Source organism: Scyliorhinus torazame, chromosome 5, assembly GCF_047496885.1.
Source record: "Scyliorhinus torazame isolate Kashiwa2021f chromosome 5, sScyTor2.1, whole genome shotgun sequence".
NCBI classification, from domain to species: Eukaryota; Metazoa; Chordata; class Chondrichthyes; order Carcharhiniformes; family Scyliorhinidae; genus Scyliorhinus; species Scyliorhinus torazame.
Window position 1 is genome coordinate 45,115,019 of NC_092711.1, and position 68,548 is coordinate 45,183,566.

Genomic DNA, 68,548 nt, shown 5'->3' on the forward strand with positions numbered 1-68,548 from the left:
TGTGGTACATTGTGTACTGTCAGTGGTGTGCGGTGTGCTGGGTGCCTGATGGGGGTGTGGTACATTGTGTACTGTCAGTGGTGTGCGGTGTGCTGGGTGTCTGATGGGGCTGTGGTACATTGTGTACTGTCAGTGGTGTGCGGTGTGCTGGGTGTCTGATGGGGGTGTGGTAAATTGTGTACTGTCAGTGGTCTGCGGTGTGCTGGGTGTCTGATGGGGCTGTGGTACATTGTGTACTGTCAGTGGTGTGCGGTGTGCTGGGTGCCTGATGGGATGTGGTACATTGTGTACTGTAGGTGGTGTGTGGTGCTGGATGCGTGATGGGGGTGTGGTACATTGTGTACTGTCAGTGGTGTGCGGTGTGCTGGGTGTCTGATGGGGGTGTGGTACATTGTGTACTGTCAGTGGTGTGCGGTGTGCTGGATGCGTGATGGGGGTGTGGTACATTGTGTACTGTCAGTGGTGTGCGGTGTGCTGGGTGTCTGATGGGGGTGTGGTACATTGTGTACTGTCAGTGGTGTGCGGTGTGCTGGGTGTCTGATGGGGCTGTGGTACATTGTGTACTGTCAGTGATGTGCGGTGTGCTGGGTGCCTGATGGGGCTGTGGAACATTGTGTACTGTCAGTGGTGTGCGGTGAGCTGGGTGCCTGATGAGGGTGTGGTACATTGTGTACTGTCAGTGGTGTGCGGTGTGCTGGGTGTCTGATGGGGGTGTGGTACATTGTGTACTGTCAGTGGTGTGTGGTGTGCTGAGTGTCTGATGGGGGTGTGGTACATTGTGTACTGTCAGTGGTGTGCGGTGTGCTGGGTGTCTGATGGGGGTGTGGTACATTGTGTACTGTCAGTGGTGTGCGGTGAGCTGGGTGTCTGATGGGGGTGAGGTACATTGTGTACTGTCAGTGGTGTGCGGTGTTCTGGGTGTCTGATGGGGGTGTGGTACATTGTGTACTGTCAGTGGTGTGCGGTGTGCTGGGTGTCTGATGGGGGTGTGGTACATTGTGTACTGTCAGTGGTGTGCGGTGTGCTGGGTGTCTGATGGGGGTGTGGTACATTGTGTACTGTCAGTGGTGTGCGGTGTGCTGGGTCCCTGATGGGGGTGTGGTACATTGTGTACTGTCAGTGGTGTGCGGTGTGCTGGATGTCTGATGGGGCTGTGGTACATTGCGTACTGTTAGTGGTGTGCGGTGTGCTGGGTGTCTGATGGGGCTGTGGTACATTGTGTACTGTCAGTGGTGTGCGGTGTGCTGTTTGCCTGATGGGGGTGTGGTACATTGTGTACTGTCAGTGGTGTGTGGTGTGCAGGATGCCAGATGGGGCTGTGGTACATTGTGTACTGTCAGTGGTGTGTGGTGTGCTGGGTGCATGTTGGGGCTGTGGTACATTGTGTACTGTCAGTGGTGTGTGGTGTGCTGGGTGCCTGATGGGGCTGTGGTACATTGTGTACTGTCAGTGGTGTGTGGTGTGCTGGGTGCCTGATGGGGCTGTGGTACATTGTGTACTGTCAGTGGTGTGTGGTGTGCTGGGTGCCTGATGGGGGTGTGTTACATTGAGTACTGTCAGTGGTGTGCGGTGAGCTGGGTGTCTAATGGGGCTGTGGTACATTGTGTACTGTCAGTGGTGTGCGGTGTGCTGGGTGTCTGATGGGGCTGTGGTACATTGTGTACTGTCAGTGGTGTGCGGTGTGCTGGGTGTCTGATGGGGGTGTGGTACATTGTGTTCTGTCAGTGGTGTGCGGTGTGCTGGGTGCCTGATGGGGGTGTGGTACATTGTGTACTGACAGTGGTGTGCGGTGTGCTGGGTGTCTGATGGGGCTGTGGTACATTGTGAACTGTCAGTGGTGTGCAGTGGGCTGTGTCCCTGATGGGGGTGTGGTACATTGTGTACTGTCAGTGGTGTGCGGTGTGCTGGGTGTCTGATGGCGGTGTGGTACATTGTGTACTGTCAGTGGTGTGCGGTGTGCTGGGTGTCTGATGGGGCTGTGCTACATTGTGTACTGTCAGTGGTGTGCAGTGTGCTGTGTCCCTGATGGGGGTGTGGTACATTGTGTACTGTCAGTGGTGTGCGGGGTGCTGGGTGCCTGATGGGGGTGTGGTACATTGTGTACTGTCAGTGGTGCGTCGTGTGCTGGGTGTCTGATGGGGCTGTGGTACATTGTGTACTGTCAGTGGTGTGGGGTGTGCTGGGTGTCTGATGGGGCTGAGGTACATTGTGTACTGTCAGTGGTGTGCGGTGTGCTGGGTGTCTGATGGGGCTGAGGTAAATTGTGTACTGTCAGTGGTGTGCGGTGTGCTGGGTGCCTGATGGGGCTGTGGTACATTGTGTACTGTCAGTGGTGTGCGGTGTGCTGGGTGTCTGATGGGGCTGTGGTACATTGTGTACTGTCAGTGGTGTGCGGTGTGCTGGGTGCCTGATGGGGGTGTGGTACATTGTGTACTGTCAGTGGTGTGCGGTGTGCTGGGTGTCTGATGGGGCTGTGGTACATTGTGTACTGTCAGTGGTGTGCGGTGTGCTGGGTGTCTGATGGGGGTGTGGTAAATTGTGTACTGTCAGTGGTCTGCGGTGTGCTGGGTGTCTGATGGGGCTGTGGTACATTGTGTACTGTCAGTGGTGTGCGGTGTGCTGGGTGCCTGATGGGATGTGGTACATTGTGTACTGTAGGTGGTGTGTGGTGCTGGATGCGTGATGGGGGTGTGGTACATTGTGTACTGTCAGTGGTGTGCGGTGTGCTGGGTGTCTGATGGGGGTGTGGTACATTGTGTACTGTCAGTGGTGTGCGGTGTGCTGGATGCGTGATGGGGGTGTGGTACATTGTGTACTGTCAGTGGTGTGCGGTGTGCTGGGTGTCTGATGGGGGTGTGGTACATTGTGTACTGTCAGTGGTGTGCGGTGTGCTGGGTGTCTGATGGGGCTGTGGTACATTGTGTACTGTCAGTGATGTGCGGTGTGCTGGGTGCCTGATGGGGCTGTGGAACATTGTGTACTGTCAGTGGTGTGCGGTGAGCTGGGTGCCTGATGAGGGTGTGGTACATTGTGTACTGTCAGTGGTGTGCGGTGTGCTGGGTGTCTGATGGGGGTGTGGTACATTGTGTACTGTCAGTGGTGTGCGGTGTGCTGGGAGTCTGATGGGGCTGTGGTACAGTGTGTACTGTCAGTGGTGTGCGGTGTGCTGGGTGTCTGATGGGGGTGTGGTACATTGTGTACTGTCAGTGATGTGCGGTGTGCTGGTTGCCTGATGGGGGTGTGGTACATTGTGTACTGTCAGTGGTGTGCGGTGAGCTGGGTGCCTGATGAGGGTGTGTTACATTGTGTACTGTCAGTGATGTGCGGTGTGCTGGGTGTCTGATGGGGGTGTGGTACATTGTGTACTGTCAGTAGAGTGTGGTGTGCTGGGTGTCTGAAGGGGCTGTGGTACATTGTGTACTGTCAGTGGTGTGTGGTGTGCTGGGTGTCTGATGGGGCTGTGGTACATTGTGTACTGTCAGTGGTGTGCGGTGTGCTGGGTGTCTGATGGGGGTGTGGAACATTGTGTACTGTCAGTGGTGTGCGGTGTGCTGGGTGTCTGATGGGGGTGTGGAACATTGTGTACTGTCAGTGGTGTGCGGTGTGCTGAGTGTCTGATGGGGCTGTGGTACATTGTGTACTGTCAGTGGTGTGCGGTGCGCTGGGTATCTGATGGGGGTGTGGTACATTGTGTTCTGTCAGTGGTGTGCGGTGAGCTGGGTGTCTGATGGGGATGTGGTACATTGTGTACTGTCAGTGGTGTGCGGTGTGCTGTGTCCATGATGGGGCTGTGGAACATTGTGTACTGTCAGTGGTGTGCGGTGTGCTGGGTGTCTGATGGGGGTGTGGTACATTGTGTACTGTCAGTGGTGTGCGGTGTGCTGGGTGTCTGATGGGGCTGTGGTACATTGTGTACTGTCAGTGGTGTGCGGTGTGCTGGGTGTCTGATGGGGGTGTGGTACATTGTGTACCGTCAGTGGTGTGCAGTGTTCTGGGTGTCTGATGGGGCTGTGGTACAGTGTGTACTGACAGTGGTGTGTGGTGTGCTGGATGTCTGATGGGGATGTGGTACATTGTGTACTGTCAGTGGTGTGTGGTGTGCTGGGTGTCTGATGGGGGTGTGGTACATTGTGTACTGTCAGTGGTGTGTGGTGAGCTGGGTGTCTGATGGGGCTGTGGTACATTGTGTACTGTCAGTGGTGTGTGGTGTGCTGGGTGCATGTTGGGGCTGTGGTACATTGTGTACTGTCAGTGGTGTGTGGTGTGCTGAGTGTCTGATGGGGCTGTGGTACTTTGTGTACTGTCAGTGGTGTGCGGTGCGCTGGGTATCTGATGGGGGGGTGGTACATTGTGTTCTGTCAGTGGTGTGCGGTGAGCTGGGTGTCTAATGGGGATGTGGTACATTGTGTACTGTCAGTGGTGTGCGGTGTGCTGTGTCCATGATGGGGCTGTGGAACATTGTGTACTGTCAGTGGTGTGCGGTGTGCTGGGTGTCTGATGGGGGTGTGGTACATTGTGTACTGTCAGTGGTGTGCGGTGTGCTGGGTGTCTGATGGGGCTGTGGTACATTGTGTACTGTCAGTGGTGTGCGGTGTGCTGGGTGTCTGATGGGGGTGTGGTACATTGTGTACCGTCAGTGGTGTGCAGTGTTCTGGGTGTCTGATGGGGCTGTGGTACAGTGTGTACTGACAGTGGTGTGTGGTGTGCTGGATGTCTGATGGGGATGTGGTAAATTGTGTACTGTCAGTGGTGTGTGGTGTGCTGGGTGTCTGATGGGGGTGTGCTACATTGTGTACTGTCAGTGGTGTGTGGTGTGCTGGGTCTCTGATGGGGGTGTGGTACATTGTGTACTGTCAGTGGTGTGTGGTGAGCTGGGTGTCTGATGGGGCTGTGGTACATTGTGTACTGTCAGTGGTGTGCGGTGTGCTGGGTGTCTGATGGGGGTGTGGTACATTGTGTACTGTCAGTGGTGTGCAGTGTTCTGGGTGTCTGATGGGGCTGTGGTACAGTGTGTACAGACAGTGGTGTGTGGTGTGCTGGATGTCTGATGGGGATGTGGTAAATTGTGTACTGTCAGTGGTGTGTGGTGTGCTGAGTATCTGATGGGTCTGTGGTACATTGTGTACTGTCAGTGGTGTGCGGTGTGCTGGGTGTTTGATGGGGATGTGGTACATTGTGTACTGTCAGTGGTGTGCGGTGTGCTGGGTGTCTGATGGGGGTATGGTACATTGTGTACTGTCAGTGGTGTGTGGTGAGCTGGGTGTCTGATGGGGGTGTGGTACATTGTGTACTGTCAGTGGTGTGTGGTGAGCTGGGTGTCTGATGGGGGTGTGGTACATTGTGTACTGTCAGTGGTGTGCGGTGTGCTGGGTATCTGATGGGGGTGAGGTACATTGTGTACTGTCAGTGGTGTGCGGTGTGCTGGGTGCCTGATGGGGGTGTGGTACATTGTGTACTGTCAGTGGTGTGCGGTGTGCTGTGTCCCTGATGGGGGTGTGGTACATTGTGTACTGTCAGTGGTGTGCGGTGTGCTGGATGTCTGATGGGGCTGTGGTACATTGTGTACTGTTAGTGGTGTGCGGTGTGCTGGGTGTCTGATGGGGCTGTGGTACATTGTGTACTGTCAGTGGTGTGCGGTGTGCTGTTTGCCTGATGGGGGTGTGGTACATTGTGTACTGTCAGTGGTGTGTGGTGTGCTGGGTGCCTGATGGGGGTGTGTTACATTGTGTACTGTCAGTGGTGTGCGGTGAGCTGGGTGTCTAATGGGGCTGTGGTACATTGTGTACTGTCAGTGGTGTGCGGTGTGCTGGGTGTCTGATGGGGCTGTGGTACATTGTGTACTGTCAGTGGTGTGCTGGGTGTCTGATGGGGGTGTGGTACATTGTGTTCTGTCAGTGGTGTGCGGTGTGCTGGGTGCCTGATGGGGGTGTGGTACATTGTGTACTGACAGTGGTGTGCGGTGTGCTGGGTGTCTGATGGGGCTGTGGTACATTGTGAACTGTCAGTGGTGTGCAGTGGGCTGTGTCCCTGATGGGGGTGTGGTACATTGTGTACTGTCAGTGGTGTGCGGTGTGCTGGGTGTCTGATGGCGGTGTGGTACATTGTGTACTGTCAGTGGTGTGCGGTGTGCTGGGTGTCTGATGGGGCTGTGCTACATTGTGTACTGTCAGTGGTGTGCAGTGTGCTGTGTCCCCGATGGGGGTGTGGTACATTGTGTACTGTCAGTGGTGTGCGGGGTGCTGGGTGCCTGATGGGGGTGTGGTACATTGTGTACTGTCAGTGGTGTGTCGTGTGCTGGGTGTCTGATGGGGGTGTGGTACATTGTGTACTGTCAGTGGTGTGCGGTGTGCTGGGTGCCTGATGAGAGTGTGGTACATTGTGTACTGTCAGTGGTGTGCGGTGTGCTGGGTGTCTGATGGGGCTGTGGTACATTGTGTACTGTTAGTGGTGTGCGGTGTGCTGGGTGTCTGATGGGGCTGTGGTACATTGTGTACTGTCAGTGGTGTGCGGTGTGCTGTTTGCCTGATGGGGGTGTGGTACATTGTGTACTGTCAGTGGTGTGTGGTGTGCTGGGTGCCTGATGGGGCTGTGGTACATTGTGTACTGTCAGTGGTGTGTGGTGTGCTGGGTGCATGTTGGGGCTGTGGTACATTGTGTACTGTCAGTGGTGTGTGGTGTGCTGGGTGCCTGATGGGGGTGTGTTACATTGAGTACTGTCAGTGGTGTGCGGTGAGCTGGGTGTCTAATGGGGCTGTGGTACATTGTGAACTGTCAGTGGTGTGCAGTGGGCTGTGTCCCTGATGGGGGTGTGGTACATTGTGTACTGTCAGTGGTGTGCGGTGTGCTGGGTGTCTGATGGCGGTGTGGTACATTGTGTACTGTCAGTGGTGTGCGGTGTGCTGGGTGTCTGATGGGGCTGTGCTACATTGTGTACTGTCAGTGGTGTGCAGTGTGCTGTGTCCCTGATGGGGGTGTGGTACATTGTGTACTGTCAGTGGTGTGCGGGGTGCTGGGTGCCTGATGGGGGTGTGGTACATTGTGTACTGTCAGTGGTGTGTCGTGTGCTGTGTGTCTGATGGGGGTGTGGTACATTGTGTACTGTCAGTGGTGTGCGGTGTGCTGGGTGCCTGATGGGGGTGTGGTACATTGTGTACTGTCAGTGGTGTGCGGTGTGCTGGGTGTCTGATGCGGCTGTGGTACATTGTGTACTGTCAGTGGTGTGGGGTGTGCTGGGTGTCTGATGGGGCTGAGGTACATTGTGTACTGTCAGTGGTGTGCGGTGTGCTGGGTGTCTGATGGGGCTGAGGTAAATTGTGTACATTCAGTGGTGTGCGGTGTGCTGGGTGCCTGATGGGGCTGTGGTACATTGTGTACTGTCAGTGGTGTGCGGTGTGCTGGGTGTCTGATGGGGCTGTGGTACATTGTGTACTGTCAGTGGTGTGCGGTGTGCTGGGTGCCTGATGGGGGTGTGGTACATTGTGTACTGTCAGTGGTGTGCGGTGTGCTGGGTGTCTGATGGGGCTGTGGTACATTGTGTACTGTCAGTGGTGTGCGGTGTGCTGGGTGTCTGATGGGGCTGTGGTACATTGTGTACTGTCAGTGGTGTGCGGTGTGCTGGGTGTCTGATGGGGCTGTGGTACATTGTGTACTGTCAGTGGTGTGCGGTGTGCTGGGTGCCTGATGGGGGTGTGGTACATTGTGTACTGTCAGTGGTGTGCGGTGTGCTGGGTGTCTGATGGGGCTGTGGTACATTGTGTACTGTCAGTGGTGTGCGGTGTGCTGGGTGTCTGATGGGGCTGTGGTACATTGTGTACTGTCAGTGGTGTGCGGTGTGCTGGGTGTCTGATGGGGGTGTGGTACATTGTGTTCTGTCAGTGGTGTGCGGTGTGCTGGGTGCCTGATGGGGGTGTGGTACATTGTGTACTGACAGTGGTGTGCGGTGTGCTGGGTGTCTGATGGGGCTGTGGTACATTGTGAACTGTCAGTGGTGTGCAGTGGGCTGTGTCCCTGATGGGGGTGTGGTACATTGTGTACTGTCAGTGGTGTGCGGTGTGCTGGGTGTCTGATGGCGGTGTGGTACATTGTGTACTGTCAGTGGTGTGCGGTGTGCTGGGTGTCTGATGGGGGTGTGGTACATTGTGTACTGTCAGTGGTGTGTCGTGTGCTGGGTGTCTGATGGGGGTGTGGTACATTGTGTACTGTCAGTGGTGTGCGGTGTGCTGGGTGCCTGATGAGGGTGTGGTACATTGTGTACTGTCAGTGGTGTGCGGTGTGCTGGGTGTCTGATGGGGCTGTGGTACATTGTGTACTGTTAGTGGTGTGCGGTGTGCTGGGTGTCTGATGGGGCTGTGGTACATTGTGTACTGTCAGTGGTGTGCGGTGTGCTGTTTGCCTGATGGGGGTGTGGTACATTGTGTACTGTCAGTGGTATGTGGTGTGCTGGGTGCCTGATGGGGCTGTGGTACATTGTGTACTGTCAGTGGTGTGTAGTGTGCTGGGTGCATGTTGGGGCTGTGGTACATTGTGTACTGTCAGTGGTGTGTGGTGTGCTGGGTGTCTAATGGGGCTGTGGTACATTGTGTACTGTCAGTGGTGTGCGGTGTGCTGGGTGTCTGATGGGGCTGTGGTACATTGTGTACTGTCAGTGGTGTGCGGTGTGCTGGGTGTCTGATGGGGGTGTGGTACATTGTGTTCTGTCAGTGGTGTGCGGTGTGCTGGGTGCCTGATGGGGGTGTGGTACATTGTGTACTGACAGTGGTGTGCGGTGTGCTGGGTGTCTGATGGGGCTGTGGTACATTGTGAACTGTCAGTGGTGTGCAGTGGGCTGTGTCCCTGATGGGGGTGTGGTACATTGTGTACTGTCAGTGGTGTGCGGTGTGCTGGGTGTCTGATGGCGGTGTGGTACATTGTGTACTGTCAGTGGTGTGCGGTGTGCTGGGTGTCTGATGGGGCTGTGCTACATTGTGTACTGTCAGTGGTGTGCAGTGTGCTGGGTGTCTGATGGGGCTGTGGTACATTGTGTACTGTCAGTGGTGTGCGGTGTGCTGGGTGTCTGATGGGGCTGTGGTACATTGTGAACTGTCAGTGGTGTGCAGTGGGCTGTGTCCCTGATGGGGGTGTGGTACATTGTGTACTGTCAGTGGTGTGCGGTGTGCTGGGTGTCTGATGGCGGTGTGGTACATTGTGTACTGTCAGTGGTGTGCGGTGTGCTGGGTGTCTGATGGGGCTGTGGTACATTGTGTACTGTCAGTGGTGTGCGGTGTGCTGGGTGTCTGATGGGGCTGTGGTACATTGTGTACTGTCAGTGGTGTGCGGTGTGCTGGGTGTCTGATGGGGCTGTGGTACATTGTGTACTGTCAGTGGTGTGCGGTGTGCTGGGTGTCTGATGGGGCTGTGGTACATTGTGTACTGTCAGTGGTGTGCGGTGTGCTGGGTGCCTGATGGGGCTGTGGTACATTGTGTACTGTCAGTGGTGTGCGGTGTGCTGGGTGTCTGATGGGGCTGTGGTACATTGTGTACTGTCAGTGGTGTGCGGTGTGCTGGGTGCCTGATGGGGGTGTGGTACATTGTGTACTGTCAGTGGTGTGCGGTGTGCTGGGTGTCTGATGGGGCTGTGGTACATTGTGTACTGTCAGTGGTGTGCGGTGTGCTGGGTGTCTGATGGGGCTGTGGTACATTGTGTACTGTCAGTGGTGTGCGGTGTGCTGGGTGTCTGATGGGGCTGTGGTACATTGTGTACTGTCAGTGGTGTGCGGTGTGCTGGGTGCCTGATGGGGGTGTGGTACATTGTGTACTGTCAGTGGTGTGCGGTGTGCTGGGTGTCTGATGGGGCTGTGGTACATTGTGTACTGTCAGTGGTGTGCGGTGTGCTGGGTGTCTGATGGGGCTGTGGTACATTGTGTACTGTCAGTGGTGTGCGGTGTGCTGGGTGCCTGATGGGGGTGTGGTACATTGTGTACTGTCAGTGGTGTGTGGTGTGCTGGGTGTCTGATTGGGCTGTGGTACATTGTGTACTGTCAGTGGTGTGCGGTGTGCTGGGTGTCTGATGGGGGTGTGGTACATTGTGTACTGTCAGTGGTGTGCGGTGTGCTGGGTGTCTGATGGGGGTGTGGTACATTGTGTACTGTCAGTGGTGTGCGGTGTGCTGGGTATCTGATGGGGGTGTGGTACATTGTGTACTGTCAGTGGTGTGCGGTGTGCTGTGTCCCTGATGGGGGTGTGGTACATTGTGTACTGTCAGTGGTGTGCGGTGTGCTGGATGTCTGATGGGGCTGTGGTACATTGTGTACTGTTAGTGGTGTGCGGTGTGCTGGGTGTCTGATGGGGCTGTGGTACATTGTGTACTGTCAGTGGTGTGCGGTGTGCTGTTTGCCTGATGGGGGTGTGGTACATTGTGTACTGTCAGTGGTGTGTGGTGTGCTGGGTGCCTGATGGGGCTTTGGTACATTGTGTACTGTCAGTGGTGTGTGGTGTGCTGGGTGCATGTTGGGGCTGTGGTACATTGTGTACTGTCAGTGGTGTGTGGTGTGCTGGGTGCCTGATGGGGGTGTGTTACATTGAGTACTGTCAGTGGTGTGCGGTGAGCTGGGTGTCTAATGGGGCTGTGGTACATTGTGTACTGTCAGTGGTGTGCGGTGTGCTGGGTGTCTGATGGGGCTGTGGTACATTGTGTACTGTCAGTGGTGTGCGGTGTGCTGGGTGTCTGATGGGGGTGTGGTACATTGTGTTCTGTCAGTGGTGTGCGGTGTGCTGGGTGCCTGATGGGGGTGTGGTACATTGTGTACTGACAGTGGTGTGCGGTGTGCTGGGTGTCTGATGGGGCTGTGGTACATTGTGAACTGTCAGTGGTGTGCAGTGGGCTGTGTCCCTGATGGGGGTGTGGTACATTGTGTACTGTCAGTGGTGTGCGGTGTGCTGGGTGTCTGATGGCGGTGTGGTACATTGTGTACTGTCAGTGGTGTGCAGTGTGCTGTGTCCCTGATGGGGGTGTGGTACATTGTGTACTGTCAGTGGTGTGCGGTGTGCTGGGTGTCTGATGGGGCTGTGGTACATTGTGTACTGTCAGTGGTGTGCGGTGTGCTGGGTGTCTGATGGGGCTGTGGTACATTGTGTACTGTCAGTGGTGTGCGGTGTGCTGGGTGCCTGATGGGGGTGTGGTACATTGTGTACTGTCAGTGGTGTGTGGTGTGCTGGGTGCCTGATGGGGGTGTGGTACATTGTGTACTGTCAGTGGTGTGCGGTGTGCTGGGTGCCTGATGGGGGTGTGGTACAATGTGTACTGTCAGTGGTGTGCGGTGTGCTGGGTGTCTGATGGGGGTGTGGTAAATTGTGTACTGTCAGTGGTCTGCGGTGTGCTGGGTGTCTGATGGGGGTGTGGTACATTGTGTACTGTCAGTGGTGTGCGGTGTGCTGGGTGCCTGATGGGATGTGGTACATTGTGTACTGTAGGTGGTGTGTGGTGCTGGATGCGTGATGGGGGTGTGGTACATTGTGTACTGTCAGTGGTGTGCGGTGTGCTGGGTGTCTGATGGGGGTGTGGTACATTGTGTACTGTCAGTGGTGTGCGGTGTGCTGGGTGCCTGATGGGGGTGTGGTACATTGTGTACTGTCAGTGGTGTGCGGTGTGCTGGGTGTCTGATGGGGCTGTGGTACATTGTGTACTGTCAGTGATGTGCGGTGTGCTGGGTGCCTGATGGGGCTGTGGAACATTGTGTACTGTCAGTGGTGTGCGGTGAGCTGGGTGCCTGATGAGGGTGTGGTACATTGTGTACTGTCAGTGGTGTGCGGTGTGCTGGGTGTCTGATGGGGGTGTGGTACATTGTGTACTGTCAGTGGTGTGCGGTGTGCTGGTTGCCTGATGGGGGTGTGGTACATTGTGTACTGTCAGTGGTGTGCGGTGAGCTGGGTGCCTGATGAGGGTGTGTTACATTGTGTACTGTCAGTGATGTGCGGTGTGCTGGGTGTCTGATGGGGGTGTGGTACATTGTGTACTGTCAGTGGTGTGTGGTGTGCTGGGTGTCTGATGGGGCTGTGGTACATTGTGTACTGTCAGTGGTGTGTGGTGTGCTGGGTGTCTGATGGGGCTGTGGTACATTGTGTACTGTCAGTGGTGTGCGGTGTGCTGGGTGTCTGATGGGGGTGTGGAACATTGTGTACTGTCAGTGGTGTGTGGTGTGCTGGGTGACTGATGGGGATGTGGTACATTTTGTACTGTCAGTGGTGTGTGGTGTGCTGGGTGTCTGATGGGGATGTGGTACATTGTGTACTGTCAGTGGTGTGCGGTGTGCTGAGTGTCTGATGGGGCTGTGGTACATTGTGTACTGTCAGTGGTGTGCGGTGCGCTGGGTATCTGATGGGGGTGTGGTACATTGTGTACTGTCAGTGGTGTGCGGTGAGCTGGGTGTCTGATGGGGATGTGGTACATTGTGTACTGTCAGTGGTGTGCGGTGTGCTGTGTCCATGATGGGGCTGTGGAACATTGTGTACTGTCAGTGGTGTGCGGTGTGCTGGGTGTCTGATGGGGGTGTGGTACATTGTGTACTGTCAGTGGTGTGCGTTGTGCTGGGTGCCTGATGGGGCTGTGGTACATTGTGTACTGTCAGTGGTGTGCGGTGTGCTGGGTGTCTGATGGGGCTGTGGTACCTTGTGTACTGTCAGTGGTGTGCGGTGTGCTGGGTGTCTGATGGGGGTGTGGTACATTGTGTACCGTCAGTGGTGTGCAGTGTTCTGGGTGTCTGATGGGGCTGTGGTACAGTGTGTACTGACAGTGGTGTGTGGTGTGCTGGATGTCTGATGGGGATGTGGTAAATTGTGTACTGTCAGTGGTGTGTGGTGTGCTGAGTGTCTGATGGGGCTGTGGTACATTGTGTACTGTCAGTGGTGTGTGGTGAGCTGGGTGTCTGATGGGGCTGTGGTACATTGTGTACTGTCAGTGGTGTGCGGTGTGCTGGGTGTCTGATGGGGGTGTGGTACATTGTGTACTGTCAGTGGTGTGCGGTGTGCTGGGTGTCTGATGGGGGTGTGGTACATTGTGTACTGTCAGTGGTGTGTGGTGAGCTGGGTGTCTGATGGGGCTGTGGTACATTGTGTACTGTCAGTGGTGTGTGGTGAGCTGGGTGTCTGATGGGGCTGTGGTACATTGTGTACTGTCAGTGGTGTGCGGTGTGCTGGGTGTCTGATGGGGGTGTGGTACATTGTGTACTGTCAGTGGTGTGCGGTGTGCTGGGTGCCTGATGGGGGTGTGGTACATTGTGTACTGTCAGTGGTGTGCAGTGTTCTGGGTGTCTGATGGGGCTGTGGTACAGTGTGTACTGACAGTGGTGTGTGGTGTGCTGGATGTCTGATGGGGATGTGGTACATTGTGTACTGTCAGTGGTGTGCGGTGTGCTGGGTGTTTGATGGGGATGTGGTACATTGTGTACTGTCAGTGGTGTGCGGTGTGCTGGGTGTCTGATGGGGGTGTGGTACATTGTGTACTGTCAGTGGTGTGTGGTGAGCTGGGTGTCTGATGGGGGTGTGGTACATTGTGTACTGTCAGTGGTGTGTGGTGAGCTGGGTGTCTGATGGGGGTGTGGTACATTGTGTACTGTCAGTGGTGTGCGGTGTGCTGGGTATCTGATGGGGGTGAGGTACATTGTGTACTGTCAGTGGTGTGCGGTGTGCTGGGTGCCTGATGGGGGTGTGGTACATTGTGTACTGTCAGTGGTGTGCGGTGTGCTGTGTCCCTGATGGGGGTGTGGTACATTGTGTACTGTCAGTGGTGTGTGATGAGTTGGGTGTCTGATGGGGGTGTGGTACATTGTGTACTGTCAGTTGTGTGCGGTGTGCTGGGTGCCTGATGGGGGTGTGGTACATTGTGTACTGTCAGTGGTGTGCGGTGTGCTGGGTGTCTGATGGGGGTGTGGTACATTATGTACTGTCAGTGGTGTGTGGTGTGCTGGGTGCCTGATGGGGGTGTGGTACATTGTGTACTGTCAGTGGTGTGCGGTGTGCTGGGTGCCTGATGGGGGGTGAGGTACATTGTGTACTGTCAGTGGTGTGCGGTGAGCTGGGTGTCTGATGGGGGTGTGGTACATTGTGTACTGTCAGTGGTGTGTGGTGAGTTGGGTGTCTGATGGGGGTGTGGTACATTGTGTACTGTCAGTGGTGTGCGGTGTGCTGGGTGTCTGATGGGGGTTTGGTACATTGTGTACTGTCAGTGGTGTGCGGTGTGCTGGGTGCGTGATGGGGGTGTGGTACATTGTGTACTGTCAGTGGTGTGCGGTGTGCTGGGTGTCTGATGGGGGTGTGGTGCATTGTGTACTGACAGTGGTGTGTGGTGTGCTGGGTGCCTGATGGGGGTGTGGTACATTGTGTACTGTCAGTGGTGTGTGGTGAGCTGGGTGTCTGATGGGGGTGTGGTGCATTGTGTACTGACAGTGGTGTGTGGTGTGCTGGGTGTCTGATGGGGCTGTGGTACATTGTGTACTGTCAGTGGTGTGTGGTGAGCTGGGTGTCTGATGGGGCTGTGGTACATTGTGTACTGTCAGTGGTGTGCGGTGTGCTGGGTGTCTGATGGGGGTGTGGTACATTGTGTACTGTCAGTGCTGTGCGGTGTGCTGGGTGTCTGATGGGGGTGTGGTACATTGTGTACTGTCAGTGGTGTGCAGTGTTCTGGGTGTCTGATGTGGCTGTGGTACAGTGTGTACTGACAGTGGTGTGTGGTGTGCTGGATGTCTGATGGGGATGTGGTAAATTGTGTACTGTCAGTGGTGTGTGGTGTGCTGAGTGTCTGATGGGGCTGTGGTACATTGTGTACTGTCAGTGGTGTGTGGTGAGCTGGGTGTCTGATGGGGCTGTGGTACATTGTGTACTGTCAGTGGTGTGCGGTGTGCTGGGTGTCTGATGGGGGTGTGGTACATTGTGTACTGTCAGTGGTGTGCGGTGTGCTGGGTGTCTGATGGGGGTGTGGTACATTGTGTACTGTCAGTGGTGTGCAGTGTTCTGGGTGTCTGATGGGGCTGTGGTACAGTGTGTACTGACAGTGGCGTGTGGTGTGCTGGATGTCTGATGGGGATGTGGTAAATTGTGTACTGTCAGTGGTGTGTGGTGTGCTGAGTGTCTGATGGGTCTGTGGTACATTGTGTACTGTCAGTGGTGTGCGGTGTGCTGGGTGTTTGATGGGGATGTGGTACATTGTGTACTGTCAGTGGTGTGCGGTGTGCTGGGTGTCTGATGGGGCTGTGGTACATTGTGTACTGTCAGTGGTGTGTGGTGAGCTGGGTGTCTGATGGGGGTGTGGTACATTGTGTACTGTCAGTGGTGTGTGGTGAGCTGGGTGTCTGATGGGGGTGTGGTACATTGTGTACTGTCAGTGGTGTGCGGTGTGCTGGGTATCTGATGGGGGTGAGGTACATTGTGTACTGTCAGTGGTGTGCGGTGTGCTGGGTGCCTGATGGGGGTGTGGTACATTGTGTACTGTCAGTGGTGTGCGGTGTGCTGTGTCCCTGATGGGGGTGTGGTACATTGTGTACTGTCAGTGGTGTGTGATGAGTTGGGTGTCTGATGGGGGTGTGGTACATTGTGTACTGTCAGTGGTGTGCGGTGTGCTGGGTGCCTGATGGGGGTGTGGTACATTGTGTACTGTCAGTGGTGTGCGGTGTGCTGGGTGTCTGATGGGGGTGTGGTACATTGTGCACTGTCAGTGGTGTGTGGTGTGCTGGGTGCCTGATGGGGGTGTGGTACATTGTGTACTGTCAGTGGTGTGCGGTGTGCTGGGTGCCTGATGGGGGGTGAGGTACATTGTGTACTGTCAGTGGTGTGTGGTGAGCTGGGTGTCTGATGGGGGTGTGGTACATTGTGTACTGTCAGTGGTGTGTGGTGAGCTGGGTGTCTGATGGGCGTGTGGTGCATTGTGTACTGACAGTGGTGTGTGGTGTGCTGGGTGTCTGATGGTGGTGTGGTACATTGTGTACTGTCAGTGGTGTGTGGTGTGCTGGGTGTCTGATGGGGGTGTGGTACATTGTGTTCTGTCAGTGGTGTGTGGTGAGCTGGGTGTCTGATGGGGCTGTGGTACATTGTGTACTGTCAGTGGTGTGCGGTGTGCTGGGTGTCTGATGGTGGTGTGGTACATTGTGTACTGTCAGTGGTGTGCGGTGTGCTGGGTGTCTGATGGGGGTGTGGAACATTGTGTACTGTCAGTGGTGTGCAGTGTTCTGGGTGTCTGATGTGGCTGTGGTACAGTGTGTACTGACAGTGGTGTGTGGTGTGCTGGATGTCTGATGGGGATGTGGTAAATTGTGTACTGTCAGTGGTGTGTGGTGTGCTGAGTGTCTGATGGGGCTGTGGTACATTGTGTACTGTCAGTGGTGTGTGGTGAGCTGGGTGTCTGATGGGGCTGTGGTACATTGTGTACTGTCAGTGGTGTGCGGTGTGCTGGGTGTCTGATGGGGGTGTGGTACATTGTGTACTGACAGTGGTGTGTGGTGTGCTGGGTGTCTGATGGGGCTGTGGTACATTGTGTACTGTCAGTGGTGTGCCGTGTGCTGGGTTTCTGATGGGGGTGTGGTACATTGTGTACTGTCAGTGGTGTGTGGTGTGCTGGGTGCCTCATGGGGGTGTGGTACATTGTGTACTGTCAGTGGTGTGCGGTGTGCTGTGTCCCTGATGGGGCTGTGGAACATTGTGTACTGTCAGTGGTGTGCGGTGTGCTGGGTGTCTGATGGGGGTGTGGTACATTGTGTACTGTCAGTGGTGTGTGGTGTGCTGGGTGCCTGATGGGGCTGTGGAACATTGTGTACTGTCAGTGGTGTGCGGTGTGCTGGGTGTCTGATGGGGGTGTGGTACATTGTGTACTGTCAGTGGTGTGTGGTGAGCTGGGTGCCTGATGGGGCTGTGGTACATTGTGTACTGTCGTGGTGTGCGGTGTGCTGGGTGTCTGATGGTGGTGAGGTACATTGTGTACTGTCAGTGGTGTGCGGTGTGCTGGGTGTCTGATGGGTGTGTGGTACATTGTGTACTGTCAGTGGTGTGTGGTGAGCTGGGTGTCTGATGGGGGTGTGGTACATTGTGTACTGTCAGTGGTGTTTGGTGTGCTGGGTGTCTGATGGGGGTGTGGTACATTGTGTACTGACAGTGGTGTGCAGTGTGCTGGGTGTCTGATGGGGGTGTGGTACATTGTGTACTGTCAGTGGTTTGCGGTGTGCTGGGTGCCTGATGGGGCTGTGGTACATTGTGTACTCTCAGTGGTGTGTGGTGTGCTGGGTGTCTGATGGGGGTGTGGTACATTGTGTACTGTCAGTGGTTTGCGGTGTGCTGGGTGCCTGATGGGGGTGTGGTACATTGTGTACAGTCAGTGGTGTGCTGGGTGCCTGATGGGGGTGTGGTACATTGTGTACTGTCAGTGGTGTGTGGTGAGCTGTGTCCATGATGGGGCTGTGGAACATTGTGTACTGTCAGTGGTGTGCGGTGTGCTGGGTGTCTGATGGGGGTGTGGTACATTGTGTACTGACAGTGGTGTGCGGTGTGCTGGGTGTCTGATGGGGGTGTGGTACATTGTGTACTGTCAGTGGTGTGCGGTGTGCTGGGTGCCTGATGGGTGTGTGGTACATTGTGTACTGTCAGTGGTGTGCGTTGTGCTGGGTGCCTGATGGGGCTGTGGTACATTGTGTACTGTCAGTGGTGTGCGGTGTGCTGGGTGTCTGATGGGGCTGTGGTACATTGTGTACTCTCAGTGGTGTGCGGTGTGCTGGGTGTCTGATGGGGGTGTGGTACATTGTGTACTGTCAGTGGTGTGCGGTGTGCTGGGTGTCTGATGGGGGTGTGGTACATTGTGTACTGTCAGTGGTGTGCGGTGTGCTGTGTCCCTGATGGGGGTGTGGTACATTGTGTACTGTCAGTGGTGTGTGGTGAGCTGGGTGTCTGATGGGGCTGTGATACATTGTGTACTGTCAGTGGTGTGTGGTGTGCTGGGTGTCTGATTGGGCTGTGGTACATTGTGTACTGTCAGTGGTGTGCGGTGTGCTGGGTGTCTGATGGGACTGTGGTACATTGTGTACTGTCAGTGGTGTGCGGTGTGCTGTGTCCCTGATGGGGGTGTGGTACATTGTGTACTGTCAGTGGTGTGTGGTGAGCTGGGTGTCTGATGGGGCTGTGGTACATTGTGTACTGTCAGTGGTGTGTGGTGTGCTGGGTGTCTAATGGGGATGTGGTACATTGTGTACTGTCAGTGGTGTGTGGTGTGCTGTGTTTCTGATGGGGGTGTGGTAAATTGTGTACTGTCAGTGGTGTGTGGTGTGCTAGGAGTCTGATGGGGCTGTGGTACATTGTGTACTGTCAGTGGTGTGCGGTGTGCTGAGTGTCTGATGGGGCTGTGGTACATTTTGTACTGTCAGTGGTGTGTGGTGAGCTGGGTGTCTGATGGGGCTGTGGTACATTGTGTACTGTCAGTGGTGTGCGGTGTGCTGTGTCCCTGATGGGGCTGTGGAACATTGTGTACTGTCAGTGGTGTGTGGAGTGCTGGGTGTCTGATGGGGGTGTGGTACATTGTGTACTGTCAGTGGTGTGCGGTGTGCTGTGTCCCTGATGGGGCTGTGGAACATTGTGTACTGTCAGTGGTGTGCGGTGTGCTGGGTGTCTGATGGGGGTGTGGTACATTGTGTACTGTCAGTGGTGTGTGGTGTGCTGGGTGTCTGATGGGGCTGTGGTACATTGTGTACTGTCAGTGGTGTGTGGTGTGCTGGGTGTCTGATGGGGCTGTGTTACATTGTGTACTGACAGTGGTGTGTGGTGTGCTGGGTGTCTGATGGGGATGTGGTAAATTGTGTACTGTCAGTGGTGTGTGGTGTGCTGAGTGTCTGATGGGGCTGTGGTACATTGTGTACTGTCAGTGGTGTGTGGTGTGCTGGGTGCCTGATGGGGGTGTGGTGCATTGTGTACTGTCAGTGGTGTGTGGTGAGCTGGGTGTCTGATGGGGATGTGGTACATTGTGTACTGTCAGTGGTGTGCGGTGTGCTGGGTGTCTGATGGGGGTGTGGTACATTGTGTACTGTCAGTGGTGTGTGGTGTGCTGGGTGCCTGCTGGGGGTGTGGTACATTGTGTACTGTCAGTGGTGTGCGGTGTGCTGGGTGTCTGATGGGGGTGTGGTACATTGTGTACTGTCAGTGGTGTGTGGTGTGCTGGCTGCCTGATGGGGGTGTGGTACATTGTGTACTGTCAGTGGTGTGTGGTGTGCTGGGTGCCTGATGGGGGTGTGGTACATTGTGTACTGTCAGTGGTGTGTGGTGTGCTGGGTGCCTGATGGGGGTGTGGTACATTGTGTACTGTCAGTGGTGTGTGGTGAGCTGGGTGTCTGATGGGGCAGTGGTACATTGTGTACTGTCAGTGGTGTGTGGTGAGCTGTGTGTCTGATGGGGGTGTGGTACATTGTGTACTGTCAGTGGTGTGCGGTGTGCTGGGTGTCTGATGGGGGTGTGGTACATTGTATACTGTCAGTGGTGTGTGGTGTGCTGGGTGTCTGATGGGACTGTGGTACATTGTGTACTGTCAGTGGTGTGCGGTGTGCTGAGTGTCTGATGGGGGTGTGGTACATTGTGTACTGTCAGTGGTGTGCGGTGTGCTGGGTGTCTGATGGGACTGTTGATACATTGTGTACAGTCAGTGGTGTGCGGGGTGCTGGGTGTCTGATGGGGGTGTGGTACATTGTGTACTGTCAGTGGTGAGTGGTGTGCTGGGTGTCTGATGGGTCTGTGGTACATTGTGTACTGTCAGTGGTGTGCGGTGTGCTGGGTGTCTGATGGGGGTGTGGTACATTGTGTACTGTCAGTGGTGTGTGGTGAGCTGGGTGTCTGATGGGGATGTGGTGCATTGTGTACTGCCAGTGGTGTGCGGTGTGCTGGGTGTCTGATGGGGGTGTGGTGCATTGTGTACTGACAGTGGTGTGTGGTGTGCTGGGGGCCTGATGGGGGTGTGGTACAATGTGTACTGTCAGTGGTGTACGGTGTGCTGGGTGCCTGATGGGGGTGTGGAACATTGTGTACTGTCAGTGGTGTGCGGTGTGCTGGGTGTCTGATGGGGGTGTGGTACATTGTGTACTGACAGTGGTGTGTGGTGTGCTGGGTGTCTGATGGGGGTGTGGTACATTGTGTACTGTCAGTGGTGTGCGGTGTGCTGAGTGTCTGATGGGGGTGTGGAACATTGTGTACTGTCAGTGGTGTGCGGTGTGCTGTGTCCCTGATGGGGCTGTGGAACATTGTGTACTGTCAGTGGTGTGCGGTGTGCTGGGTGTCTGATGTGGGTGTGGTACATTGTGTACTGTCAGTGGTGTGTGGTGTGCTGGGTGTCTGATGGGGGTGTGGTAAATTGTGTACTGACAGTGGTGTGTGGTGTGCTGGGTGTCTGATGGGGGTGTGGTACATTGTGTACTGTCAGTGGTGTGCGGTGTGCTGTGTCCCTGATGGGGCTGTGGAACATTGTGTACTGTCAGTCGTGTGCGGTGTGCTGGGTGTCTGATGGGGGTGTGGTGCATTGTGTACTGACAGTGGTGTGTGGTGTGCTGGGTGTCTGATGGGGGTGTGATACATTGTGTACTGTCAGTGGTGTGCGGTGTGCTGGGTGTCTGATGGGGCTGTGGTACATTGTGTGCTGTCAGTGGTGTGCGGTGTGCTGGGTGTCTGATGGGGGTGTGGTACATTGTGTACTGTCAGTGGTGTGCGGTGTGCTGGGTGTCTGATGGGGCTGTGGTACATTGTGTACTGTCAGTGGTGTACGGTGTGCTGGGTGTCTGATGGGGGTGTGGTACATTGTGTACTGTCAGTGATGTGCGGTGTGCTGGGTGACTGATGGGGCTGTGGTACATTGTGTACTGTCAGTGGTGTGCTGGGTGTCTGATGGGGCTGTGGTACATTGTGTACTGTCAGTGTTGTGCGGTGTGCTGGGTGTCTGATGGGGGTGTGGTACATTGTGTACTGTCAGTGGTGTGCTGTGTGCTGGGTGTCTGATGGGGATGTGGTACATTGTGTACTGTCAGTGGTGTGCGGTGTTCTGGGTGTCTGATGGGAGTGTGGTACATTGTGTACTGTCAGTGGTGTGTGGTGTGCAGGGTATCTGATGGGGGTGTGGTACATTGTGTACTGTCAGTGGTGTGCGGTGTGCTGGGTGCCTGATGGTGGTGTGGAACATTGTGTACTGTCAGTGGTGTGCTGGGTGTCTGCTGGGGGTGTGGTACATTGTGTACTGTCAGCGGTGTGTGGTGTGCTGGGTGCCTGATGGGGCTGTGGAACATTGTGTACTGTCAGTGGTGTGCGGTGTGCTGGGTGTCTGTTGGGGGTGTGGTGCATTGTGTACTGTCAGTGGTGTGCGGTGTGCTGGGTGTCTGATGGGGGTGTGGTACATTGTGTACTGTCAGTGGTGTGCGGTGTGCTGTGTCCCTGATGGGGCTGTGGAACATTGTGTACTGTCAGTCGTGTGCGGTGTGCTGGGTGTCTGATGGGGGTGTGGTGCATTGTGTACTGACAGTGGTGTGTGGTGTGCTGGGTGTCTGATGGGGGTGTGGTACATTGTGTACTGTCAGTGGTGTGCGGTGTGCTGGGTGTCTGATGGGGCTGTGGTACATTGTGTGCTGTCAGTGGTGTGCGGTGTGCTGGGTGTCTGATGGGGGTGTGGTACATTGTGTACTGTCAGTGGTGTGCGGTGTGCTGGGTGTCTGATGGGGCTGTGGTACATTGTGTACTGTCAGTGGTGTGCGGTGTGCTGGGTGTCTGATGGGGGGTGTCTACATTGTGTACTGTCAGTGGTGTGCGGTGTGCTGGGTGTCTGATGGGGGTGTGGTACATTGTGAACTGTCAGTGATGTGCGGTGTGCTCGGTGACTGATGGGGCTGTGGTACATTGTGTACTGTCAGTGGTGTGTGGTGTGCTGGGTGTCTGATGGGGCTGTGGTACATTGTGTACTGTCAGTGTTGTGCGGTGTGCTGGGTGTCTGATGGGGGTGTGGTTCATTGTGTACTGTCAGTGGTGTGTGGTGTTCTGGGTGTCTGATGGGAGTGTGGTACATTGTGTTGTGTCAGTGGTGTGTGGTGTGCAGCGTATCTGATGGGGGTGTGGTACATTGTGTACTGTCAGTGGTGTGCGGTGTGCTGGGTGCCTGATGGTGGTGTGGAACATTGTGTAGTGTCAGTGGTGTGTGGTGTGCTGGGTGCCTGATGGGGCTGTGGAACATTGTGTACTGTCAGTGGTGTGCGGTGTGCTGGGTGCCTGATGGGGGTGTGGGTACATTGTGTACTGTCAATGGTGTGTGGTGTGCTGGGTGTCTGATGGGGCTGTGGTACATTGTGTACTGTCAGTGGTGTGTGGTGAGCTGGGTGTCCGATAGGGGTGTGGTACATTGTGTACTGTCAGTGGTGTGCGGTGTGCTGGGTGCCTGATGGGGGTGTGGTACATTGTGTACTGTCAGTGGTGTGCGGTGTGCTGGGTGTCTGATGGGGCTGTGGTACATTGTGTACTGTCAGTGGTGTGTGGTGTGCTGGGTGCCTGATGGGGGTGTGGTACATTGTGTACTGTCAGTGGTGTGCGGTGTGCTGGGTGTCTGATGGGGGTGTGGTACAGTGTGTACTGTCAGTGGTGTGCTGGGTGTCTGATGGGGGTGTGGTACATTGTGTACTGTCAGTGGTGTGCGGTGTGCTGGGTGTCTGATGGGGGTGTGGTACATTGTGTACTGTCAGTGGTGTGCGGTGTGCTGGGTGTCTGATGGGGCTGTGGTACATTGTGTACTGTCAGTGGTGTGCGGTGTGCTGAGTGTCTGATGGGGGTGTGGAACATTGTGTACTGTCAGTGGTGTGCGGTGTGCTGTGTCCCTGATGGGGCTGTGGAACATTGTGTACTGTCAGTGGTGTGTGGTGTGCTGGGGGCCTGATGGGGGTGTGGTACAATGTGTACTGTCAGTGGTGTACGGTGTGCTGGGTGCCTGATGGGGGTGTGGAACATTGTGTACTGTCAGTGGTGTGCGGTGTGCTGGGTGTCTGATGGGGGTGTGGTACATTGTGTACTGACAGTGGTGTGTGGTGTGCTGGGTGTCTGATGGGGGTGTGGTACATTGTGTACTGTCAGTGGTGTGCGGTGTGCTGAGTGTCTGATGGGGGTGTGGAACATTGTGTACTGTCAGTGGTGTGCGGTGTGCTGTGTCCCTGATGGGGCTGTGGAACATTGTGTACTGTCAGTGGTGTGCGGTGTGCTGGGTGTCTGATGTGGGTGTGGTACATTGTGTACTGTCAGTGGTGTGTGGTGTGCTGGGTGTCTGATGGGGGTGTGGTAAATTGTGTACTGACAGTGGTGTGTGGTGTGCTGGGTGTCTGATGGGGGTGTGGTACATTGTGTACTGTCAGTGGTGTGCGGTGTGCTGTGTCCCTGATGGGGCTGTGGAACATTGTGTACTGTCAGTCGTGTGCGGTGTGCTGGGTGTCTGATGGGGGTGTGGTGCATTGTGTACTGACAGTGGTGTGTGGTGTGCTGGGTGTCTGATGGGGGTGTGATACATTGTGTACTGTCAGTGGTGTGCGGTGTGCTGGGTGTCTGATGGGGCTGTGGTACATTGTGTGCTGTCAGTGGTGTGCGGTGTGCTGGGTGTCTGATGGGGGTGTGGTACATTGTGTACTGTCAGTGGTGTGCGGTGTGCTGGGTGTCTGATGGGGCTGTGGTACATTGTGTACTGTCAGTGGTGTACGGTGTGCTGGGTGTCTGATGGGGGTGTGGTACATTGTGTACTGTCAGTGATGTGCGGTGTGCTGGGTGACTGATGGGGCTGTGGTACATTGTGTACTGTCAGTGGTGTGCTGGGTGTCTGATGGGGCTGTGGTACATTGTGTACTGTCAGTGTTGTGCGGTGTGCTGGGTGTCTGATGGGGGTGTGGTACATTGTGTACTGTCAGTGGTGTGCTGTGTGCTGGGTGTCTGATGGGGATGTGGTACATTGTGTACTGTCAGTGGTGTGCGGTGTTCTGGGTGTCTGATGGGAGTGTGGTACATTGTGTACTGTCAGTGGTGTGTGGTGTGCAGGGTATCTGATGGGGGTGTGGTACATTGTGTACTGTCAGTGGTGTGCGGTGTGCTGGGTGCCTGATGGTGGTGTGGAACATTGTGTACTGTCAGTGGTGTGCTGGGTGTCTGCTGGGGGTGTGGTACATTGTGTACTGTCAGCGGTGTGTGGTGTGCTGGGTGCCTGATGGGGCTGTGGAACATTGTGTACTGTCAGTGGTGTGCGGTGTGCTGGGTGTCTGTTGGGGGTGTGGTGCATTGTGTACTGTCAGTGGTGTGCGGTGTGCTGGGTGTCTGATGGGGGTGTGGTACATTGTGTACTGTCAGTGGTGTGCGGTGTGCTGTGTCCCTGATGGGGCTGTGGAACATTGTGTACTGTCAGTCGTGTGCGGTGTGCTGGGTGTCTGATGGGGGTGTGGTGCATTGTGTACTGACAGTGGTGTGTGGTGTGCTGGGTGTCTGATGGGGGTGTGGTACGTTGTGTACTGTCAGTGGTGTGCGGTGTGCTGGGTGTCTGATGGGGCTGTGGTACATTGTGTGCTGTCAGTGGTGTGCGGTGTGCTGGGTGTCTGATGGGGGTGTGGTACATTGTGTACTGTCAGTGGTGTGCGGTGTGCTGGGTGTCTGATGGGGCTGTGGTACATTGTGTACTGTCAGTGGTGTGCGGTGTGCTGGGTGTCTGATGGGGGGTGTCTACATTGTGTACTGTCAGTGGTGTGCGGTGTGCTGGGTGTCTGATGGGGGTGTGGTACATTGTGAACTGTCAGTGATGTGCGGTGTGCTCGGTGACTGATGGGGCTGTGGTACATTGTGTACTGTCAGTGGTGTGTGGTGTGCTGGGTGTCTGATGGGGCTGTGGTACATTGTGTACTGTCAGTGTTGTGCGGTGTGCTGGGTGTCTGATGGGGGTGTGGTACATTGTGTACTGTCAGTGGTGTGTGGTGTTCTGGGTGTCTGATGGGAGTGTGGTACATTGTGTTGTGTCAGTGGTGTGTGGTGTGCAGCGTATCTGATGGGGGTGTGGTACATTGTGTACTGTCAGTGGTGTGCGGTGTGCTGGGTGCCTGATGGTGGTGTGGAACATTGTGTAGTGTCAGTGGTGTGTGGTGTGCTGGGTGCCTGATGGGGCTGTGGAACATTGTGTACTGTCAGTGGTGTGCGGTGTGCTGGGTGCCTGATGGGGGTGTGGGTACATTGTGTACTGTCAATGGTGTGTGGTGTGCTGGGTGTCTGATGGGGCTGTGGTACATTGTGTACTGTCAGTGGTGTGCGGTGTGCTGGGTGCCTGATGGGGGTGTGGTACATTGTGTACTGTCAGTGGTGTGCGGTGTGCTGGGTGTCTGATGGGGCTGTGGTACATTGTGTACTGTCAGTGGTGTGTGGTGTGCTGGGTGCCTGATGGGGGTGTGGTACATTGTGTACTGTCAGTGGTGTGCGGTGTGCTGGGTGTCTGATGGGGGTGTGGTACAGTGTGTACTGTCAGTGGTGTGCTGGGTGTCTGATGGGGGTGTGGTACATTGTGTACTGTCAGTGGTGTGCGGTGTGCTGGGTGTCAGATGGGGGTGTGGTACATTGTGTACTGTCAGTGGTGTGCGGTGTGCTGTGTGTCTGATGGGGCTGTGGTACATTGTGTACTGTCAGTGGTGTGCGGTGTGCTGGGTGTCTGATGGGGGTGAGGTACATTGTGTACTGTCAATGGTGTGCGGTGTGCTGGGTGTCTGATGGGGGTGTGGTACATTGTGTACTGTCAGTGGTGTGTGGTGTGCTGTGTGTCTGATGGGGCTGTGGTACATTGTGTACTCTCAGTGGTGTGCGGTGTGCTGTGTCCCTGATGGGGCTGTGGAACATTGTGTACTGTCAGTGGTGTGCCGTGTGCTGGGTGCCTGATGGGGCTGTGGAACATTGTGTACTGTCAGTAGTGTGCGGTGTGCTGGGTGCCTGATGGGGGTGTGGTACATTGTGTACTGTCAGTAGTTTGTGGTGTGCTGGGTGTCCTGATGGGGGTGTGGTACATTGTGTACTGTCAGTGGTGTGCTGGGTGTCTGATGGGGGTGTGTTACATTGTGTACTGTCAGTGGTGTGCCGTGTGCTGGGTGCCTGATGGGGGTGCGGTACATTGTGTACTGTCAGTGGTGTGCGGTGTGCTGGGTGTCTGATGGGGGTGTGGTACATTGTGTACTGTCAGTGGTGTGCGGTGTGCTGGGTGCCTGATGGGGGTGTGGTACATTGTGTACTGTCAGTGGTGTGTGGTGTGCTGGGTGTCTGATGGGGGTGTGGTACATTGTGTACTGTCAGTGGTGTGCGGTGTGCTGCGTGTCTGATGGGGGTGTGGTACATTGTGTACTGTCAGTGGTGTGCGGTGTGCTGGGTGCCTGATGGGGGTGTGGTACATTGTGTACTGTCAGTGGTGTGTGGTGTGCAGGGTATCTGATGGGGGTGTGGTACATTGTGTACTGTCAGTGGTGTGCGGTGTGCTGGGTGCCTGATGGTGGTGTGGAACATTGTGTACTGTCAGTGGTGTGCTGGGTGTCTGCTGGGGGTGTGGTACATTGTGTACTGTCAGCGGTGTGTGGTGTGCTGGGTGCCTGATGGGGCTGTGGAACATTGTGTACTATCAGTGGTGTGCGGTGTGCTGGGTGTCTGTTGGGGGTGTGGTGCATTGTGTACTGTCAGTGGTGTGCGGTGTGCTGGGTGTCTGATGGGGGTGTGGTACATTGTGTACTGTCAGTGGTGTGCGGTGTGCTGTGTCCCTGATGGGGCTGTGGAACATTGTGTACTGTCAGTCGTGTGCGGTGTGCTGGGTGCCTGATGGGGGTGTGGTGCATTGTGTACTGACAGTGGTGTGTGGTGTGCTGGGTGTCTGATGGGGGTGTGGTACATTTTATACTGTCAGTGGTGTGCGGTGTGCTGGGTGTCTGATGGGGCTGTGGTAGATTGTGTGCTGTCAGTGGTGTGCGGTGTGCTGGGTGTCTGATGGGGGTGTGGTACATTGTGTACTGTCAGTGGTGTGCGGTGTGCTGGGTGTCTGATGGGGGGTGTCTACATTGTGTACTGTCAGTGGTGTGCGGTGTGCTGGGTGTCTGATGGGGGTGTGGTACATTGTGAACTGTCAGTGATGTGCGGTGTGCTCGGTGACTGATGGGGCTGTGGTACATTGTGTACTGTCAGTGGTGTGTGGTGTGCTGGGTGTCTGATGGGGCTGTGGTACATTGTGTACTGTCAGTGTTGTGCGGTGTGCTGGGTGTCTGATGGGGGTGTGGTACATTGTGTACTGTCAGTGGTGTGTGGTGTTCTGGGTGTCTGATGGGAGTGTGGTACATTGTGTTGTGTCAGTGGTGTGTGGTGTGCAGCGTATCTGATGGGGGTGTGGTACATTGTGTACTGTCAGAGGTGTGCGGTGTGCTGGGTGCCTGATGGTGGTGTGGAACATTGTGTAGTGTCAGTGGTGTGTGGTGTGCTGGGTGCCTGATGGGGCTGTGGAACATTGTGTACTGTCAGTGGTGTGCGGTGTGCTGGGTGCCTGATGGGGGTGTGGGTACATTGTGTACTGTCAGTGGTGTGTGGTGTGCTGGGTGTCTGATGGGGCTGTGGTACATTGTGTACTGTCAGTGGTGTGTGGTGAGCTGGGTGTCCGATAGGGGTGTGGTACATTGTGTACTGTCAGTGGTGTGCGGTGTGCTGGGTGCCTGATGGGGGTGTGGTACATTGTGTACTGTCAGTGGTGTGCGGTGTGCTGGGTGTCTGATGGGGCTGTGGTACATTGTGTACTGTCAGTGATGTGTGGTGTGCTGGGTGCCTGATGGGGGTGTGGTACATTGTGTACTGTCAGTGGTGTGCGGTGTGCTGGGTGTCTGATGGGGGTGTGGTACAGTGTGTACTGTCAGTGGTGTGCGGTGTGCTGGGTGTCTGATGGGGGTGTGGTACATTGTGTACTGTCAGTGGTGTGCGGTGTGCTGGGTGTCTGATGGGGGTGTGGTGCATTGTGTACTGTCAGTGGTGTGCGGTGTGCTGGGTGTCTGATGGGGCTGTGGTACATTGTGTACTATCAGTGGTGTGCGGTGTGCTGGGTGTCTGATGGGGGTGTGGTACATTGTGTACTGTCAGTGGTGTGCGGTGTGCTGGGTGTCTGATGGGGGTGTGGTACATTGTGTACTGTCAGTGGTGTGTGGTGTGCTGTGTGTCTGATGGGGCTGTGGTACATTGTGTACTCTCAGTGGTGTGCGGTGTGCTGTGTCCCTGATGGGGCTGTGGAACATTGTGTACTGTCAGTGGTGTGCGGTGTGCTGGGTGCCTGATGGGGCTGTGGAACATTGTGTACTGTCAGTAGTGTGCGGTGTGCTGGGTGCCTGATGGGGGTGTGGTACATTGTGTACTGTCAGTAGTTTGTGGTGTGCTGGGTGTCCTGATGGGGGTGTGGTACATTGTGTACTGTCAGTGGTGTGCTGGGTGTCTGATGGGGGTGTGTTACATTGTGTACTGTCAGTGGTGTGCGGTGTGCTGGGTGCCTGATGGGGGTGCGGTACATTGTGTACTGTCAGTGGTGTGCGGTGTGCTGGGTGTCTGATGGGGGTGTGGTACATTGTGTACTGTCAGTGGTGTGCGGTGTGCTGGGTGCCTGATGGGGGTGTGGTACATTGTGTACTGTCAGTGGTGTGTGGTGTGCTGGGTGTCTGATGGGGGTGTGGTACATTGTGTACTGTCAGTGGTGTGCGGTGTGCTGCGTGTCTGATGGGGGTGTGGTACATTGTGTACTGTCAGTGGTGTGCGGTGTGCTGGGTGCCTGATGGGGGTGTGGAACATTGTGTACTGTCAGTGGTGTGCGGTGTGCTGTGTCCCTGATGGGGGTGTGGTACATTGTGTACTGTCAGTGGTGTGTGGTGTGCTGGGTGTCTGATGGGGGTGTGGTACATTGTGTACTGTCAGTGGTGTGCGGTGTGCTGGGTGTCTGATGGGGGTGTGGTACATTGTGTACTGTCAGTGGTGTGTGGTGTGCTGGGTGCCTGATGGGGGTGTGGTACATTGTGTACTGTCAGTGGTGTGTGGTGTGCTGTGTCCCTGATGGGGGTGTGGAACATTGTGTACTGTCAGTGGTGTGCGGTGTGCTTGGTGCCTTATGGGGGTGTGGTACATTGTGTACTGTCAGTGGTGTGTGGTGTGCTGGGTGTCTGAAGGGGGTGTGGTACATTGTGTACTGTCAGTGGTGTGTGGTGTGCTGGGTGCCTGATGGGGCTGTGGTACATTGTGTACTGTCAGTGGTGTGCAGTGTGCTGGGTAGCTGATGGGGCTGTGGTACATTGTGTGCTGTCAGTGGTGTGTGGTGTGCTGGGTGTCTGATGGGGGTATGGTACATTGTGTACTGTCAGTGGTGTGCGGTGTGCTGGGTGTCTGATGGGGGTGTGGTACATTGTGTACTGTCAGTGGTTTGCGGTGTGCTGGGTGTCTGATGGGGGTGTGGTACATTGTGTACTGTCAGTGGTGTGCGGTGTGCTGGGTGTCTGATGGGACTGTGGTACTTTGTGTACTGTCAGTGGTGTGTGGTGTGCTGTGTCCCTGATGGGGCTGTGGTACATTGTGTACTGTCAGTGGTGTGTGGTGTGCTGTGTCCCTGATGGGGCTGTGGTACATTGTGTACTGTCAGTGGTGTGTGGTGTGCTGGGTGTCTGATGGGGATGTGGTACATTGTGTACTGTCAGTTGTGTGCGGTGTGCTCTGTGCCTGATGGGGCTGTGGTACATTGTGTACTGTCAGTGGTGTGCGGTGTGCTGTGTGTCTGATGGGGGTGTGGTACATTGTGTACTGTCAGTGGTGTGCGGTGTGCTGGGTGTCTGATGGGGGTGTGGTACATTGTGTACTGTCAGTGGTGTGCGGTGTGCTGGGTGTCTGATGGTGCTGTGGTACATTGTGTACTGTCAGTGGTGTGCGGTGTGCTGTGTCCCTGATGGGGCTGTGGAACATTGTGTACTGTCAGTGGTGTGCGGTGTGCTGGGTGCCTGATGGGGGTGGGGTACATTGTGTACTGTCAGTGGTGTGCGATGTGCTGGGTGTCTGATGGGGCTGTGGTACATTGTGTACTGTCAGTAGTTTGTGGTGTGCTGGGTGTCCTGATGGGGCTGTGGTACATTGTGTACTGTCAGTGGTGTGCGGTGTGCTGGGTGCCTGATGGGGGTGTGGTACATTGTGTACTGTCAGTGGTGTGTGGTGTGCTGTGTGTCTGATGGGGGTGTGGTACATTGTGTACTGTCAGTGGTGTGCGGTGTGCTGGGTGCCTGATGGGGGTGTGGAACATTGTGTACTGTCAGTGGTGTGCGGTGTGCTGTGTCCCTGATGGGGGTGTGGTACATTGTGTACTGTCAGTGGTGTGTGGTGTGCTGGGTGCCTGATGGGGGTGTGGTACATTGTGTACTGTCAGTGGTGTGTGGTGTGCTGTGTCCCTGATGGGGGTGTGGAACATTGTGTACTGTCAGTGGTGTGTGGTGTGCTGGGTGTCTGATGGGGGTGTGGTACATTGTGTACTGTCAGTGGTGTGCGGTGTGCTGGGTGCCTGATGGGGGTGTGGTACATTGTGTACTGTCAGTGGTGTGTGGTGTGCTGGGTGTGTGATGGGGGTGTGGTACATTGTGTACTGTCAGTGGTGTGCGGTGTGCTGGGTGCCTGATGGGGGTGTGGTACATTGTGTACTGTCAGTGGTGTGTGGTGTGCTGGGTGTCTGAAGGGGGTGTGGTACATTGTGTACTGTCAGTGGTGTGCGGTGTGCTGGGTGTCTGATGGGGGTGTGGTACATTGTGTACTGTCAGTGGTGTGCGGTGTGCTGGGTGCCTGATGGGGGTGTGGTACATTGTGTACTGTCAGTGGTGTGCGGTGTGCTGGGTGTCTGATGTGGCTGTGGTACATTGTGTACTGTCAGTGGTGTGCAGTGTGCTGGGTATCTGATGGGGCTGTGGTACATTGTGTACTGTCAGTGGTGTGTGGTGTGCTGGGTGTCTGATGGGGGTGTGGTACATTGTGTACTGTCAGTGGTGTGCGGTGTGCTGGGTGTCTGATGGGGGTGTGGTACATTGTGTACTGTCAGTGGTGTGCGGTGTGCTGGGTGCCTGATGGGGGTGTGGTACATTGTGTACTGTCAGTGGTGTGTGGTGTGCTGGGTGTCTGATGGGGCTGTGGTACATTGTGTACTGTCAGTGGTGTGCGGTGTGCTGGGTGTCTGATGGGACTGTGGTACTTTGTGTACTCTCAGTGGTGTGTGGTGTGCTGTGTCCCTGATGGGTCTGTGGTACATTGTGTACTGTCAGTGGTGTGTGGTGTGCTGTGTCCCTGATGGGGCTGTGGTACATTGTGTACTGTCAGTGGTGTGTGGTGTGCTGTGTCCCTGATGGGGCTGTGGTACATTGTGTACTGTCAGTGGTGTGTGGTGTGCTGTGTCCCTGATGGGGCTGTGGTACATTGTGTACTGTCAGTGGTGTGTGGTGTGCTGTGTCCCTGATGGGGCTGTGGTACATTGTGTACTGTCAGTGGTGTGTGGTGTGCTGGGTGTCTGATGGGGGTGTGGTACATTGTGTACTGTCAGTGGTGTGCGGTGTGCTGTGTCCCTGATGGGGCTGTGGTACATTGTGTACTGTCAGTGGTGTGTGGTGTGCTGTGTCCCTGATGGGGCTGTGGTACATTGTGTACTGTCAGTGGTGTGTGGTGTGCTGGGTGTCTGATGGGGGTGTGGTACATTGTGTACTGTCAGTGGTGTGTGGTGTGCTGGGTGTCTGATGGGGGTGTGGTACATTGTGTACTGTCAGTGGTGTGCGGTGTGCTGGGTGTCTGATGGGGGTGTGGTACATTGTGTACTGTCAGTGGTGTGCGGTGTGCTGGGTGCCTGATGGGGGTGTGGTACATTGTGTACTGTCAGTGGTGTGTGGTGTGCTTGGTGTCTGATGGAGCTGTGGTACATTGTGTACTGTCAGTGGTGTGCGGTGTGCTGGGTGTCTGATGGGACTGTGGTACTTTGTGTACTGTCAGTGGTGTGTGGTGTGCTGTGTCCCTGATGGGGCTGTGGTACATTGTGTACTGTCAGTGGTGTGTGGTGTGCTGTGTCCCTGATGGGGCTGTGGTACATTGTGTACTGTCAGTGGTGTGTGGTGTGCTGGGTGTCTGATGGGGATGTGGTACATTGTGTACTGTCAGTTGTGTGCGGTGTGCTGGGTGCCTGATGGGGCTGTGGTACATTGTGTACTGTCAGTGGTGTGTGGTGAACTGGGTGTCTGATGGCGGTGTGGTACATTGTGTACTGTCAGTGGTGTGTGGTGTGCTGTGTGTCTGATGGGGGTGTGGTACATTGTGTACTGTCAGTGGTGTGTGGTGTGCTGGGTGTCTGATGGGGGTGTGGTACATTGTGTACTGTCAGTGGTGTGCGGTGTGCGGGGTGTCTGATGGGGGTGTGGTACATTGTGTACTGTCAGTGGTGTGCGGTGAGCTGGGTGCCTGATGGGGGTGTGGTACATTGTGTACTGTCAGTGGTGTGTGGTGTGCTGGGTTTCTGATGGGGGTGTGGTACATTGTGTACTGTCAGTGGTGTGCGGTGTGCTGGGTGTCTGATGGGACTGTGGTACTTTGTGTACTGTCAGTGGTGTGTGGTGTGCTGTGTCCCTGATGGGGCTGTGGTACATTGTGTACTGTCAGTGGTGTGTGGTGTGCTGTGTCCCTGATGGGGCTGTGGTACATTGTGTACTGTCAGTGGTGTGTGGTGTGCTGGGTGTCTGATGGGGATGTGGTACATTGTGTACTGTCAGTGGTGTGTGGTGTGCAGGGTGCCTGATGGGGGTGTGGTACATTGTGTACTGTCAGTGGTGTGTGGTGTGCTGGGTGTCTGATGTGGCTGTGGTACATTGTGTACTGTCAGTGGTGTGCGGTGTGCTGGGTGCCTGATGAGGCTGTGGTACATTGTGTACTGTCAGTGGTGTGCAGTGTGCTGGGTGTCTGATGGGGGTGTGGTACATTGTGTACGGTCAATGGTGTGTGGTGTGCTGGGTGCCTGATGGGGGTGAGGTACATTGTGCACTGTCAGTGGTGTGCGGTGTGCTGGGTGCATTTTGGGGGTGTGGTACATTGTGTACTGTCAGTGGTGTGCAGTGTGCTGGGTGTCTGATGTGGCTGTGGTACATTGTGTACTGTCAGTGGTGTGCGGTGTGCTGGGTGCCTGATGGGGGTGTGGGACATTGTGTACTGTCCATGGTGTGTGGTGTGCTAGTTGCCTGATGGGGGTCTGGTACATTGTGTCCTGTCAGTGGTATGTGGGGTGCTGGGTGTCTGATGGGGGTGAGGTACATTGTGTACTGTCAGTGGTGTGCGGTGTGCTGGGTGTCAGATGGGGGTGTGGTACATTGTGTACTGTCAGTGGTGTGTGGTGTGCTGGGTGTCTGATGTGGCTGTGGTACATTGTGTACTGTCCATGGTGTGTGGTGTGCTGGTTGCCTGATGGGGGTCTGGTACATTGTGTACTGTCAGTGGCGTGCGGTGTGCTGGGTGTCTGATGGGGCTGTGGTACATTGTGTACTGTCAGTGGTGTGCGGTGTGCTGTGTGTCTGATGGGACTGTGGTACATTGTGTACTGTCAGTGGTATGTGGGGTGCTGGGTGTCTGATGGGGCTGTGGTACATTGTGTACTGTCAGTGGTGTGCGGTGTGCTGGGTGTCTGATGGGGGTGTGGTACATTGTGTACTGTCAGTGGTGTGCGGTGTGCTGGGTGCCTGATGGGGGTGTGGTACATTGTGTAGTGTCAGTGGTGTGCGGTGTGCTGGGTGTCTGATGGGGCTGTGGTACATTGTGTACTGTCAGTGGTGTGCGGTGTGCTGGGTGTCTGATGGGGGTGTGGTACATTGTGTACTGTCAGTGGTGTGTGCTGTGCTGGGTGTCTGATGGGGGTGTGGTACATTGTGTACTGTCAGTGGTGTGCGGTGTGCTGGGTGCATGTTGGGGTTGTGGTTCATCGTGTACTGTCAGTGGTGTGCGGTGTGCTGGGTGTCAGATGGGGGTGTGGTACATTGTGTACTGTCCGTGGTGTGCGGTGAGCTGGGTGTCAGATGGGGGTGTGGTACATTGTGTACTGTCCGTGGTGTGCGTTGTGCTGGGTGCCTGATGGGGCTGTGGTACATTGTGTACTGTCAGTGGTGTGCAGTGTGCTGGGTGTCTGATGTGGCTGTGGTACATTGTGTACTGTCAGTGGGGTGCGGTGTGCTGGGTGCCTGATGGGGGTGTGGGACATTGTGTACTGTCCATGGTGTGTGGTGTGCTAGTTGCCTGATGGGGGTCTGGTACATTGTGTACTGTCAGTGGTGTGCGGTGTGCTGGGTGTCTGATGGGGCTGTGGTACATTGTGTACTGTCAGTGGTATGTGGGGTGCTGGGTGTCTGATGGGGGTGAGGTACATTGTGTACTGTCAGTGGTGTGCGGTGTGCTGGGTGTCAGATGGGGGTGTGGTACATTGTGTACTGTCAGTGGTGTGTGGTGTGCTGGGTGTCTGATGTGGCTGTGGTACATTGTGTACTGTCCATGGTGTGTGGTGTGCTGGGTGTCTGATGGGGCTGTGGTACATTGTGTACTGTCAGTGGAGTGCGGTGTGCTGGGTGTCTGATGGGGGTGCGGTACATTGTGCACTGTCAGTGGTGTGTGGTGTGCTGGGTGTCTGATGGGGGTGCGGTACATTGTGTACTGTCAGTGGTGTGTGGTGTGCTGGGTGCCTGATGGGGGTGTGGTACATTGTGTACTGTCAGTGGTGTGTGGTGTGCTGGTTGCCTGATGGGGGTCTGGTACATTGTGTACTGTCAGTGGCGTGCGGTGTGCTGGGTGTCTGATGGGGCTGTGGTACATTGTGTACTGTCAGTGGTATGTGGGGTGCTGGGTGTCTGATGGGGCTGTGGTACATTGTGTACTGTCAGTGGCGTGCGGTGTGCTGGGTGTCTGATGGGGCTGTGGTACATTGTGTACTGTCAGTGGTATGTGGGGTGCTGGGTGTCTGATGGGGCTGTGGTACATTGTGTACTGTCAGTGGTGTGCGGTGTGCTGGGTGTCTGATGGGGGTGTGGTACATTGTGTACTGTCAGTGGCGTGCGGTGTGCTGGGTGTCTGATGGAGGTGTGGTACATTGTGTACTGTCAGTGGTGTGTGGTGTGCTGGGTGCCTGGTGGGGTTGTGGTACATTGTTTACTGTCAGTGGTGTGCGGTGTGCTGGGTGTCTGATGGGGGTGTGGTACATTGTGTCCTGTCAGTGGTGTGTGGTGTGCTGGGTGTCTGATGGGGCTGTGGTACATTGTGTACTGTCAGTGGTGTGCGGTGTGCTGGGTGTCTGATGGGGCTGTGGTACATTGTGTACTGTCAGTGGTGTGCGGTGTGCTGGGTGTCTGATGGGGGTGTGGTACATTGTGTACTGTCAGTGGTGTGCGGTGTGCTGGGTGTCTGATGGGGCTGTGGTACATTGTGTACTGTCAGTGGTGTGCGGTGTGCTGGGTGTCAGATGGGGGTGTGGTACATTGTGTACTGTCCGTGGTGTGCGGTGAGCTGGGTGTCAGATGGGGGTGTGGTACATTGTGTACTGTCCGTGGTGTGCGGTGTGCTGGGTGCCTGATGGGGGTGTGGTACATTGTGTACTGTCAGTGGTGTGTGGTGTGTGCTGGGTGCCTGATGGGGGTGTGGTACATTGTGTACTGTCAGTGGTGTGTGGTCTGCTGGGAGTCTGATGGGGGTGTGGTACATTGTGTACTGGCAGCGGTGTGTGGTCTGCTGGGTGTCTGATGGGGGTGTGGTACATTGTGTACTGTCAGTGGTGTGTGGTGTGCTGGGTGTCTGATGGGGGTGTGGTACATTGTGTACTGTCAGTGGTGTGTGGTGAGCTGGGTGCCTGATGGGGGTGTGGTACATTGTGTACTGTCAGTGGTGTGTGGTGTGCTGGGTGCCTGATGGGGGTGTGGTACATTGTGTACTGTCAGTGGTGTGCGGTGTGCTGGGTGTCTGATGGGGGTGAGGTAAATTGTGTACTGTCAGTGGTGTGTGGTGTGCTGGGTGTCTGATGGTGGTGTGGTATATTGTGTACTGTCAGTGGTGTGTGGTGTGCTGGGTATCTGATGGGGCTGTGGTACATTGTGTACTGTCAGTGGTGTGCGGTGTGCTGGGTATCTGATGGGGGTGTGGTACATTGTGTACTGTCAGTGGTGTGCGGTGTGCTGGGTATCTGATGGGGCTGTGGTACATTGTGTACTGTCAGTGGTGTGCGGTGTGCTGGGTGTCTGATGGGGGTGTGGTACATTGTGTACTGTCAGTGGTGTGTTGTGTGCTGGGTGTCTGATGGGGCTGTGGTACATTTTGTACTGTCAGTGGTGTGTGTTGCGCTGGGTGTCTGATGGGGGTGTGGTACATTGTGTACTGTCAGTGGTGTGTGGTGTGCTGGGTGTCTGATGGGCCTGTGGTACATTGTGTACTGTCAGTGGTGTGTGGTGTGCTGGGTGTCTGATGGGGGTGTGGTACATTGTGTACTGTCAGTGGTGTGCAGTGTGCTGCGTGTCTGATGGGGCTGTGGTACATTGTGTACTGTCAGTGGTGTGCGGTGAGCTGGGTGCCTGATGGGGGTGTGGTACATTGTGTACTGTCAGTGGTGTGCGGTGTGCTGGGTGCCTGATGGGGGTGTGGTACATTGTGAACTGTCAGTAGTGTGCGGTGTGCTGGGTGTCTGATGGGGTTGTGGTACATTGTGTACTGTCAGTGGTGTGCTGTGTGCTGGGTGTCTGATGGGGGTGTGGTACATTGTGTACTGTCAGTGGTGTGTGGTGTGCTGGGTGTCTGATGGGGCTGTGGTACATTGTGTACTGTCAGTGGTGTGTGTTGCGCTGGGTGTCAGATGGGACTGTGGTACATTGTGTACTGTCAGTGGTGTGCGGTGTGCTGGGTGCTTGATGGGGGTGTGGTACATTGTGTACTGTCAGTGGTGTGCTGTGTGCTGGGTGCCTGATGGGGGTGTGGTACATTGTGTACTGTCAGTGGTGTGTGGTGTGCTGGGTGCCTGATGGGGGTGTGGTACATTGTGTACTGTCAGTGGTGTGCGGTGTGCTGGGTGCCTGATGGGGGTGTGGTACATTGTGTACTGTCAGTGGTGTGCGGTGTGCTGGGTGCCTGATGGGGGTGTGGTACATTGTGTACTGTCAGTGGTGTGCGGTGTGCTGGGTGCCTGATGGGGCTGTGGTACATTCTGTACTGTCAGTGGTGTGTGGTGTGCTGGGTGTCTGATGGGGCTGTGGTACATTGTGTACTGTCAGTGGTGTGCGGTGTGCTGGGTGTCTGATGGGGGTGTGGTACATTGTCTACTGTCAGTGGTGTGAGGTGTGCTGCGTATCTGATGGGGGTGAGGTACAATGTGTACTGTCAATGGTGTGCGGTGTGCTGCGTGTCTGATGTGGTGAGCTACATTGTGTACTGTCAGTGCTGTGTGGTGTGCTGGGTGTCTGATGGGGGTGTGGTACATTGTGTACTGACAGTGGTATGTGGTGTGCTGGGTGTCTGATGGGGCTGTGGTACATTGTGTACTGTCAGTGGTGTGTGGTGTGCTGGGTGTCTGATGGGGGTGTGGTACATTGTGTACTGTCAGTGGTGTGCGGTGTGCTGGGTGCCTGATGGGGCTGTGGTACATTGTGTACTGTCAGTGGTGTGTGGTGTGCTGGGTGCCTGATGGGGCTGTTGTACATTGTGTACTGTCAGTGGTGTGTGGTGTGCTGGGTGCCTGATGGGGGTGTGGTACACTGTGTACTGTCAGTGGTGTGCGGTGTGCTGGGTGTCTGATGGGGGTGTGGTACATTGTGTACTGTCAGTGGTGTGCGGTGTGCTGGGTGCCTGTTGGGTGTGTGGTACATTGTGTCCTGTCAGTGGTGTGCGGTGTGCTGGGTGCCTGTTCGGTGTGTGGTACATTGTGTACTGTCAGTGGTGTGCGGTGTGCTGGGTGTCTGATGGGGCTGTGGTACATTGTGTACTGTCAGTTGTGTGCGGTGTGCTGGGTGTCTGATGGGGCTGTGGTACATTGTGTACTGTCAGTGGTGTGCGGTGTGCTGGGTGTCTGATGGTGGTGTGGTATATTGTGTACTGTCAGTGGTGTTTGGTGTTCTGGGTGTCTGATGGGGGTGTGGTACATTGTGTACTGTCAGTGGTGTGTGGTGAGCTGGGTGCCTGATGGGGGTGTGGTACATTGTGTACTGTCAGTGGTGTGTGGTGTGCTGGGTGCCTGATGGGGGTGTGGTACATTGTGTACTGTCAGTGGTGTGCGGTGTGCTGGGTGTCTGATGGGGGTGAGGTAAATTGTGTACTGTCAGTGGTGTGTGGTGTGCTGGGTGTCTGATGGTGGTGTGGTATATTGTGTACTGTCAGTGGTGTGTGGTGTGCTGGGTATCTGATGGGGCTGTGGTACATTGTGTACTGTCAGTGGTGTGCGGTGTGCTGGGTATCTGATGGGGCTGTGGTATATTGTGTACTGTCAGTGGTGTGCGGTGTGCTGGGTGTCTGATGGGGGTGTGGTACATTGTGTACTGTCAGTGGTGTGCGGTGTGCTGGGTATCTGATGGGGCTGTGGTACATTGTGTACTGTCAGTGGTGTGCGGTGTGCTGGGTGTCTGATGGGGGTGTGGTACATTGTGTACTGTCAGTGGTGTGTGGTGTGCTGGGTGTCTGATGGGGCTGTGGTACATTGTGTACTGTCAGTGGTGTGTGTTGCGCTGGGTGTCTGATGGGGGTGTGGTACATTGTGGACTGTCAGTGGTGTGTGGTGTGCTGGGTGTCTGATGGGCCTGTGGTACATTGTGTACTGTCAGTGGTGTGTGGTGTGCTGGGTGTCTGATGGGGGTGTGGTACATTGTGTACTGTCAGTGGTGTGCAGTGTGCTGCGTGTCTGATGGGGCTGTGGTACATTGTGTACTGTCAGTGGTGTGCGGTGAGCTAGGTGCCTGATGGGGGTGTGGTACATTGTGTACTGTCAGTGGTGTGCGGTGTGCTGGGTGCCTGATGGGGGTGTGGTACATTGTGAACTGTCAGTGGTGTGCGGTGTGCTGGGTGTCTGATGGGGTTGTGGTACATTGTGTACTGTCAGTGGTGTGTGGTGTGCTGGGTGCCTGATGGGGCTGTGGTACATTGTGTACTGTCAGTGGTGTGCGGTGTGCTGGGTGCCTGATGGGGGTGTGGTACATTGTGTACTGTCAGTGGTGTGCGGTGTGCTGGGTGCCTGATGGGGGTGTGGTACATTGTGTACTGTCAGTGGTGTGCTGTGTGCTGGGTGCCTGATGGGGCTGTGGTACATTCTGTACTGTCAGTGGTGTGTGGTGTGCTGGGTGTCTGATGGGGCTGTGGTACATTGTGTACTGTCAGTGGTGTGCGGTGTGCTGGGTGTCTGATGGGGGTGTGGTACATTGTCTACTGTCAGTGGTGTGCGGTGTGCTGGGTGTCTGATGGGGGTGTGGTACATTGTGTACTGTCAGTGGTGTGCGGTGTGCTGGGTGCCTGATGGGGGTGTGGTACATTGTGTACTGTCAGTGGTGTGTGGTGTGCTGGGTGCCTGATGGGGGTGTGGTACATTGTGTACTGTCAGTGGTGTGTGGTGTGCTGGGTGTCTGATGGGGGTGTGGTACATTGTGTACTGTCAGTGGTGTGTGGTGTGCTGGGTGTCTGATGGGGCTGTGGTACATTGTGTACTGTCAGTGGTGTGCGGTGTGCTGGGTGCCTGATGGGGCTGTGGTACATTGTGTACTGTCAGTGGTGTGTGGTGTGCTGGCTGTCTGATGGGGGTGTGGTACATTGTGTACTGTCAGTGGTGTGCGGTGTGCTGGGTGTCTGATGGAGGTGTGGTACATTGTGTACTGTCAGTGGTCTGCGGTGTGCTGGGTGTCTGATGGGGGTGTGGTACATTGTGTACTGTCAGTGGTGTGCGGTGTGCTGGGTGCCTGATGGGGGTGTGGTACATTGTGTACTGTCCATGGTGTGTGGTGTGCTAGTTGCCTGATGGGGGTCTGGTACATTGTGTACTGTCAGTGGTGTGCGGTGTGCTGGGTGTCTGATGGGGCTGTGGTACATTGTGTACTGTCAGTGGTATGTGGGGTGCTGGGTGTCTGATGGGGGTGAGGTACATTGTGTACTGTCAGTGGTGTGCGGTGTGCTGGGTGTCAGATGGGGGTGTGGTACATTGTGTACTGTCAGTGGTGTGTGGTGTGCTGGGTGTCTGATGTGGCTGTGGTACATTGTGTACTGTCCATGGTGTGTGGTGTGCTGGGTGTCTGATGGGGCTGTGGTACATTGTGTACTGTCAGTGGAGTGCGGTGTGCTGGGTGTCTGATGGGGGTGCGGTACATTGTGCACTGTCAGTGGTGTGCGGTGTGCTGGGTGCCTGATGGGGGTGTGGTACATTGTGTACTGTCAGTGGTGTGCGGTGTGCTGGGTGCCTGATGGGGCTGTGGTACATTGTGTACTGTCAGTGGTGAGCGGTCTGCTGGGTGTCTGATGGGGGTGTGGTACATTGTGTACTGTCAGTGGTGTGCGGTGTACTGGGTGTCTGATGGGGCTGTGGTACATTGTGTACTGTCAGTGGTGTGCGGTGTGCTGTGTGTCTGATGGGGGTGTGGTACATTGTGTACTGTCAGTGGTGTTCGGTGTGCTGGGTGTCTGATGGGGGTGTGGGACATTGTGTACTGTCAGTGGTGTGTGGTGTGCTGTGTGCCTGATGGGAGTGTGGTACATTGTGTACTGTCAGTGGTGTGCGGTGTGCTGGGTGTCTGATGGGGGTGTGGTACATTGTGTACTGTCAGTGGTGTGTAGTGTGCTGGGTGTCTGATGGGGCTGTGGTACACTGTGTAATGTCAGTGGTGTGTGGTGTGCTGGGTGTCTGATGGGGGTGTGGTACATTGTGTACTGTCAGTGGTATGCGGTGTGCTGGGTGCCTGATGGGGGTGTGGTACATTGTGTACTGTCAGTGGTGTGTGGTGTGTGCTGGGTGCCTGATGGGGGTGTGGTACATTGTGTACTGTCAGTGGTGTGTGGTCTGCTGGGAGTCTGATGGGGGTGTGGTACATTGTGTACTGGCAGCGGTGTGTGGTCTGCTGGGTGTCTGATGGGGGTGTGGTACATTGTGTACTGTCAGTGGTGTGTGGTGTGCTGGGTGTCTGATGGGGGTGTGGTACATTGTGTACTGTCAGTGGTGTGTGGTGAGCTGGGTGCCTGATGGGGGTGTGGTACATTGTGTACTGTCAGTGGTGTGTGGTGTGCTGGGTGCCTGATGGGGGTGTGGTACATTGTGTACTGTCAGTGGTGTGCGGTGTGCTGGGTGTCTGATGGGGGTGAGGTAAATTGTGTACTGTCAGTGGTGTGTGGTGTGCTGGGTGTCTGATGGTGGTGTGGTATATTGTGTACTGTCAGTGGTGTGTGGTGTGCTGGGTATCTGATGGGGCTGTGGTACATTGTGTACTGTCAGTGGTGTGCGGTGTGCTGGGTATCTGATGGGGGTGTGGTACATTGTGTACTGTCAGTGGTGTGCGGTGTGCTGGGTATCTGATGGGGCTGTGGTACATTGTGTACTGTCAGTGGTGTGCGGTGTGCTGGGTGTCTGATGGGGGTGTGGTACATTGTGTACTGTCAGTGGTGTGTTGTGTGCTGGGTGTCTGATGGGGCTGTGGTACATTTTGTACTGTCAGTGGTGTGTGTTGCGCTGGGTGTCTGATGGGGGTGTGGTACATTGTGTACTGTCAGTGGTGTGTGGTGTGCTGGGTGTCTGATGGGCCTGTGGTACATTGTGTACTGTCAGTGGTGTGTGGTGTGCTGGGTGTCTGATGGGGGTGTGGTACATTGTGTACTGTCAGTGGTGTGCAGTGTGCTGCGTGTCTGATGGGGCTGTGGTACATTGTGTACTGTCAGTGGTGTGCGGTGAGCTGGGTGCCTGATGGGGGTGTGGTACATTGTGTACTGTCAGTGGTGTGAGGTGTGCTGGGTGCCTGATGGGGGTGTGGTACATTGTGAACTGTCAGTAGTGTGCGGTGTGCTGGGTGTCTGATGGGGTTGTGGTACATTGTGTACTGTCAGTGGTGTGCTGTGTGCTGGGTGTCTGTTGGGGGTGTGGTACATTGTGTACTGTCAGTGGTGTGTGGTGTGCTGGGTGTCTGATGGGGCTGTGGTACATTGTGTACTGTCAGTGGTGTGTGTTGCGCTGGGTGTCAGATGGGACTGTGGTACATTGTGTACTGTCAGTGGTGTGCGGTGTGCTGGGTGCTTGATGGGGGTGTGGTACATTGTGTACTGTCAGTGGTGTGCTGTGTGCTGGGTGCCTGATGGGGGTGTGGTACATTGTGTACTGTCAGTGGTGTGTGGTGTGCTGGGTGCCTGATGGGGGTGTGGTACATTGTGTACTGTCAGTGGTGTGCGGTGTGCTGGGTGCCTGATGGGGGTGTGGTACATTGTGTACTGTCAGTGGTGTGCGGTGTGCTGGGTGCCTGATGGGGGTGTGGTACATTGTGTACTGTCAGTGGTGTGCGGTGTGCTGGGTGCCTGATGGGGCTGTGGTACATTCTGTACTGTCAGTGGTGTGTGGTGTGCTGGGTGTCTGATGGGGCTGTGGTACATTGTGTACTGTCAGTGGTGTGTGGTGTGCTGGGTGCCTGATGGGGGTGTGGTACATTGTGTACTGTCAGTGGTGTGCGGTGTGCTGGGTGCCTGATGGGGGTGTGGTACATTGTGTACTGTCAGTGGTGTGCGGTGTGCTGGGTGCCTGATGGGGCTGTGGTACATTCTGTACTGTCAGTGGTGTGTGGTGTGCTGGGTGTCTGATGGGGCTGTGGTACATTGTGTACTGTCAGTGGTGTGCGGTGTGCTGGGTGTCTGATGGGGGTGTGGTACATTGTCTACTGTCAGTGGTGTGAGGTGTGCTGCGTATCTGATGGGGGTGAGGTACAATGTGTACTGTCAATGGTGTGCGGTGTGCTGCGTGTCTGATGTGGTGAGCTACATTGTGTACTGTCAGTGCTGTGTGGTGTGCTGGGTGTCTGATGGGGGTGTGGTACATTGTGTACTGACAGTGGTATGTGGTGTGCTGGGTGTCTGATGGGGCTGTGGTACATTGTGTACTGTCAGTGGTGTGTGGTGTGCTGGGTGTCTGATGGGGGTGTGGTACATTGTGTACTGTCAGTGGTGTGCGGTGTGCTGGGTGCCTGATGGGGCTGTGGTACATTGTGTACTGTCAGTGGTGTGTGGTGTGCTGGGTGCCTGATGGGGCTGTTGTACATTGTGTACTGTCAGTGGTGTGTGGTGTGCTGGGTGCCTGATGGGGGTGTGGTACACTGTGTACTGTCAGTGGTGTGCGGTGTGCTGGGTGTCTGATGGGGGTGTGGTACATTGTGTACTGTCAGTGGTGTGCGGTGTGCTGGGTGCCTGTTGGGTGTGTGGTACATTGTGTCCTGTCAGTGGTGTGCGGTGTGCTGGGTGCCTGTTCGGTGTGTGGTACATTGTGTACTGTCAGTGGTGTGCGGTGTGCTGGGTGTCTGATGGGGCTGTGGTACATTGTGTACTGTCAGTTGTGTGCGGTGTGCTGGGTGTCTGATGGGGCTGTGGTACATTGTGTACTGTCAGTGGTGTGCGGTGTGCTGGGTGTCTGATGGTGGTGTGGTATATTGTGTACTGTCAGTGGTGTTTGGTGTTCTGGGTGTCTGATGGGGGTGTGGTACATTGTGTACTGTCAGTGGTGTGTGGTGAGCTGGGTGCCTGATGGGGGTGTGGTACATTGTGTACTGTCAGTGGTGTGTGGTGTGCTGGGTGCCTGATGGGGGTGTGGTACATTGTGTACTGTCAGTGGTGTGCGGTGTGCTGGGTGTCTGATGGGGGTGAGGTAAATTGTGTACTGTCAGTGGTGTGTGGTGTGCTGGGTGTCTGATGGTGGTGTGGTATATTGTGTACTGTCAGTGGTGTGTGGTGTGCTGGGTATCTGATGGGGCTGTGGTACATTGTGTACTGTCAGTGGTGTGCGGTGTGCTGGGTATCTGATGGGGCTGTGGTATATTGTGTACTGTCAGTGGTGTGCGGTGTGCTGGGTGTCTGATGGGGGTGTGGTACATTGTGTACTGTCAGTGGTGTGCGGTGTGCTGGGTATCTGATGGGGCTGTGGTACATTGTGTACTGTCAGTGGTGTGCGGTGTGCTGGGTGTCTGATGGGGGTGTGGTACATTGTGTACTGTCAGTGGTGTGTGGTGTGCTGGGTGTCTGATGGGGCTGTGGTACATTGTGTACTGTCAGTGGTGTGTGTTGCGCTGGGTGTCTGATGGGGGTGTGGTACATTGTGTACTGTCAGTGGTGTGTGGTGTGCTGGGTGTCTGATGGGCCTGTGGTACATTGTGTACTGTCAGTGGTGTGTGGTGTGCTGGGTGTCTGATGGGGGTGTGGTACATTGTGTACTGTCAGTGGTGTGCAGTGTGCTGCGTGTCTGATGGGGCTGTGGTACATTGTGTACTGTCAGTGGTGTGCGGTGAGCTAGGTGCCTGATGGGGGTGTGGTACATTGTGTACTGTCAGTGGTGTGCGGTGTGCTGGGTGCCTGATGGGGGTGTGGTACATTGTGAACTGTCAGTGGTGTGCGGTGTGCTGGGTGTCTGATGGGGTTGTGGTACATTGTGTACTGTCAGTGGTGTGTGGTGTGCTGGGTGCCTGATGGGGCTGTGGTACATTGTGTACTGTCAGTGGTGTGCGGTGTGCTGGGTGCCTGATGGGGGTGTGGTACATTGTGTACTGTCAGTGGTGTGCGGTGTGCTGGGTGCCTGATGGGGGTGTGGTACATTGTGTACTGTCAGTGGTGTGCTGTGTGCTGGGTGCCTGATGGGGCTGTGGTACATTCTGTACTGTCAGTGGTGTGTGGTGTGCTGGGTGTCTGATGGGGCTGTGGTACATTGTGTACTGTCAGTGGTGTGCGGTGTGCTGGGTGTCTGATGGGGGTGTGGTACATTGTCTACTGTCAGTGGTGTGCGGTGTGCTGGGTGTCTGATGGGGGTGTGGTACATTGTGTACTGTCAGTGGTGTGCGGTGTGCTGGGTGCCTGATGGGGGTGTGGTACATTGTGTACTGTCAGTGGTGTGTGGTGTGCTGGGTGCCTGATGGGGGTGTGGTACATTGTGTACTGTCAGTGGTGTGTGGTGTGCTGGGTGTCTGATGGGGGTGTGGTACATTGTGTACTGTCAGTGGTGTGTGGTGTGCTGGGTGTCTGATGGGGCTGTGGTACATTGTGTACTGTCAGTGGTGTGCGGTGTGCTGGGTGCCTGATGGGGCTGTGGTACATTGTGTACTGTCAGTGGTGTGTGGTGTGCTGGCTGTCTGATGGGGGTGTGGTACATTGTGTACTGTCAGTGGTGTGCGGTGTGCTGGGTGTCTGATGGAGGTGTGGTACATTGTGTACTGTCAGTGGTCTGCGGTGTGCTGGGTGTCTGATGGGGGTGTGGTACATTGTGTACTGTCAGTGGTGTGCGGTGTGCTGAGTGTCTGATGGGGGTGTGGTACATTGTGTACTGTCAGTGGTGTGCGGTGTGCTGGGTGCCTGATGGGGCTGTGGTACATTGTGTACTGTCAGTGGTGTGCGGTGTGCTGGGTGTCTGATGGGGGTGTGGTACATTGTGTACTGTCAGTGGTGTGTGGTGTGCTGGGTGCCTGATGGGGCTGTGGTACATTGTGTACTGTCAGTGGTGTGTGGTGTGCTGGGTGCCTGATGGGGGTGTGGTACATTGTGTACTGTCAGTGGTGTGTGGTGTGCTGGGTGCCTGATGGGGGTGTGGTACATTGTGTACTGTCAGTGGTGTGTGGTGTGCTGGGTGTCTGATGGGGGTGTGGTACATTGTGTACTGTCAGTGGTGTGTGGTGTGCTGGCTGTCTGATGGGGGTGTGGTACATTGTGTACTGTCAGTGGTGTGTGGTGTGCTGGCTGTCTGATGGGGGTGTGGTACATTGTGTACTGTCAGTGGTGTGCGGTGTGCTGGGAGTCTGATGGTACTGTGGTACATTGTGTACTGTCAGTGGTGTGTGGTGTGCTGGGTGTCTGATGGGGATGTGGTACATTGTGTACTGTCAGTGGTGTGTGGTGTGCTGGGTGCCTGATGGGGGTGTGGTACATTGTGTACTGTCAGTGGTGTGCGGTGTGCTGGGTGTCTGGTGGGGGTGTGGTACATTGTGTACTGTCAGTGGTGTGCGGTGTGCTGTGTGCCTGATGGGGCTGTGGTACATTGTGTACTGTCAGTGGTGTGCGGTGTGCTGGGTGCCTGATGGGGGTGTGGTACATTGTGTACTGTCAGTGGTGTGCGGTGTGCTGGGTGCCTGATGGGGCTGTGGTACTTTGTGTACTGTCAGTGGTGTGCGGTGTGCTGGGTGTCTGATGGGGGTGTGGTACATTGTGTACTGTCAGTGGTGTGCGGTGTGCTGGGTGCCTGATGGGGGTGTGGTACATTGTGTACTGTCAGTGGTGTGCGGTGTGCTGGGTGCCTGATGGGGCTGTGGTACATTGTGTACTGTCAGTGGTGTGCGGTGTGCTGTGTGTCTGATGGGGCTGTGGTACATTGTGTACTGTCAGTGGTGTGTGGTGTGCTGGGTGCCTGATGGGGCTGTGGTACATTGTGTACTGTCAGTAGTGTGCGGTGTGCTGGGTGTCTGATGGCGGTGTGGTACACTGTGTACTGTCTGTGGTGTGCGGTGTGCTGTGTCCCTGATGGGGGTGTGGTACACTGTGTACTGTCAGTGGTGTGCGGTGTACTGTGTCCCTGATGGTGGTGTGGTACATTGTGTACTGTCAGTGGTGTGCGGTGTGCTGGGTGCCTGATGGGGTTGTGGTACATTGTGTACTGTCAGTGGTGTGCGGTGTGCTGGGTGGTTGATGGGGTGTGGTACATTGTGTACTGTCAGTGGTGTGCGGTGTGCTGGGTGTCTGATGGGGGTGTGGTACATTGTGTACTGTCAGTGGTGTGCGGTGAGCTGGGTGCCTGATGGGGGTGTGGTACATTGTGTACTGTCAGTGGTGTGCGGTGTGCTGGGTGCCTGATGGGGGTGTGGTACATTGTGTACTGTCAGTGGTGTGCGGTGTGCTGGGTGTCTGATGGGGGTGTGGTACATTGTGTACTGTCAGTGGTGTGCGGTGTGCTGGGTATCTGATGGGGGTGTGGTACATTGTGTACTGTCAGTGGTGTGCGGTGTGCTGGGTGTCTGATGGGGGTGTGGTACATTGTGTACTGTCAGTGGTGTGCGGTGTGCTGGGTATCTGATGGGGGTGTGGTACATTGTGTACTGTCAGTGGTGTGCGGTGTGCTGAGTGTCTGATGGGGGTGTGGTACATTGTGTACTGTCAGTGGTGTGCGCTGTGCTGGGTGTCTGATGGGGGTGTGGTACATTGTGAAATGTCAGTGGTGTGCGGTGTGCTGGGTGTCTGATGGGGATGTGGTACATTGTGTACTGTCAGTGGTGTGCGGTATGCTGGGTGTCTGATGGGGGTGTGGTACATTGTGTACTGTCAGTGGTGTGTGGTATGCTGGGTGTCTGATGGGGCTGTGGTACATTGTGTACTGTCAGTGGTGTGCGGTGTGCTGGGTGTCTGATGGGGGTGTGGTACATTGTGTACTGCCAGTGGTGTGTGGTGTCCTGGGTGCCTGATGGGGGTGTGGTACATTGTGTACTGTCAGTGGTGTGCGGTGTGATGCATGTCTGATGGGGGTGTGGTACATTGTGTACTGTCAGTGGTGTGTGGTATGCTGGGTGTCTGATGGGGCTGTGGTACATTGTGTACTGTCAGTGGTGTGCGGTGTGCTGGGTGTCTGATGGGGGTGTGGTACATTGTGTACTGTCAGTGGTGTGCGGTGTCCTGGGTGCCTGATGGGGGTGTGGTACATTGTGTACTGTCAGTGGTGCGCGGTGTGCTGGGTGTCTGATGGGGGTGTGGTACAATGTGTACTGTCAGTGGTGTGTTGTGTGCTGGGTGTCTGATGGGGGTGTGGTACATTGTGTTCTGTCAGTGGTGTGTGGTGTGCTGGGTGTCTGATGGGGCTGTGGTACATTGTGTACTGTCAGTGGTGTGCTGTGTGCTGGGTGTCTCTGATGGGGGTGTGGTACATTGTGTATTGTCAGTGGTGTGCGGTGTGCTGGGTGACTTATGGGGGTGTGGTACATTGTGTACTGTCAGTGGTGTGTGGTGTGCTGGGTGCCTGATGGGGGTGTGGTACATTGTGTACTGCAGTGGTGTGCGGAGTGCTGGGTCTCTGTTGGGGTGTGGTACATTGTGTACTGTCAGTGGTGTGCGGTGTGCTGGGTGTCTGATGGGGGTGTGGTACATTGTGTACTGTCAGTGGTGTGCGGTGTGCTGGGTGTCTGATGGGGCTGTGGTACATTGTGTACTGTCAGTGGTGTGCGGTGTGCTGAGTTCCTGATGGGTCTGTGGTATATTGTGTACTGTCAGTGGTGTGTGGTGTGCTGGGTGTCTGATGGGGGTGTGGTACATTGTGTACTGTCAGTGGTGTGCGGTGTGCTGGGTGTCTGATGGGGCTGTGGTACATTGTGTACTGTCAGTGGTGTGCGGTGTGCTGGGTGTCTGATGGGGGTGTGGTACATTGTGTACTGTCAGTGGCGTGTGGTGTGCTGGGTGCCTGATGGGGGTGTGGTACATTGTGTACTGTCAGTGGTGTGTGGTGTGCTGGGTGCCTGATGGGGGTGTGGTACATTGTGTACTGTCAGTGGTGTGTGGTGTGCTGGGTGTCTGATGGGGGTGTGGTACATTGTGTACTGTCAGTGGTGGGCGGTGTGCTGGGTGTCTGATGGGGGTGTGGTACATTGTGTACTGCCAGTGGTGTGAGTTGTGCTGGGTGTCTGATGGGGCTGTGGTACATTGTGTACTGTCCATGGTGTGTGGTGTGCTGGTTGCCTGATGGGGGTCTGGTACATTGTGTACTGTCAGTGGTGTGCGGTGTGCTGGGTGTCTGATGGGGTGTGGTACATTGTGTACTGTCAGTGGTGTGCGGTGTGCTGTGTCCCTGATGGGGGTGTGGTACATTGTGTACTGTCAGTGGTGTGCGGTGTGCTGGGTGTCTGATGGGGTTGTGGTACATTATGCACTGTCAGTGGTGTGCGGTGTGCTGGGTGTCTGATGGGGGTGTGGTACACTGTGTACTGTCTGTGGTGTGCGGTGTGCTGTGTCCCTGATGGGGGTGTGGTACACTGTGTACTGTCAGTGGTGTGTTGTGTGCTGGGTGCCTGATGGGGGTGTGGTACATTGTGTACTGTCAGTGGTGTGCGGTGTACTGTGTCCCTGATGGGGGTGTGGTACATTGTGTACTGTCAGTGGTGTGCGGTGTGCTGTGTCCCTGATGGGGGTGTGGTACATTGTGTACTGTCAGTGGTGTGCGGTGTGCTGGGTGTCTGATGGGGGTGTGGTACATTGTGTACTGTCAGTGGTGTGTGGTGTGCTGGGTGTCTTATGGGGGTGTGGTACAGTGTGTACTGTCAGTGGTGTGTGGTGTGCTGGGTGCCTGATGGGGGTGTGGTACATTGTGTACTGTCAGTGGTGGGCGGTGTGCTGGGTGTCTGATGGGGGTGTGGTACATTGTGTACTGCCAGTGGTGTGAGTTGTGCTGGGTGTCTGATGGGGCTGTGGTACATTGTGTACTGTCCATGCTGTGTGGTGTGCTGGTTGCCTGATGGGGGTCTGGTACATTGTGTACTGTCAGTGGTGTGCGGTGTGCTGGGTGTCTGATGGGGTGTGGTACATTGTGTACTGTCAGTGGTGTGCGGTGTGCTGGGTGCCTGATGGGGTGTTGTACATTGTGTACTGTCAGTGGTGTGCGGTGAGCTGGGTGTCTGATGGGGCTGTGGTACATTGTGTACTGTTAGTGGTGTGCGGTGAGCTGGGTGCCTGATGGGGCTGTGGTACATTGTGTACTGTCAGTGGTGTGCGGTGTGCTGGGTGCCTGATGGGGGTGTGGTACATTGTGTACTGTCAGTGGTGTGTGGTGTGCTGGGTGCCTGATGGGGGTGTGGTACATTGTGTACTGTCAGTGGTGTGTGGTGTGCTGGGTGCCTGATGGGGGTGTGGTACATTGTGTACTGTCAGTGGTGTGCTGGGTGTCTGATGGGGGTGTGGTACATTGTGTACTGTCAGTGGTGTGCGGTGTGCTGGGTGCCTGATGGGGCTGTGGTACATTGTGTACTGTCAGTGGTGTGCGGTGTGCTGGGTGTCTGATGGGGTTGTGATACATTGTGTACTGTCAGTGGTGTGCGGTGTGCTGGGTGCCTGATGGGGGTGTGGTACATTGTGTACTGTCAGTGGTGTGTGGTGTGCTGGGTGCCTGATGGGGCTGTGGTACATTGTGTACTGTCAGTGGTGTGTGGTGTGCTGGGTGTCTGATGAGGCTGTGGTACATTGTGTACTGTCAGTGGTGTGTGGTGTGCTGGGTGTCTGATGGGGCTGTGGTACATTGTGTACTGTCAGTGTTGTGCGGTGTGCTGCGTGTCTGATGTGGGTGAGGTACATTGTGTACTGTCAGTGGTGTGTGGTGTGCTGGGTGTCTGATGGGGGTGTGGTACATTGTGTACTGCCAGTGGTGTGTGGTGTGCTGGCTGTCTGATGGGGGTGTGGTACATTGTGTACTGTCAGTGGTGTGCGGTGTGCTGGGTGCCTGATGGGGATGTGGTACATTGTGTACTGTCAGTGGTGTGTGGTGTGCTGGGTGCCTGATGGGTGTGTGGTACATTGTGTACTGTCAGTGGTGTGTGGTGTGCTGGGTGCCTGATGGGGGTGTGGTACATTGTGTACTGTCAGTGGTGTGTGGTGTGCTGGCTGTCTGATGGGGGTGTGGTACATTGTGTACTGTCAGTGGTGTGCGGTGTGCTGGGTGCCTGATGGGGCTGTGGTACAGTGTGTACTGTCAGTGGTGTGTGGTGTGCTGGGTGCCTGATGGGGCTGTGGTACATTGTGTACTGTCAGTGGTATGATTGAAGCTGGGTGCCTGAATGGGACTGTGGTACATTGTGTATCATAGATCATAGAATTTACAGTGCAGAAGGAGGCCATTCGGCCCATCGAGTCTGCACTGGCTCTTGGAAAGAGCACCCTGCCCAAGGTCAACATCTCCACCCTATCCCCATAACCCCATAACCCGGTAACCCCACCAAACACTGAGAGCACTCTTGGACACTAAGGGCAATTTATCATGGCCAACCCACCTAATCTGCACAGCTTTGGACTGTGGGAGACAATCAGAGCACCCGGAGGAAACCCACGCGCACACGGGGAGGATGTGCAGACTCCGCACAGACAGTGACCCAAGCAAGAATCGAACCTGGGACCCTGGAGCTGTGAAGCAATTGTGCTATCCACAATGCTACTGTGCTGGGTGCCTAAAGGGGCTGTGAGAGTCGCGGAGGTTTAATAATTGCGGGAGCTGAGAGTCGCGGAGGTTCGAAAAGAGCGGGGCCTGAGAGTCGCGGAGGTTTGAATAGAGCGGGAGCTGAGAGTCGCGGAGGTTCGAAAAGAGCGGGAGCTGAGAGTCGCGGAGGTTTGAACAGAGCGGGAGCTGAGAGTCGCGGAGGTTCGAAAAGAGCGGGAGCTGAGAGTCGCGGAGGTTCGAAAAGAGCGGGAGCTGAGAGTCGCGGAGGTTTGAAAAGAGCGGGAGCTGAGAGTCGCGGAGGTTTGAAAAGAGCGGGAGCTGAGAGTCGCGGAGGTTTGAACAGAGCGGGAGCTGAGAGTCGCGCAGGTTTGAATAGAGCGGGAGCTGAGAGTCGCGGAGGTTTGAAAAGAGCGGGAGCTGAGAGTCGCGGAGGTTTGAAGAGCGGGAGCTGAGAGTCACGGAGGTTTGAACAGAGCGGGAGCTGAGAGTTGCGGAGGTTTGAAAAGAGTGGGAGCTGAGAGTCGCGGAGGTTTGAACAGAGCGGGAGCTGAGAGTCGCGGAGGTTTGAAAAGAGCGGGAGCTGAGAGTCGCAGAGGTTTGAAAAGACCGGGAGCTGAGAGTCGCGGAGGTTTGAACAGAGCGGGAGCTGAGAGTCACGGAGGTTTGTAAAGAGCGGGAGCTGAGAGTCGCGGAGGTTTGAAAAGAGCGGGAGCTGAGAGTCGCGGAGGTTTGAACAGAGCGGGAGCTGAGAGTCACGGAGGTTTGAAAAGAGCGGGAGCTGAGAGTCGGGGAGATTTGAACAGAGCGGGAGCTGAGAGTCGCGGAGGTTTGAACAGAGCGGGAGCTGAGAGTCACGGAGGTTTGAACAGAGCGGGAGCTGAGAGTCGCGGAGGTTTGAAAAGAGCGGGAGCTGAGAGTCGCGCAGGTTTGAACAGAGCGGGAGCTGAGAGTCGCGGAGGTTCGAAAAGAGCGGGAGCTGAGAGTCGCGGAGGTTTGAAAAGAGCGGGAGCTGAGAGTCGCGGAGGTTTGAAAAGAGCGGGAGCTGAGAGTCGCGGAGGTTTGAACAGAGCGGGAGCTGAGAGTCGCGGAGGTTTGAACACAGCGGGAGCTGAGAGTCGCGGAGGTTTGAAAAGAGCGGGAGCTGAGCGTCGCGGAGGTTTGAACAGAGCGGGAGCTGAGAGTCGCGGAGGTTCGAAAAGAGCGGGAGCTGAGAGTCGCGGAGGTTCGAACACAGCGGGAGCTGAGAGTCGCGGAGGTTTGAACAGAGCGGGAGCTGAGAGTCGCGGAGGTTTGTAAAGAGCGGGAGCTGAGGCTCGCGGAGGTTTGAAAAGAGCGGGAGCTGAGAGTCGCGGAGGTTTGAACAGAGCGGGAGCTGAGAGTCGCGGAGGTTTGTAAAGAGCGGGAGCTGAGAGTCGCGCAGGTTTGAACAGAGCGGGAGCTGAGAGTCGCGGAGGTTTGAACAGAGCGGGAGCTGAGAGTCGCGGAGGTTTGAACAGAGCGGGAGCTGAGAGTCGCGGAGGTTTGAACAGAGCGGGAGCTGAGAGTCGCGGAGGTTTGTAAAGAGCGGGAGCTGAGGCTCGCGGAGGTTTGAAAAGAGCGGGAGCTGAGAGTCGCGGAGGTTTGAACAGAGCGGGAGCTGAGAGTCGCGGAGGTTTGTAAAGAGCGGGAGCTGAGAGTCGCGCAGGTTTGAACAGAGCGGGAGCTGAGAGTCGCGGAGGTTTGAACAGAGCGGGAGCTGAGAGTCGCGGAGGTTTGAACAGAGCGGGAGCTAAGAGTCACGGAGGTTTGAACACAGCGGGAGCTGAGAGTCACGGAGGTTTGAACACAGCGGGAGCTGAGAGTCGCAGAGGTTTGAAAAGAGTGGGAGCTGAGAGTCGCGGAGGTTTGAACAGAGCGCGAGCTGAGAGTCGCGGAGGTTTGAAAAGAGTGGGAGCTGAGAGTCGCGGAGGTTTGAACAGAGCGGGAGCTGAGAGTCGCGGAGGTTTCAACAGAGCGGGAGCTGAGAGTCGCGGAGGTTTGAACACAGCGGGAGCTGAGAGTCGGGGAGGTTTGAACAGAGCGGGAGCTGAGAGTCGCGGAGGTTTGAACAGAGCGGGAGCTGAGAGTCGCGGAGGTTTGAAAAGAGCGGGAGCTGAGAGTCGCGGAGGTTTGAAAAGAGCGGGAGCTGAGAGTCGTGGAGGTTTGAAAAGAGCGGGAGCTGAGAGTCGCGGAGGTTTGAACACAGCGGGAGCTGAGAGTCGCGGAGGTTTGAAAAGAGCGGGAACTGAGAGTCGCGGAGATTTGAAAAGAGCGGGAGCTGAGATTCGTGGAGGTTTGAAAAGAGCGGGAGCTGAGAGTCGCGGAGGTTTGAACACAGCGGGAGCTGAGAGTTGCGGAGGTTCGAACAGAGCGGGAGCTGAGAGTCACGGAGGTTTGAACAGAGCGGGAGCTGAGAGTCGCGGAGGTTCGAAAAGAGCGGGAGCTGAGAGTCGCGGAGGTTTGAAAAGAGCGGGAGCTGAGAGTCGCGGAGGTTTGAACAGAGCGGGAGCTGAGAGTCGCGGAGGTTCGAAAAGATCGGGAGCTGAGAGTCACGGAGGTTTGAACACAGCGGGAGCTGAGAGTTGCGGAGGTTTGAACAGAGCGGGAGCTGAGAGTCGCGGAGGTTTGAACAGAGCGGGAGCTGAGAGTCGCGGAGGTTTGAACAGAGCGGGAGCTGAGAGTCGCGGAGGTTTGAAAAGAGCGGGAGCTGAGAGTCGCGGAGGTTTGAAAAGAGTGGGAGCTGAGATTCTCGGAGGTTTGAAAAGAGCGGGAGCTGAGAGTCGCGCAGGTTTGAACAGAGCGGGAGCTGAGAGTCGCGGAGGTTTGAACAGAGCGGGAGCTGAGAGTCGCGGAGGTTTGAACAGAGCGGGAGCTGAGAGTCGCGGAGGTTTGAACAGAGCGGGAGCTGAGAGTCGCGGAGGTTTGAAAAGAGTGGGAGCTGAGAGTCGCGGAGGTTTGAAAAGAGCGGGAGCTGAGAGTCGCGCAGGTTTGAACAGAGCGGGAGCTGAGAGTCGCGGAGGTTTGAACAGAGCGGGAGCTGAGAGTCGCGGAGGTTTGAACAGAGCGGGAGCTGAGAGTCGCGGAGGTTTGAATAGAGAGGGAGCTGAGAGTCGCGGAGGTTTGAAAAGAGCGGGAGCTGAGAGTCGCGCAGGTTTGAACAGAGCGGGAGCTGAGAGTCGCGCAGGTTTGAACAGAGCGGTAGCTGAGAGTCGCGGAGGTTCGAAAAGAGCGGGAGCTGAGAGTCGCGGAGGTTCGAAAAGAGCGGGAGCTGAGAGTCGCGGAGGTTTGAAAAGAGCAGGAGCTGAGAGTCGCGGAGGTTCGAAAAGAGCGGGAGCTGAGAGTCGCGGAGGTTTGAAAAGAGCGGGAGCTGAGAGTCGCAGAGGTTCGAAAAGAGCGGGAGCTGAGAGTCGCGGAGGTTCGAACAGAGCGGGAGCTGAGAGTCGCGGAGGTTTGAAAAGAGCGGGACCTGAGAGTCGCGGAGGTTTGAAAAGAGCGGAAGCTGAGAGTCGCGGAGGTTCGAAAAGAGCGGGAGATGAGAGTCGCGGTGGTTTGAACAGAGCGGGAGCTGAGAGTCGCGGAGGTTCGAAAAGAGCGGGAGCTGAGAGTCGCGGAGGTTTGAAAAGAGCGGGAGCTGAGAGTCGCGCAGGTTTGAAAAGAGCGGAAGCTGAGAGTCGCGGAGGTTTGAAAAGAGCGGGAGCTGAGAGTCGCGGAGGTTTGAAAAGAGCGGGAGCTGAGAGTCGCGGAGGTTTGAACACAGCGGGAGCTGAGAGTCGCGGAGGTTTGAAAAGAGCGGGAGCTGAGAGTCGCGGAGGTTTGAAAAGAGCGGGAGCTGAGAGTCGCGGAGGTTTGAACACAGTGGGAGCTGAGAGTCGCGGAGGTTTGAAAAGAGCGGGAGCTGAGAGTCACGGAGGTTTGAACACAGCGGGAGCTGAGAGTCGCGGAGTTTTGAAAAGAGTGGGAGCTGAGAGTCGCTGAGGTTTGAACACAGCGGGAGCTGTGAGTCGCGGAGGTTTGAACAGAGCGGGAGCTGAGAGTCGCGGAGGTTTGAAAAGAGCGGGAGCTGAGAGTCGCGGAGGTTTGAAAAGAGCGGGAGCTGAGAGTCACGCAGGTTTGAAAAGAGTGGGAGCTGAGAGTCGCGGAGGTTTGAAAAGAGCGGGAGCTGAGAGTCACGCAGGTTTGAAAAGAGTGGGAGCTGAGAGTCGCGGAGGTTTGAACAGAGCGGGAGCTGAGAGTCGCGGAGGTTTGAACAGAGCGGGAGCTGAGAGTCGCGGAGGTTTGAAAAGAGCGGGAGCTGAGAGTCGCGGAGGTTTGAACACAGCGGGAGCTGAGAGTCGCGGAGGTTTGAAAAGAGCGGGAGCTGAGAGTCACGGAGGTTTGAAAAGAGCGGGAGCTGAGAGTCGCGGAGGTTTGAAAAGAGCGGGAGCTGAGAGTCGCGGAGGTTTGAAAAGAGCGGGAGCTGAGAGTCGCGGAGGTTTGAACAGAGCGGGAGCTGAGAGTCGCGGAGGTTTGAACAGAGCGGGAGCTGAGAGTCGCGGAGGTTTGAACAGAGCGGGAGCTGAGAGTCGCGGAGGTTTGAACACAGCGGGAGCTGAGAGTCGTAGAGGTTTGAAAAGAGCGGGAGCTGAGAGTCGCGGAGGTTTGAAAAGAGCGGGAGCTGAGAGTCGCGCAGGTTTGAACAGAGCGGGAGCTGAGAGTCGCGGAGGTTTGAACAGAGCGGGAGCTGAGAGTCGCGGAGGTTCGAAAAGAGCGGGAGCTGAGAGTTGCGGAGGTTTGAACAGAGCGGGAGCTGAGAGTCGCGGAGGTTCGAAAAGAGCGGGAGCTGAGAGTCGCGGAGGTTTGAACACAGCGGGAGCTGAGAGTTGCGGAGGTTTGAAAAGAGCTGGAGCTGAGAGTCGCGGAGGTTTGAAAAGAGTGGGAGCTGAGAGTTGCGGAGGTTTGAAAAGAGTGGGAGCTGAGAGTCGCGGAGGTTTGAAAAGAGCGGGAGCTGAGAGTCGCGGAGGTTTGAAAAGAGCGGGAGCTGAGAGTCGCGGAGGTTTGAAAAGAGCGGGAACTGAGAGTCGCGGAGGTTTGAACAGAGTGGGAGCTGAGAGTCGCGGAGGTTTGAACAGAGCGGGAGCTGAGAGTCGCGGAGGTTTGTACAGAGCGGGAGCTGAGAGTCGCGCAGGTTTGAAAAGAGCGGGAGCTGAGAGTCGCGGAGGTTTGAAAAGAGCGGGAGCTGAGAGTCGCGGAGGTTTGAAAAGAGCGGGAGCTGAGAGTCGCGGAGGTTTGAACAGAGCGGGAGCTGAGAGTCGCGGAGGTTTGTAAAGAGCGGGAGCTGAGAGTTGCGGAGGTTTGAACAGAGCGGGAGCTGAGAGTCGCGGAGGTTTGAACAGAGCGGGAGCTGAGAGTCGCGGAGGTTTGAACAGAGCGGGAGCTGAGAGTCGCGGAGGTTTGAAAAGAGCGGGAGCTGAGAGTCGCGGAGGTTTGAAAAGAGCGGCAGCTGAGAGTCGCGGTGGTTTGAAAAGAGCGGGAGCTGAGAGTCGCGGAGGTTCGAAAAGAGCGGGAGCTGAGAGTCACGGAGGTTTGAAAAGAGCGGGAGCTGAGAGTCGCGCAGGTTTGAAAAGAGCGGAAGCTGAGAGTCGCGGAGGTTTGAAAAGAGCGGGAGCTGAGAGTCGCGGAGGTTTGAAAAGAGCGGGAGCTGAGAGTCGCTGAGGTTTGAACACAGCGGGAGCTGAGAGTCGCGGAGGTTTGAACACAGCGGGAGCTGAGAGTCACGGAGGTTTGAACAGAGCGGGAGCTGAGAGTCACGGAGGTTTGAAAAGAGCGGGAGCTGAGAGTCGCGCAGGTTTGAACAGAGCGGGAGCTGAGAGTCGCGGAGGTTTGAACAGAGCGGGAGCTGAGAGTCGCGGAGGTTCGAAAAGAGCGGGAGCTGAGAGTCGCGGAGGTTTGAACAGAGCGGGAGCTGAGAGTCGCGGAGGTTCGAAAAGAGCGGGAGCTGAGAGTCGCGGAGGTTTGAACACAGCGGGAGCTGAGAGTTGCGGAGGTTTGAAAAGAGCTGGAGCTGAGAGTCGCAGAGGTTTGAAAAGAGCTGGAGCTGAGAGTCGCAGAGGTTTGAAAAGACCGGGAGCTGAGAGTCGCGGAGGTTTGAACAGAGCGGGAGCTGAGAGTCACGGAGGTTTGTAAAGAGCGGGAGCTGAGAGTCGCGGAGGTTTGAAAAGAGCGGGAGCTGAGAGTCGCGGAGGTTTGAACAGAGCGGGAGCTGAGAGTCACGGAGGTTTGAAAAGAGCGGGAGCTGAGAGTCGGGGAGGTTTGAACAGAGCGGGAGCTGAGAGTCGCGGAGGTTTGAACAGAGCGGGAGCTGAGAGTCGCGGAGGTTTGAACAGAGCGGGAGCTGAGAGTCGCGGAGGTTTGAAAAGAGCGGGAGCTGAGAGTCGCGCAGGTTCGAACAGAGCGAGAGCTGAGAGTCGCGGAGGTTCGAAAAGAGCGGGAGCTGAGAGTCGCGGAGGTTTGAAAAGAGCGGGAGCTGAGAGTCGCGGAGGTTTGAAAAGAGCGGGAGCTGAGAGTCGCGGAGGTTTGAACAGAGCGGGAGCTGAGAGTCGCGGAGGTTTGAACACAGCGGGAGCTGAGAGTCGCGGAGGTTTGAAAAGAGCGGGAGCTGAGAGTCGCGGAGGTTCGAACAGAGCGGGAGCTGAGAGTCGCGGAGGTTCGAAAAGAGCGGGAGCTGAGAGTCACGGAGGTTTGAACACAGCGGGAGCTGAGAGTCGCGGAGGTTTGAACAGAGCGGGAGCTGAGAGTCGCGGAGGTTTGTAAAGAGCGGGAGCTGAGGCTCGCGGAGGTTTGAAAAGAGCGGGAGCTGAGAGTCGCGGAGGTTTGAACAGAGCGGGAGCTGAGAGTCGCGGAGGTTTGTAAAGAGCGGGAGCTGAGGCTCGCGGAGGTTTGAAAAGAGCGGGAGCTGAGAGTCGCGCAGGTTTGAACAGAGCGGGAGCTGAGAGTCGCGGAGGTTTGAACAGAGCGGGAGCTGAGAGTCGCGGAGGTTTGAAAAGAGCGGGAGCTGAGAGTCGGGGAGATTTGAACAGAGCGGGAGCTGAGAGTCGCGGAGGTTTGAACAGAGCGGGAGCTGAGAGTCACGGAGGTTTGAACAGAGCGGGAGCTGAGAGTCGCGGAGGTTTGAAAAGAGCGGGAGCTGAGAGTCGCGCAGGTTTGAACAGAGCGGGAGCTGAGAGTCGCGGAGGTTCGAAAAGAGCGGGAGCTGAGAGTCGCGGAGGTTTGAAAAGAGCGGGAGCTGAGAGTCGCGGAGGTTTGAAAAGAGCGGGAGCTGAGAGTCGCGGAGGTTTGAACAGAGCGGGAGCTGAGAGTCGCGGAGGTTTGAACACAGCGGGAGCTGAGAGTCGCGGAGGTTTGAAAAGAGCGGGAGCTGAGAGTCGCGGAGGTTTGAACAGAGCGGGAGCTGAGAGTCGCGGAGGTTCGAAAAGAGCGGGAGCTGAGAGTCGCGGAGGTTCGAACACAGCGGGAGCTGAGAGTCGCGGAGGTTTGAACAGAGCGGGAGCTGAGAGTCGCGGAGGTTTGTAAAGAGCGGGAGCTGAGGCTCGCGGAGGTTTGAAAAGAGCGGGAGCTGAGAGTCGCGGAGGTTTGAACAGAGCGGGAGCTGAGAGTCGCGGAGGTTTGTAAAGAGCGGGAGCTGAGAGTCGCGCAGGTTTGAACAGAGCGGGAGCTGAGAGTCGCGGAGGTTTGAACAGAGCGGGAGCTGAGAGTCGCGGAGGTTTGAACAGAGCGGGAGCTGAGAGTCGCGGAGGTTTGAACAGAGCGGGAGCTGAGAGTCGCGGAGGTTTGTAAAGAGCGGGAGCTGAGGCTCGCGGAGGTTTGAAAAGAGCGGGAGCTGAGAGTCGCGGAGGTTTGAACAGAGCGGGAGCTGAGAGTCGCGGAGGTTTGTAAAGAGCGGGAGCTGAGAGTCGCGCAGGTTTGAACAGAGCGGGAGCTGAGAGTCGCGGAGGTTTGAACAGAGCGGGAGCTGAGAGTCGCGGAGGTTTGAACAGAGCGGGAGCTGAGAGTCGCGGAGGTTTGAACAGAGCGGGAGCTAAGAGTCACGGAGGTTTGAACACAGCGGGAGCTGAGAGTCACGGAGGTTTGAACACAGCGGGAGCTGAGAGTCGCAGAGGTTTGAAAAGAGTGGGAGCTGAGAGTCGCGGAGGTTTGAACAGAGCGCGAGCTGAGAGTCGCGGAGGTTTGAAAAGAGTGGGAGCTGAGAGTCGCGGAGGTTTGAACAGAGCGGGAGCTGAGAGTCGCGGAGGTTTCAACAGAGCGGGAGCTGAGAGTCGCGGAGGTTTGAACACAGCGGGAGCTGAGAGTCGGGGAGGTTTGAACAGAGCGGGAGCTGAGAGTCGCGGAGGTTTGAACAGAGCGGGAGCTGAGAGTCGCGGAGGTTTGAAAAGAGCGGGAGCTGAGAGTCGCGGAGGTTTGAAAAGAGCGGGAGCTGAGAGTCGTGGAGGTTTGAAAAGAGCGGGAGCTGAGAGTCGCGGAGGTTTGAACACAGCGGGAGCTGAGAGTCGCGGAGGTTTGAAAAGAGCGGGAACTGAGAGTCGCGGAGATTTGAAAAGAGCGGGAGCTGAGATTCGTGGAGGTTTGAAAAGAGCGGGAGCTGAGAGTCGCGGAGGTTTGAACACAGCGGGAGCTGAGAGTTGCGGAGGTTCGAACAGAGCGGGAGCTGAGAGTCACGGAGGTTTGAACAGAGCGGGAGCTGAGAGTCGCGGAGGTTCGAAAAGAGCGGGAGCTGAGAGTCGCGGAGGTTTGAAAAGAGCGGGAGCTGAGAGTCGCGGAGGTTTGAACAGAGCGGGAGCTGAGAGTCGCGGAGGTTCGAAAAGATCGGGAGCTGAGAGTCACGGAGGTTTGAACACAGCGGGAGCTGAGAGTTGCGGAGGTTTGAACAGAGCGGGAGCTGAGAGTCGCGGAGGTTTGAACAGAGCGGGAGCTGAGAGTCGCGGAGGTTTGAACAGAGCGGGAGCTGAGAGTCGCGGAGGTTTGAAAAGAGCGGGAGCTGAGAGTCGCGGAGGTTTGAAAAGAGTGGGAGCTGAGATTCTCGGAGGTTTGAAAAGAGCGGGAGCTGAGAGTCGCGCAGGTTTGAACAGAGCGGGAGCTGAGAGTCGCGGAGGTTTGAACAGAGCGGGAGCTGAGAGTCGCGGAGGTTTGAACAGAGCGGGAGCTGAGAGTCGCGGAGGTTTGAACAGAGCGGGAGCTGAGAGTCGCGGAGGTTTGAAAAGAGTGGGAGCTGAGAGTCGCGGAGGTTTGAAAAGAGCGGGAGCTGAGAGTCGCGCAGGTTTGAACAGAGCGGGAGCTGAGAGTCGCGGAGGTTTGAACAGAGCGGGAGCTGAGAGTCGCGGAGGTTTGAACAGAGCGGGAGCTGAGAGTCGCGGAGGTTTGAATAGAGAGGGAGCTGAGAGTCGCGGAGGTTTGAAAAGAGCGGGAGCTGAGAGTCGCGCAGGTTTGAACAGAGCGGGAGCTGAGAGTCGCGCAGGTTTGAACAGAGCGGTAGCTGAGAGTCGCGGAGGTTCGAAAAGAGCGGGAGCTGAGAGTCGCGGAGGTTCGAAAAGAGCGGGAGCTGAGAGTCGCGGAGGTTTGAAAAGAGCAGGAGCTGAGAGTCGCGGAGGTTCGAAAAGAGCGGGAGCTGAGAGTCGCGGAGGTTTGAAAAGAGCGGGAGCTGAGAGTCGCAGAGGTTCGAAAAGAGCGGGAGCTGAGAGTCGCGGAGGTTTGAACAGAGCGGGAGCTGAGAGTCGCGGAGGTTTGAAAAGAGCGGGACCTGAGAGTCGCGGAGGTTTGAAAAGAGCGGAAGCTGAGAGTCGCGGAGGTTCGAAAAGAGCGGGAGATGAGAGTCGCGGTGGTTTGAACAGAGCGGGAGCTGAGAGTCGCGGAGGTTCGAAAAGAGCGGGAGCTGAGAGTCGCGGAGGTTTGAAAAGAGCGGGAGCTGAGAGTCGCGCAGGTTTGAAAAGAGCGGAAGCTGAGAGTCGCGGAGGTTTGAAAAGAGCGGGAGCTGAGAGTCGCGGAGGTTTGAAAAGAGCGGGAGCTGAGAGTCGCGGAGGTTTGAACACAGCGGGAGCTGAGAGTCGCGGAGGTTTGAAAAGAGCGGGAGCTGAGAGTCGCGGAGGTTTGAAAAGAGCGGGAGCTGAGAGTCGCGGAGGTTTGAACACAGTGGGAGCTGAGAGTCGCGGAGGTTTGAAAAGAGCGGGAGCTGAGAGTCACGGAGGTTTGAACACAGCGGGAGCTGAGAGTCGCGGAGTTTTGAAAAGAGTGGGAGCTGAGAGTCGCTGAGGTTTGAACACAGCGGGAGCTGTGAGTCGCGGAGGTTTGAACAGAGCGGGAGCTGAGAGTCGCGGAGGTTTGAAAAGAGCGGGAGCTGAGAGTCGCGGAGGTTTGAAAAGAGCGGGAGCTGAGAGTCACGCAGGTTTGAAAAGAGTGGGAGCTGAGAGTCGCGGAGGTTTGAAAAGAGCGGGAGCTGAGAGTCACGCAGGTTTGAAAAGAGTGGGAGCTGAGAGTCGCGGAGGTTTGAACAGAGCGGGAGCTGAGAGTCGCGGAGGTTTGAACAGAGCGGGAGCTGAGAGTCGCGGAGGTTTGAAAAGAGCGGGAGCTGAGAGTCGCGGAGGTTTGAACACAGCGGGAGCTGAGAGTCGCGGAGGTTTGAAAAGAGCGGGAGCTGAGAGTCACGGAGGTTTGAAAAGAGCGGGAGCTGAGAGTCGCGGAGGTTTGAAAAGAGCGGGAGCTGAGAGTCGCGGAGGTTTGAAAAGAGCGGGAGCTGAGAGTCGCGGAGGTTTGAACAGAGCGGGAGCTGAGAGTCGCGGAGGTTTGAACAGAGCGGGAGCTGAGAGTCGCGGAGGTTTGAACAGAGCGGGAGCTGAGAGTCGCGGAGGTTTGAACACAGCGGGAGCTGAGAGTCGTAGAGGTTTGAAAAGAGCGGGAGCTGAGAGTCGCGGAGGTTTGAAAAGAGCGGGAGCTGAGAGTCGCGCAGGTTTGAACAGAGCGGGAGCTGAGAGTCGCGGAGGTTTGAACAGAGCGGGAGCTGAGAGTCGCGGAGGTTCGAAAAGAGCGGGAGCTGAGAGTTGCGGAGGTTTGAACAGAGCGGGAGCTGAGAGTCGCGGAGGTTCGAAAAGAGCGGGAGCTGAGAGTCGCGGAGGTTTGAACACAGCGGGAGCTGAGAGTTGCGGAGGTTTGAAAAGAGCTGGAGCTGAGAGTCGCGGAGGTTTGAAAAGAGTGGGAGCTGAGAGTTGCGGAGGTTTGAAAAGAGTGGGAGCTGAGAGTCGCGGAGGTTTGAAAAGAGCGGGAGCTGAGAGTCGCGGAGGTTTGAAAAGAGCGGGAGCTGAGAGTCGCGGAGGTTTGAAAAGAGCGGGAACTGAGAGTCGCGGAGGTTTGAACAGAGTGGGAGCTGAGAGTCGCGGAGGTTTGAACAGAGCGGGAGCTGAGAGTCGCGGAGGTTTGTACAGAGCGGGAGCTGAGAGTCGCGCAGGTTTGAAAAGAGCGGGAGCTGAGAGTCGCGGAGGTTTGAAAAGAGCGGGAGCTGAGAGTCGCGGAGGTTTGAAAAGAGCGGGAGCTGAGAGTCGCGGAGGTTTGAACAGAGCGGGAGCTGAGAGTCGCGGAGGTTTGTAAAGAGCGGGAGCTGAGAGTTGCGGAGGTTTGAACAGAGCGGGAGCTGAGAGTCGCGGAGGTTTGAACAGAGCGGGAGCTGAGAGTCGCGGAGGTTTGAACAGAGCGGGAGCTGAGAGTCGCGGAGGTTTGAAAAGAGCGGGAGCTGAGAGTCGCGGAGGTTTGAAAAGAGCGGCAGCTGAGAGTCGCGGTGGTTTGAAAAGAGCGGGAGCTGAGAGTCGCGGAGGTTCGAAAAGAGCGGGAGCTGAGAGTCACGGAGGTTTGAAAAGAGCGGGAGCTGAGAGTCGCGCAGGTTTGAAAAGAGCGGAAGCTGAGAGTCGCGGAGGTTTGAAAAGAGCGGGAGCTGAGAGTCGCGGAGGTTTGAAAAGAGCGGGAGCTGAGAGTCGCTGAGGTTTGAACACAGCGGGAGCTGAGAGTCGCGGAGGTTTGAACACAGCGGGAGCTGAGAGTCACGGAGGTTTGAACAGAGCGGGAGCTGAGAGTCACGGAGGTTTGAAAAGAGCGGGAGCTGAGAGTCGCGCAGGTTTGAACAGAGCGGGAGCTGAGAGTCGCGGAGGTTTGAACAGAGCGGGAGCTGAGAGTCGCGGAGGTTCGAAAAGAGCGGGAGCTGAGAGTCGCGGAGGTTTGAACAGAGCGGGAGCTGAGAGTCGCGGAGGTTCGAAAAGAGCGGGAGCTGAGAGTCGCGGAGGTTTGAACACAGCGGGAGCTGAGAGTTGCGGAGGTTTGAAAAGAGCTGGAGCTGAGAGTCGCAGAGGTTTGAAAAGAGCTGGAGCTGAGAGTCGCAGAGGTTTGAAAAGACCGGGAGCTGAGAGTCGCGGAGGTTTGAACAGAGCGGGAGCTGAGAGTCACGGAGGTTTGTAAAGAGCGGGAGCTGAGAGTCGCGGAGGTTTGAAAAGAGCGGGAGCTGAGAGTCGCGGAGGTTTGAACAGAGCGGGAGCTGAGAGTCACGGAGGTTTGAAAAGAGCGGGAGCTGAGAGTCGGGGAGGTTTGAACAGAGCGGGAGCTGAGAGTCGCGGAGGTTTGAACAGAGCGGGAGCTGAGAGTCGCGGAGGTTTGAACAGAGCGGGAGCTGAGAGTCGCGGAGGTTTGAAAAGAGCGGGAGCTGAGAGTCGCGCAGGTTCGAACAGAGCGAGAGCTGAGAGTCGCGGAGGTTCGAAAAGAGCGGGAGCTGAGAGTCGCGGAGGTTTGAAAAGAGCGGGAGCTGAGAGTCGCGGAGGTTTGAAAAGAGCGGGAGCTGAGAGTCGCGGAGGTTTGAACAGAGCGGGAGCTGAGAGTCGCGGAGGTTTGAACACAGCGGGAGCTGAGAGTCGCGGAGGTTTGAAAAGAGCGGGAGCTGAGAGTCGCGGAGGTTCGAACAGAGCGGGAGCTGAGAGTCGCGGAGGTTCGAAAAGAGCGGGAGCTGAGAGTCACGGAGGTTTGAACACAGCGGGAGCTGAGAGTCGCGGAGGTTTGAACAGAGCGGGAGCTGAGAGTCGCGGAGGTTTGTAAAGAGCGGGAGCTGAGGCTCGCGGAGGTTTGAAAAGAGCGGGAGCTGAGAGTCGCGGAGGTTTGAACAGAGCGGGAGCTGAGAGTCGCGGAGGTTTGTAAAGAGCGGGAGCTGAGGCTCGCGGAGGTTTGAAAAGAGCGGGAGCTGAGAGTCGCGGAGGTTTGAAAAGAGCGGGAGCTGAGAGTCGCGGAGGTTTGAACACAGCGGGAGCTGAGAGTCGCGGAGGTTTGAAAAGAGTGGGAGCTGAGAGTCGCGGAGGTTTGAACAGAGCGGGAGCTGAGAGTCGCGGAGGTTTCAACAGAGCGGGAGCTGAGAGTCGGGGAGGTTTGAAAAGAGCGGGAGCTGAGAGTCGGGGAGGTTTGAACAGAGCAGGAGCTGAGAGTCGCGGAGGTTTGAACAGAGCGGGAGCTGAGAGTCGCGGAGGTTTGAAAAGAGCGGGAGCTGAGAGTCGCGGAGGTTTGAAAAGAGCGGGAGCTGAGAGTCGTGGAGGTTTGAAAAGAGCGGGAGCTGAGAGTCGCGGAGGTTTGAACACAGCGGGAGCTGAGAGTCGCGGAGGTTTGAAAAGAGCGGGAACTGAGAGTCGCGGAGATTTGAAAAGAGCGGGAGCTGAGAGTCGTGGAGGTTTGAAAAGAGCGGGAGCTGAGAGTCGCGGAGGTTTGAACACAGCGGGAGCTGAAAGTTGCGGAGGTTCGAACAGAGCGGGAGCTGAGAGTCACGGAGGTTTGAACAGAGCGGGAGCTGAGAGTCGCGGAGGTTCGAAAAGAGCGGGAGCTGAGAGTCGCGGAGGTTTGAAAAGAGCGGGAGCTGAGAGTCGCGGAGGTTTGAACAGAGCGGGAGCTGAGAGTCGCGGAGGTTCGAAAAGATCGGGAGCTGAGAGTCACGGAGGTTTGAACACAGCGGGAGCTGAGAGTTGCGGAGGTTTGAACAGAGCGGGAGCTGAGAGTCGCGGAGGTTTGAACAGAGCGGGAGCTGAGAGTCGCGGAGGTTTGAACAGAGCGGGAGCTGAGAGTCGCGGAGGTTTGAAAAGAGCGGGAGCTGAGAGTCGCGGAGGTTTGAAAAGAGCGGGAGCTGAGAGTCGCGCAGGTTTGAACAGAGCGGGAGCTGAGAGTCGCGGAGGTTTGAACAGAGCGGGAGCTGAGAGTCGCGGAGGTTTGAACAGAGCGGGAGCTGAGAGTCGCGGAGGTTTGAACAGAGCGGGAGCTGAGAGTCGCGGAGGTTTGAAAAGAGTGGGAGCTGAGAGTCGCGGAGGTTTGAAAAGAGGTGGAGCTGAGAGTCGCGCAGGTTTGAACAGAGCGGGAGCTGAGAGTCGCGGAGGTTTGAACAGAGCGGGAGCTGAGAGTCGCGGAGGTTTGAACAGAGCGGGAGCTGAGAGTCGCGGAGGTTTGAATAGAGAGGGAGCTGAGAGTCGCGGAGGTTTGAACAGAGCGGGAGCTAAGAGTCACGGAGGTTTGAACACAGCGGGAGCTGAGAGTCACGGAGGTTTGAACACAGCGGGAGCTGAGAGTCGCAGAGGTTTGAAAAGAGTGGGAGCTGAGAGTCGCGGAGGTTTGAACAGAGCGCGAGCTGAGAGTCGCGGAGGTTTGAAAAGAGTGGGAGCTGAGAGTCGCGGAGGTTTGAACAGAGCGCGAGCTGAGAGTCGCGGAGGTTTGAAAAGAGCGGGAGCTGAGAGTCGCGGAGGTTTGAACACAGCGGGAGCTGAGACTCGCGGAGGTTTGAAAAGAGTGGGAGCTGAGAGTCGCGGAGGTTTGAACAGAGCGGGAGCTGAGAGTCGCGGAGGTTTCAACAGAGCGGGAGCTGAGAGTCGGGGAGGTTTGAAAAGAGCGGGAGCTGAGAGTCGGGGAGGTTTGAACAGAGCGGGAGCTGAGAGTCGCGGAGGTTTGAACAGAGCGGGAGCTGAGAGTCGCGGAGGTTTGAAAAGAGCGGGAGCTGAGAGTCGCGGAGGTTTGAAAAGAGCGGGAGCTGAGAGTCGTGGAGGTTTGAAAAGAGCGGGAGCTGAGAGTCGCGGAGGTTTGAACACAGCGGGATCTGAGAGTCGCGGAGGTTTGAAAAGAGCGGGAACTGAGAGTCGCGGAGATTTGAAAAGAGCGGGAGCTGAGAGTCGTGGAGGTTTGAAAAGAGCGGGAGCTGAGAGTCGCGGAGGTTTGAACACAGCGGGAGCTGAGAGTTGCGGAGGTTCGAACAGAGCGGGAGCTGAGAGTCACGGAGGTTTGAACAGAGCGGGAGCTGAGAGTCGCGGAGGTTCGAAAAGAGCGGGAGCTGAGAGTCGCGGAGGTTTGAAAAGAGCGGGAGCTGAGAGTCGCGGAGGTTTGAACAGAGCGGGAGCTGAGAGTCGCGGAGGTTCGAAAAGATCGGGAGCTGAGAGTCACGGAGGTTTGAACACAGCGGGAGCTGAGAGTCGCGGAGGTTTGAAGAGCGGGAGCTGAGAGTCGCGGAGGTTTGAAGAGCGGGAGCTGAGAGTCACGGAGGTTTGAACAGAGCGGGAGCTGAGAGTTGCGGAGGTTTGAAAAGAGTGGGAGCTGAGAGTCGCGGAGGTTTGAACAGAGCGGGAGCTGAGAGTCGCGGAGGTTTGAAAAGAGCGGGAGCTGAGAGTCGCAGAGGTTTGAAAAGACCGGGAGCTGAGAGTCGCGGAGGTTTGAACAGAGCGGGAGCTGAGAGTCACGGAGGTTTGTAAAGAGCGGGAGCTGAGAGTCGCGGAGGTTTGAAAAGAGCGGGAGCTGAGAGTCGCGGAGGTTTGAACAGAGCGGGAGCTGAGAGTCACGGAGGTTTGAAAAGAGCGGGAGCTGAGAGTCGGGGAGATTTGAACAGAGCGGGAGCTGAGAGTCGCGGAGGTTTGAACAGAGCGGGAGCTGAGAGTCGCGGAGGTTTGAACAGAGCGGGAGCTGAGAGTCGCGGAGGTTTGAAAAGAGCGGGAGCTGAGAGTCGCGCAGGTTTGAACAGAGCGGGAGCTGAGAGTCGCGGAGGTTCGAAAAGAGCGGGAGCTGAGAGTCGCGGAGGTTTGAAAAGAGCGGGAGCTGAGAGTCGCGGAGGTTTGAAAAGAGCGGGAGCTGAGAGTCGCGGAGGTTTGAACAGAGCGGGAGCTGAGAGTCGCGGAGGTTTGAACACAGCGGGAGCTGAGAGTCGCGGAGGTTTGAAAAGAGCGGGAGCTGAGAGTCGCGGAGGTTTGAACAGAGCGGGAGCTGAGAGTCGCGGAGGTTTGTAAAGAGCGGGAGCTGAGGCTCGCGGAGGTTTGAAAAGAGCGGGAGCTGAGAGTCGCGCAGGTTTGAACAGAGCGGGAGCTGAGAGTCGCGGAGGTTTGAACAGAGCGGGAGCTGAGAGTCGCGGAGGTTTGAACAGAGCGGGAGCTGAGAGTCGCGGAGGTTTGAACAGAGCGGGAGCTGAGAGTCACGGAGGTTTGAACACAGCGGGAGCTGAGAGTCACGGAGGTTTGAAAACAGCGGGAGCTGAGAGTCGCAGAGGTTTGAAAAGAGTGGGAGCTGAGAGTCGCGGAGGTTTGAACAGAGCGCGAGCTGAGAGTCGCGGAGGTTTGAAAAGAGTGGGAGCTGAGAGTCGCGGAGGTTTGAACAGAGCGCGAGCTGAGAGTCGCGGAGGTTTGAACACAGCGGGGGCTGAGAGTCGCGGAGGTTTGAAAAGAGCGGGAGCTCAGAGTCACGGAGGTTTGAATAGAGCGGGAGCTCAGAGTCGCGCAGGTTTGAACACAGCGGGAGCTGAGAGTCGCGGAGGTTTGAACAGAGCGGGAGCTGAGAGTCGCGGAGGTTTGAACAGAGCGGGAGCTGAGAGTCGCGGAGGTTTGAAAAGAGCGGGAGCTGAGAGTCGCTGAGGTTTGAACAGAGTGGGAGCTGAGAGTCGCGGAGGTTCGAAAAGAGCGGGAGCTGAGAGTCGCGGTGGTTTGAACAGAGCGGGAGCTGAGAGTCGGGGAGGTTTGAACAGAGCGGGAGCTGAGAGTCGCGGAGGTTTGAACACAGCGGGAGCTGAGAGTCGCGGAGGTTTGAACAGAGCGGGAGCTGAGAGTCGGGGAGGTTTGAACAGAGCGGGAGCTGAGAGTCGCGGAGGTTTGAACACAG